The sequence below is a fragment of the Sceloporus undulatus genome, chromosome 2 (genome assembly GCF_019175285.1).
Source record: "Sceloporus undulatus isolate JIND9_A2432 ecotype Alabama chromosome 2, SceUnd_v1.1, whole genome shotgun sequence".
In the NCBI taxonomy this organism is placed as follows: Eukaryota; Metazoa; Chordata; class Lepidosauria; order Squamata; family Phrynosomatidae; genus Sceloporus; species Sceloporus undulatus.
The window spans coordinates 167,814,095-167,882,123 of record NC_056523.1 but is presented as its reverse complement, the minus strand read 5'-3'; the positions used below and the strand labels follow the sequence as shown (position 1 = coordinate 167,882,123).

Sequence of the window (68,029 nt, the reverse complement as noted above, 5' to 3'; positions counted from 1 at the left end):
CCCCCCCCCTTCCTAAAATCCTGGCTATGTCCCTCTGCGGATGACAACTGCTTCTGGGCAAGCTGATTACAGAAATGGGCTAGAGCAGAATCTGGCTACCCCAGGCTGCATTGAAACTCCAGAAATAATGCAATTTGACTTCACTTTAACTGCCATGGTTCAATTCAACTGAATCTTGGGATTTGAAATTTGTGAGCTAGTTAGATTTTGCTGTCAGAGAGCTCTACAAACTACAAATTCTGCAGTGTGGCAACAACAGCCCCAGCTAACCAGCAGATAAGGCAAGCCAGAATCCTATTTCTGGCAAAATTCAAGAGTTCCTTCTGCATGTGCAGGAAAGGGGGGCATACTTTGGCTGGGGTGGGGTGGGGGGACAAGCACTACTTTTATTTTATTTTAGCATTTCACAAGACTGTAGCCATGACTTATGCTAAGATGCACTAGTTTGTCTTTTTGATTAAAGTTGACCATAGAGTTGTACTGGTGGACCTAGATATTCCTACAGAGAACATATTAATAAAATCTGTGAATAATCGAATCTGCAAAAGTCAAAGCTGCAAATGTGGAGGGACGACTGTATTTGACTGGGCCACCAGGGAAACATTTCTCTGAAGCAATTCAGTAGACAGTGTGTTTCTTGGAACAGCAAAAGCTACCATTTAAGGTTAATAATAAAGGACTGAGATTGCCTTTATTATGGCAAGGCTGGGGAACATGTGGCCCTCCAGCTGTTGTTGGACTCCATCTCCCATCAGCCCCAGATTAGGGATGATGCATGTTGTTCAACAATATCAGGAAGGTCACAGGCTCCCATGCTACATATTTACTATTGTGTGCCTTCAAGTCATTTCTGACTTATGGTGACCCTAAGGCAAACCTGGGGTTTTCTTGGCAATATTTGTTCAGAGGGAGTTTGCCTTTGCCATTGCCTGAGGCTGAGAGCATGTGACTTGCCAGTGGACTTCATAGCCAAGCTGGGGATTGAACCCTGGTCTCCAGAGCCATAGTCCAACACTCAAACTATTATGCCACACTGGATACATAAGGCCCAACTGAAATGCCATGATAAGGAACAAGCTTCTTCTTTAGGCTGGGCAAACTTTAACCAGCATGCAGACAGAAAATGTTTCATTCTCTGAATTTCCACCTCCCATTTATCCGTTAAAGCTAGGGCTTATTAAACTGAAACCCGGAGAGCACCTCCTGTATCTGTAATCTTTGTGTGTGTGTGTGTGGGGGGGGGATTTCACAGGTGTTGCTTGTCACGCAACCAGGTAACAAACAACACCTGCTGAAATTCCCTCTTTTCCCCAACCTTGAAAGATACAGGCATTGTCTCCAGTTTTTAGGCAGGCAACCCTAGTTAAAGCAGAGGAGCCATGGAGAGGGGAGGCCGGAGATATTGGTGACCCATCTGTCACTTCTGAGCATGCATCCTGATTGCTGCATCCTTTATAGCCTCCCCCACTTGGGCTGTTCCATGCAAACTGCTATAGGAATATCATTGAATAAAAATGCCAGGTGGCCAGGTGCTATGGTAACTGGGGCCAGGTGAGCAGTTAGATTTCAGCAGCACCTGCTGGGTCCAAGGGGCATGAGTACCATTTATAGACTCAACCTCCACCTCGCCATACCCACTTCAGCTCCGGCAACATCTGCTAGTGATTACCCAACAACCCCCCCAACCCCACTCCTAGCCTCCTAATCTTCACCCCTCCAGCCCCTAAGTAAACTCACCCTCCAAGAGCCTCCTCCATCCATGCATTGCCTAAGGCTGCAGCAGGTGGCTAAGGAGCTATTCTACTATTAAGCCAATCTCCTGGGCTTTGGAAAAAACCCTTCTAAACCTTTTTAAAAACACCTTCTGAACCCAGCACTGGTCTAGAAGAGTCCTGAAATAGCAGAAGATCCACAGGTGGAGCTTCTTCCATTACAGTGCTACTTTTGCAAGAGAAACAGCTCCACCTGCCCTTGGAAATAAACAACAGAATGAGACATTTCCTTGCAATATAGTTTAAAAAATAAAACAAAAAAACCCACATTTTTTAAAAAACAGGAGATGGTGTGGGTGTTTTTTAAAGGATTCTTTTTTTAAAAAAAAACCATCCTTTTATCCTGGTTTAAAAAGAATAAATAATTTAAAGAATACTTCAAGGAAATTTCTCATTCTGTTATTAATTTGCATGGGCAGGTGAACTTGTTTCTCTTGCAAAAGTAGCACTGTAATAGAAGAAACTCCACCTGTGAATCTTCCACTGTTTTGGGACTCTTCTCGACCAATGCTGGGTTCAGAAGGCCTTCCTACTAAGTACGATTATTCCTAAATTAAACTGGAATGCAGTGATCAGAATTATGCTAGACTGCAAGTCCCAGCAGCCCTAATAAGTGTAGCCCACAGTGAAGAATGCTAAGAGCTGCAGTTCAACAGCAGCTGGAGGACTGCACAATTACTACTTCCTTCTTTAAAAGGAAGAAGACAGGTCACCAAAGTTGGTTTGGGCAAGTCCTGTGGTGTTCAGGACTAGTTCACTCATCAGGTAAACTTTGTCATTATAGATGGACTAGTGTATTTGGAACTGAACCTTAAGATCACACTCAGCTGTACTTAAGTACTGATTAATCCAGTCATACAAATCTATGTGTGAACGAAATACATTTCTCAGACTGATTTTTTTTCCAGCTTTAAACTGTTAGTCCCCTTAAACATCCCTGGTCTCCACTTGCAGTTTCCAAGACCCACAAATGGGCCTCCCCTTTTAATTTTTGCACTCTGATCTGCTCTTTACATTTCTTATAATGGTCCCTGAGAAATACTCTTGTCAGAGGTATTGTGCGAAGCTAAAATGATGGCTCCGAGATTTACTCACCCAGTACTAACTAGAGCATTTCTATCACCAGGGAAGTACACCAGGGTGAAACCCTGACTGTGAGTTGTCTCTCTCTTTCTCTGTATATCTACAGTGGGCCCTTGTTATCTGCTGGGGTTTGGTTCCGGGGCACTCCATGGATACCAAAATCCACAGATGCTCAAATGCCATTAAATACAATTAAAAAAAATACTTTCAAGGAGTGGATGAATCCTTGAATAAGGAATCCATGGATATGGAATAAGGAACCATGGATATGGAGGACTGGCTGTATGATTAGTTTTAATATTAACAAGATACCAATAGGAATTAGGCTTACCAATTGAACAGAAAACCAAGGAAGTGGCTTGAGCCGAAACCAACAAAAGCTGCTGCCACACTGCAGAAATAAAGGAGTTTGATACCACTTTTAAAGACCATAAAGCAATGCTATGAAACTCTGGGATTTGTAGTTTTGTGGGATATTTAGCATTTCCTGACAGAGAGCCCTGGTGCTACAAATCCCGGAATTCTATAGCATTAAGCCATGGAAGTTAAAGCAGTGTCAAACTGCTGTATTTCTGCAGTGTGGCAGCAGCCAACCACTGCAGCAATAATGGCTAAGTGTCCTGTCATCTGCATATAATCTTTATATCAATTTACAGCTGAATATTGAGAAAATATTAAAAAGATAAAAATGATGACCATAAATTACTTATATAACTTTAATTAAGTCATTAAATAGTTAAAAGGTTTCCTGTACCATGGTTCAGTCATTAATCAAAACAGAGACTACAGTCAAGAAATATTTTTTAAAAGATATGGACAGGCAGCCATAAAGGAACTAGATTAAATTTTCCAGTGCAGAGACATAATTAAATACTCAAGTCAGAACCATCCAAGCTATTGTATTTCTGATTTCTGTGTATGGCTATGAAAGCTGGACAGTGAAGAAACCTAATAAACAGTGGACAGTGAAGAAGTTAATAAACCTATATGAAATATAGAATACAAAGGGATCTTGTAGCACCTTTGAGAGTAACAGAAAGAGACAACCTGGTAGCATGAGCTTTTGTAGTCTTGAGCCTACTTCCTCAGATAGGGTGCATGCATCTGAGGAAGTAGGCTCAAGTCTACAAAAACTCATGCTACCATCTTCTCTCTTTCTGTTAGTCTCAAAGGTGTCACAAGATCCTTATTATTATTTTCATATGTCTTTGTATTCATCTGAAATGTGGCACTGGAGGAGAGGACTGTAGATATCATGGGACTGCCAAAAAGACTAACTAGCGGATCTTAGGACAAGTCACGGCTAAAGCCTCATGAAAAGCTAAAATAAACTGAGGCTGTAATGCTTTCAACATACCATGAAATGATGTGACTCATTGGAAAATACTGTATGATAATGCTTAGTAAAGTGGAAGACAGTAGGAAAAGAGAGAGACCACACTGCAGGTAGATGGATTCAATAAAGGAAGCCACAGCTCCCAGTTTGTAAGACTTGACAAGTCTGTCCTGCATAGGGTCACCATAAATCAAAGTTGCCTTGATGACAAATAACAGCAACAACAACAAAGTGTTTTACTTGGTACCCTGTCCTACTTCTAGTGCTTATTTCCACCTATGAGAATGGCTACTGAAGATACAGTTGCAATGACGCATTGAAATGTTAGCCACCTTCTTTGGAATGGAAGCAGAAAGTGTGACGTCCAGCTTTTGCAGTCAGTTCCAAAGGGAAATGGGCCTTATTGGGGGTAGTATGCAGTCTGGAAACCTGGATTTCTTATTCTCAGATGTTCTGTGTGCTTAGCAGATAGGGCTTCCCAGCTAAATGCGCCTTTCTCTGAACAAGCCGTTCAGGAAACAGTTGGTCTCAGCCTGGTAGCAGGTAACAGATGGGGAGTGGGGTGTGTGTGTTCATCCAAGTAAGCTGCACCCAAGATAAAGCATAAGCCTCCTCAGCCCCCAATCTCCCAAACACAGCCAATTAGCCTGCTGCTTCTGAGATGCCCCTTGCAGAAAAGAAGGGTGGATACAGAGGGGCCATAGGCTGAGGTTAAAAAAAGAAAATGCCAGAATGAAGAGCTTCTGTAGATGCCTTTAGATAAGAGCAAATCTGCCTGATATAAAGGGAAACGGGGCCATTTCATACTACACGAGGTTGGACTTCTACAATGCGCTATACACTAGGCTACCTTTGGACCAAGTTTTTTTGCCTCTTGGAGATACCCTATGAAAACTGCTGTGTATTGTCATTAAGAGTTATATTTTAAAACCAAGGCAGAGAACCTGTTGTTGATGGACTCTTGAGTTCCAGCAGCCTCAGACAATGTCAAGAATAATGGGAACTGTAATCTCCAACATCCATAGGGTTACAGATCCTCTAAACATGCCTTGGGCAGGTGGTTGGCAACATGGTGCCCTGAAGATGTTTTGGGCTACAATTCCCCAGATAACATGGACAGTGAGATGGATTGTGGGAACTTCAGCCTCCAAACATCTGGAGGGCACCAAACTGCCTCCCTCCTGTACTTGGGAATAAAGCTCTACGGGACACAGTGGAACCTACTTTAATATAAACATGCAAGAAGATTGTTGTTCTGTCAGATAAATGGGCCTGCTGGATAACTGGGTATAACACTGTTCCCCCCAAAATTCCTTGCTGAGGAAATTTGACCTTTGATTAAAATGTGTTTCTAAAGACCAGATATATTGTTGATGTTTATCTAAATTAGGAGGCTCATGTTATTGTAAATTCTTCCCTTCTCTCCTTTGACTCTGCTTTAACACTAAAGTTTTGAATCCAAATTTTTATGCTGCCATGATTTCACATGGGCAGTTAAAAAAAGATAGCCTAAATCAAGATGGCTAGATCAAACTAAAGTATGCTCATTAAATCATTGAATGGGACTACTTTGGGACTCTAGCTGCTGTGGTGTGTGTGTGTGTGTGTGTGAACTGTCTAGAACAGTGTTTTTCAAACTCAGGTCCTACAAATGTTTTGGACTTCAGCTCCCAGAAGTGACAGCCAACATGGATAATAATCAAGAATTCATGGAGAAGTAGTCCCAAACATCTGGAAGCATAATCAGGTGGAATGGGTATGATGAAAATAATCAGGGTTTTAATTTATACCACTTTTCTGTTGCTCACTAGAAAGTCTAGTCTATGTAGGCTTGCCATATCCCGGGAACAAGCGGGACTATCCCAGGTTTTTAGGACTTGGCACAGTCCCATCCCAGCTTGCCCTAATTTCCCGGGTGGCCACCTGGCTGGTGGCACAGCTGTGCAGGGCTCCAGGCTCCCTCTCCTTTTATAATGGAGAGGGTGAGCGCGCTGCGCAGGAGCCTGGGCAGGGACGGGCTCTGCTGGTTTGCCTCTCCCCATTGGAGGTGGCCCTGGCCATGGCCTCCTCCAGCCACGGTGAGACCCTTGGAAGCGGCACCATGCTCGGGGCCCTGGCCACAGCCTCCTCTGGCTTCAGCAAGGCCTAGGAGGCGACACCACGGTTGGGGCCCAGGCTGCAGCCTCCTCCGGCCATGGCAAAGCCACGAGGGGCCTGGCCAGCTGGCTGGGCCCCCAAAAAGGAGGGCACCATTACAAGGCCTCCTCCAGGCTCCAGCGGCAGCAACTAGGCAGCATGAGCTTTCCTAGACAAGTCTACTTCCTCAGATGCATCAGTCAGGTACAACATCTCCATATCTTTGAAGTCTACTATTGTGTGCCTTTTTTTAAAAAAAATGTTTTTGACTCCTAGTTGGTTGTGTCCTCCATTTTTGTTGAATGTCCTACATTTTCTTCTTCATTTGTCCTGGTTTGGTGGTAGCAAATTATGGCAACCCTAGGTCTATGCTATTTCACCTCTCCCTTCTCCTCTGGAACACTTTTATCTTGGATGCAGAAAGTGATTGCCATGGGGTATATTGTTTTCTTCCTGTTCAGAATGTTTGGTAGCATGAGGCTCAGAACGTGTTGCTTTCCTCTAAGCCACTGATCAAACTGTACCACTGAGATGAGAGTTTTGAAGTCTGATCCTCTTGTATACATTCCACCTCTCCCCACCTACATTATTAGTTGCCATAGGCTGTATTTCAGAGGAAAGAACTGGCAAAACCACCCCTTGCCTACAAAAACCCTAGGAAATCAATGAGACTGCCACAAGTTAACAGGTGACATGAAGACACATACAAACATAAACACACACACATATTATACCAGCATCATTTTTGGGGTTGTTGCTCTACAAACTCCTGGCACGGAGAACATTTGAAAAAAACAGTCAAGTAAGTGATGCAGGGTGCATCGTCATTGTAGAAATAATGCCGTTTGATATCACTTTAAAGGCTGTAGCTCCATCTTTTGGAATCCTGGGATTTGTAGTTTTACATTGTCTTTAGCCTCCTTTCTCAGGGTGCTAATGCCTCACAAAACTACAAATCCCAGGACTCTGTAGGCTGAAGCCACGGCAGTTAAACTGCTGTCAAACTGCATTATTTCTACAGTGTCTACGCACCCGCAGTCTTAACATGTATGATGTTTCAGGATGCAAGTAGCTGCATGGAAGAAAAATGTTGGTGATATGGATGAATGGGAATTGTGTTTGAGTCTTTCTTAATAAGAACTTATTAATATTCAGACATTTTCCCTAGAAACAAAGAAATAGCTTGAATTTTTTTTAAAAAAAGCCTTCAAATGGGGGAGAAAGCAGATAAGATCCATCCATTCAGGCAGAAGGCTTTAAGGGCTCAGCTCTTCATAATCTGGCACTGAATTCCTGTGTATTTAAACCAGGGGTTCTCAGTCTTTGATCCTCCAGCTGTTTTATACTTCAGCTCTGACAAGCCTCTGCCAGAATGATTGGTTCTAGGAGCTGAAGTTCAAAACACTTTGGGAACTAAAGGTTAAGAACCACCGAATAAACCATATTTGAATTAGGGATACCACCTTCCTCCCCCCCCCCCAAAGAAGTTTTCCTCTTAATACCTACAAGGCACATGGGTACCACATGACCCACTCCATTCTGCGAACAGCTGAACATATTCCATTTCACAGGTATAGATGTTGAGAAGTTTGTTGTTTATTTTTAAAAAGAACTTTCCAAAATCTGTATTTTTTTCACAAACAACATGTAAAAAACTTGAGATTTTAAAACTCTGAATATGAGAGAAAAAGAAACGGAGACTCGTACTACCTTAGCTGGTAGTTTAAAGGTTCTTCCTGGTACAATTTGAAGTCAAAACCTTGATAAATTGTTTCCCTTGTCTACTAAATATAATCCCACTCCTTCTGATTTAGCCCTGAGTTGTTTTTTGTTGCCTTCTTCTGACAGTTGCATCAAGTGCTCGAAAGACAGACTTTCTGGACTTCAGCTCACAGAATCCCCAGCTAACATGGCCATCCTGGTAGTGTTCACTTGATTCTGGGAACTGCAGTCTAAAGGTCACCCTTTTCAAGCTGTGCCGAAAGTGAGGATCACCTACAGAGCCTGTCACCAGCTTTTTTTTGATATGGAGCTAAGCAGTAGAAGAGAAACTCCTTTAAAAGCTGCATGGCCTTTGAAAAGCACAGTAGCAGGACCAGATTTAAATGTGGTGGCAATTCTTTCCATAAAATGGCACCTGCTCATTTTGAAGCTAAACTTAAGCAGAGATCTTTTTGATCTGGTTTATTTTGGGTTGTCAATGAAAACAGAACAGTCCCCTATGCAATTAAAGGGAACCGCATGTGAATACACGGCCAGCCAGTTCAGGAACTCCCGGTTTTAGAACACAGAACCAAAGATTGCAGAGACAGAAAGCCTCAAACTCAGCAATATTGAGGAATCACTGACTTGCTAGGGCTCCAGCATGCAGCTCAAGACTCTGGTGGGAGAGGGAGGAGGGAAAATTCCCAGTCATAAACAGCTCTAGAAGAAGAGATCCATCTGCTCTCAAAATCCTAACTAAACACCCATCAGTTTCTGGCTGTAGCAAACCATTCCTTTCCTTCATTCCAATTTGGTGAGGCATTAACTCTTTCTGACATACAGTAGTTATCCCAGTCATCTGTGCAGTTCAAGGAACCACCAACCCAATGCAGCAGTGTTCCTATTTCAGAAACATCAGAAAAGCCACTGTGCATGTACAACTGCTGGCTAAGACAATACAAAGAAACAGCAGCATCACCTGAATGCAAAAAGTCTTGGTATATTTATCCAAAAGTTAACATCTGAAAATTGATGCATGTGTGTGTGTGTACAAATAACAGCCTTGTGTCTCCTTGGGTCACACTTTTATGCAAATATAAGCTGTACCAACCAAGCATCCTCCCACTCCTGGCCTTGCTTTGCTTTCATTCAGGGGATGTGGTTACCTCCGTTCGAGACACGTCAATGTATATACTTGGTCCACTTCTTCTTTTTATGCTGTATTAACCCCTCCCCTTCCTGCAGCTATTTCCTGAGATAAGATTCAGCTACCATTGCAAAAAACTGCACATTGAAGAACAAAACTCCACACTGGTTAAGCCATCCCTGAAGAGACTAGAAAAGCATTTAAAAACAAAATCAGGACTGTTCCACCTCCCACTTGCTTTAGGTTAATAACCCAGACCCCGTTTCCCCCCCTCTTGGATTAGTTCCAGGTCAGCCTCTGGCCTACCACATATTTTGGCCTTAAACTCTCCAACCTCCTGGCCAGAATGACCAATGGTAAGGAACTGTGGTCTAGCAATGTCTGGAGAGACAGAGATTAACTGTTTCTGTTTTGAGGTGCTATTGTCTAGGAGGGCCTTTTTTTAATGATGATATTGCAAGAGTCATACCTTCTCCAGGCTGGCTTTCCTAATGTTTACAAGCAAAGTTAGTTAAAACTGGAGGTAGGACTCAGAAAAGTTCCTTTTTGGACCTCAGCTACTTGAATTCTCCAGGCAGCCTGCTGGCTGGGGAAAACTGGGAGTTGTAGTCCAAAAAAGCAACATCTCCAAGCTTTGACCCTATTGGACCAATGTAGCCCCCAAAGGGAGGACTCTTGGTCTGGGACTCACTGAAGGCAGAGTCTACACTACACACTTGGTGTCTTTCATTACTTCTAATTCTGAAGGGCTGTCTGATAGACAAGCTTCCTCAGAAACATCTTCAAATCTAAATCTAATAAGCACAGTTAAAATCCTGTAAGGTAGATGCTCTCCTTCCTGGGGCCAGAATGTCTTTCAAGTTGTGCTTTATGTGAGGCTGGTGGGGAAAAAAACAGCCCTCCCCTTCTGACTGCACTCTTTTGAAATTTGTTCTATAAACAGAAAAAAAAATCTTTAAGAGCATCTGGAGTTTTTTAAGGGCTGGAAGGAGGCTGTGGGGGAACTGGAATCTGGCCTCTGGAGGCGAGGAGACAGGCAGGATGTGGCTTGTGAAAGAGTGCTCCTCTGAACCGATTAGATAGAGATTGGCTGTTTAGAAACCACAGACACACCAATTGGAGGTGGAGGGGGGATTTCCATATGTTGCAGCTGGATTTTGATACCAGAATGTCATTAGAATAGGTGACACATTGCTTCTTGCCAGAGAAGCTTGGGCCTACGTGGCAAGGAGACATCCACTAGTTTAACAGTTCTGTCTCTTGAGCATGGCTGCAAAGCAAAATACCCCAGACTGGAAGGAAAAGGGTTGGTCCAGGGATGGAGACACAGATGTGCTCTTGTCCTACAACTGTTTTTGCTGGCAAGTATCAGGGTGTGAAGATTTCCTGAAGCCCTCTATAGATCTGAAACTCCTCCCACAAAACCCATTTTTATCCAAGGATTGGATATATCCCCCATACTATTTCTTAAATAAACTTGAACCTCTAAACCTCAAATCCTACTTCAAGCCCTAGGTCAACATGTCAATTCTGCTAATGTCCTTTTAAGTCCTAAAACGAAGTCCACAGTTTACAATCCCAGACCACCCAAGCTCTCCAGAAGTTTTTTTTTAATCCCTGCTATTTTACAGCTAAATCCGTTTTCAGATTCCTAGTTCCACCCCTTTCCAGAAGTCCTCTCCTGCTCCCCTCTCTTCATCAAGGAACAACCTTGGTAGCATTAACAGATTGGTATATTCCCTTTCCAGAAAGGAATCATATCCTCCCAGAAATGAATGCCAGCTCACTTCTGCTTCTTTGGTCTTACAAAGTGCTACATTTCCTTTGAGGTCTCCTGACATCTCCCACTGCTTCCATGAAGACCCATCGTTTCTCCCACCCCATGAGCTAATTTCCTGAAAATTGAAGCTGCCTAAACAAAGGGAAAACCAGATCTATTCAGTACAATCTATACCTTGTAAAGCAGTGGTTCTGACCCTTTGGTGCTCCAGATGTTCTGAATTGCAAGCCCCAGAATCCCCAGCCAACATGGCCAATGATGAGGTATGTTGAGAGCTGAAGTGTCAAATAAGGAGGGTCAAAGGATGAGAACAATTGCCTTAAAGCACAGGCTGACTGCCAAAATTTGGATCTTCCTTGGAAGCTACTGTCCCTTTTAACCACCTCAAAGAATGGCCAAATCCTCTTGTCAGTCAAATAAATAAATAAATAGTCATATTGGAAGGGTGTAGGCCTCTTGGCCCCACCCCATTGCTCCAGCTATGCATGTCTTTTTACAACTGGCTCTCCTCTTCTTCCAGAGAACGATTCAATCCAGGGATAAACTTGAGTAATCTCTTGCGGAAGCTTCCATGTTTACTCTTCCTGGGCCTTGATGTCGCTAAGGAATTCTTCTGTTCGCATGACTTGTCCCAGAAGTGGGCATTTCCATTGCTGCTGCTGCATTTGACACTGGCACTGCGGGTGAGTGCTGGCCTGGGGTGCGAGGACTGGCCAGTTGTAGGGACAATGTCCAGTGAATTGGCAGAGTCAAAAAAGCAGGTCTGGTAAAGAGAGTCCTCACTCTCATCGGTGGCAGTGCTGACACAGCCCACACTGCTGTATGTGCTATTGGCTCCTGGCAACAACATCCTGAAAGGCATGGAGCCTCTTGCCAAGGCAGTGCCATACAGGCAGGAATGCACAGACTCCAAGGTGTCATAGATGCTGGGGTCTTTCACCACAATTCCTAAGCAGGGAAGAGCAGAGAATTAGAACGTGGGGGATATCTCAGTTCTCAAAGAGAGACAATACTAGTTCTAGCCTTTACTTCTTCAGCATAGGGGAGGGCTACTGTTTATTTGACTTAAAAGGGATATGCAACCCAGGTTAAGGTCCCTGGCCTGAATGGTCCCAATCTAAAGATGGTACAGGAAGGAGATCCTATGGTGAAGCAACTACCAAAACCAGAAGGATGTCCTTTTCTCCCAGTGGAGTTTAAATTTCTCCATGAACAGAGAGGAAGATCTTCATCATCCTTTGGGCTGAATTCCCAAGGATGGCGTGGACTAAACTGTACCAAGACGCCAGACAAATGAAGCTCTTTCCAGACAGGAACAAGAAGATGAACATAATAGCTTCAAAAATGGCAGGGCAGTTGGGTTGGAGAGAGTATTCCTGTTTTAAGTCAAACATTATGTGGATTTTAAGGGGCTTGATTGTAACCACCCTCTCTGCTTAGAGTGCCCAGTCTCTAGCACAGTAAAGTAACATTAGGACATGACTTTAAAAGAGATACATAATGGCAGGGGCAAGTAGCAGTACTTTTGCCCAATGTCTAATATCTGCAACATCTGAATAACTACATTGTACATAACACTTGCTTGCATCACTTGCCTGAATTAGTTCAAAAGAACTGCATTTCCCCAGCAGTAAAATGATGCTGGGAAAATGTGAAATAAAGACAGGTTACTGAAGGAACTGACTGATTTCTGAAGCAAAAACAGCTTACTTGAGAAAAACATTTATATTCTGTTCCTTCCAGCTGGCACAAAAAAGGCATTTATTATGTAATTAAAAGTTGTAAATAGACTAGTAATGTAGACCAAGGATGGTAATCATACAGCCCTCTAGATGTGGTTGGACTGCAACTCCCAGCATGTCTTAACAGAGGTCATGCTGGCAAGAATGAATGGGAGTTGCAGTCTAACAACATCTGGAGGACTTTATGCATCCTAACCCTAGTCTAGAAGATGTTGCTCATGCAAATGGATTCAATCACCAACACTTTCCTGAACCTTACCATGGACCAGACGCTGCTCTTGGACCATTAACGACCGATACTCTCCCCATTTCTCATAAAGTGTTTGCTGCAACAAAAAGAGACCAGTTTAAGCAAAAAAAATTAGTCACCCATGTCATTCTCTCATTCCTCCCCCGCTGCCCAGCAACAGTCCCAATTCCTGCATATAGAGGCTGGATAACTTACTTTTCCCCTGAACTTTTCCAAGATTCTGGCATGCTATGACAAAAGCTTATGTGGAAATAGGTGGGCTGCAGAAAGAAGGAACAAGAGCCACAAAAGGGCCAAGGACCAACAGTACTGGCCAACTGCCAGAACCTTTGCATCTAACCATGGAGGATAAATTCTTAGGCTCACAACTTGTCACTTAGATACTCTTCAGAATCGCCACCACTCACTGGTATATTGAACTTGGAAAAATATACCTTTTGGACTATAACTCCCTGAATCCTTCAACCTCCATTGTCAGTGGCCAAATGGTAAGGGCCTTCTTGGAATTGCAGTCCAAAAAACCCTAACTTTTCCATGTTCTAGTGGTGGAGCACATACTTTGCAAGCAGAAGGTCCCAGATTCAGTCAGGCATCTCCAGTAAAAAAAGCTTGGGTAACACATGACAGGAATTATCTTTTTGTCCAACACATTAGATAGACATGTAGGGTAAACAATTCTGAGCTAGATGGTCTTTGTAACAGGAAGCTTCCCATGATTTCAGGATTGCACACTATCCTGGCAAATGGGCAGAATGCACAGAGCTTTAAGACTTACATAAGGGGTTTAACCCTCCAATGCTTTTGTATTACAACCTTCACAATTTCTTATTGCTGGCCATGTTTGGGGGGGGGGAGGATCTTCTGAGAGTTGAAAATATATGGAGAGCTAGTGTTGTCTCACCTTTGCTTCACAAGGTATATGGGAGCTGCCACCACTTTGGTTCAAGTGTCATTTAATACCAGATGGGAGCCCCTGCTATGTCTGTCCTATCCTCTATTGCTAATCAACCCCATTTACTCTCTCTCTCTGTGTGTGTCTTCAAGTCACCTGTCAATTTATGGTGAGCCCATGAACTTCATAGGGTTTTCTAAGGCAAGGAGTAGTCAGATATGATTTTAACAATGCTCTCCTCTGAAGTATAGTTGACAGCACCTGGTATTCCTTGGTGGTCTCCCATCCAAGTACTAACCAGGGCTGATCCTGCTTAGCTTGCAAGATCAGATAGGATCTGGTGCCTTTCAAGAATTCTACTCTCTTGGAAATGGACCTAGCTGATATATTTTATTCTGGAACCAGAATAAAGCTTCTATTTACAGAGCAGCTTTGCTTACAGCAGTGACGAAGAAACGCAAGTGTAACATGGTGAACTGCCATGGCAATTGATTAACCCAGGGCAGCAATTCAGTTACATGCACTTATGTTATTTTATATTGTAAAGGAATATATTTGCAATGACAAATGTATTCATTAAAACCAACCTGTAGTTGACATTCAACTATCAGTTCTAGAGTATCACATTAACTGTCACTGGAACATATCATTGCTATTGTATGATTTTTACAGAAAATATCACTGTTATCCTCTTTAGTCAACTGCCTGCATTCAAAGCCCGTTGCAAAACATACATCATATGCAAAAGAATAAGCAGATAACGTAAGTGTTAAAAAAGACAGGAAATGGTGGGTCTTCTTTCCTATAAATAGACAAAACTAAATAAAAAATCATTTTGATATTAGAGATTGCTTCATTCATTCCTTTTTCTGCATGTTCTTCACTTGATAGATTACTAACCTTGAGGTACTGCAAGCGGGCCTCCAGTTCTGCTCTCCGGATTGATGTGCCATACAAGGTTTCTAACCTGAAGAGGTGGTTAAAAGCATGGTTAATGGCAGCTGGTTGAAGGCCATTGCCCAACCCCAGAGAAATTCATAGAAACATAAGAGTTAGAAGGGACCACAAGGGCCACTCAGTCCAACCATCTGCTATTCAGGAGTTCTTCCCAAAATAACCAGCCCTGCTCCTACCTGAGCACATTTCCAGATGCCTTGATGATTTCCACAATTTCACGGTGGCGGATCCCCTCCACATTGAGCCCATTCACAGCAGTGATTGTGTCTCCTACATAGCAGAGATGAATGAGAAAGTGTAAGGTGCTGGGATCCCTTTCACAGCACAAATTGGCAGAACGTGTTGCTTCCCCTGGCATTAGATTATGGGTGGGAGTTGTGTGGCCTTTCTAGTTGTTGTATGTCTCCCATAAGACTTAGGATGCTGCTACACAATGGAATTAAAGCAGTTTGACCCCACTTTAACTGTCACGGTGTCATCCTATGGAATCCTGGGATATGTAGTTTGTTGTGACACCAGAGCTTTTTCACAGAAAAGGCTAAATATCTCACAAGACTATAGATCTCACAAGTCCATCACATGGACCATGGCAATTAAAGTAGTGTCAAACTTAATTCTACAGTGAAGATGTAGCCTGAGCCCATGGAGCCAATAGTGAGGCATGCACAGAGTTGCAGCATCAGTGGATGGGCCCAAAACTCCTGCCTTTGGTGCTGGACTGTATCCGCTAGAATGTTCTTTAAAAGTTAAGTCTAGAGTTCGATTCCCCATTTGGCCATGAAACCCACTGGGTGACCCTGGGTATGTCACATCCTCTCAACCTTAAGGAAATGACAAACTTCCTGTGAACAGATCTTGCCAAGAAAATTCCATGATAGATTCGCTCACCTTAAGTCAGAAATGAGTTGAAGGCACAGAACAACAATAACCCATTATCAATTATTATTATTATTATTATTAATTACCCTGGCTTTCCCCCCAAAATTGGGACTCAAACCAGATGGGAATTTAATCTTTTTGTGGGTACACTAGTCATGTGCCAAAGAGCGTTATCTAGCACCACAAGAGACCCAGCCTGGATCAGATTTGACTGTATACACATGTTGCAGTAGTCTTAAGGACTAGATGTTTTTTAAAAAATCTTTCTTTTTTTGAAAAAACAAACAAAATCAGATTCTCAGATTTGTTGCTGACATCACTTGTTTTCTATCTTTTCTGCTACAGGGGTGGTACCTGCCAAGCCCTGGATATGAATGCATTTCAAACCACCTGCAGTTCATGGGTGGGGAGCAGAAGGTCATCTCTGGAGTTACTGGGATGAAATAAGCAAGTAATGCTGCACAGCTAAGCACCCTCAAGCACCTGGATTCCTGCCTCGTTTCTCTGAACACACTCTGACTCTGCCTGCTGTCAGTGTGACCCTATGAACAGCCATGCAGACCTCAGCTCTCCTGGGAAGAGAGCAGGTGGGTGCATGGTAGAAAGGAGTCACACGCAGTGTTCATGACTATTTCTCAGTGTCCTTTGCAGCACACCTGCACTGGCAGCTCTGGCTCCCTACAAGAAGTGAATCAGCACATCATTATCAAACCCACAGAAGAAGAAAACGGGTGGGGTAAGGGGAGTCCTCCACTGTAGAGCTCCTCAACCCACAAAGATGCCAGGCTGCTGAAATCCTAATTCTCCTGATTTTTTTTATCCTGAAATCTCAATTATTCCACCTTTGGTCCTAGAAGAGAGATGCCTTTGGTGTATGTGAGCACATTGCCCACTTTAAATTGAGCAATGCCACATTCCCTTCTGCTCAGGACTGTCAGAATGAGACAGTGGCCTCAGGCAGCTGATTTTGAATGTCATGAGAGAGTATACCAACAGTGGTTATTTAATTTATTAGGCTATGATGTCTAGCCTAAAGTGGTGGTAATGCCCCCCACACGCCCAGAGGTCATTTGGGGGCATTATGGAGCAAAACTTTTACACCTGGGGGGGCCACAAAAATTATCCTGGTGACCGCACTTTGCCCACCCCTGCTACAGAACACCTCAGGCAGCAAAATGTTTTGAAGAAGCTCCACTTCGTCCTCACCCCAGCTTCTTTCCTTCTTTCCAGTTACATCTTGGCTAGGCCTTGTACACAACAAACTGAAGGAGGACCTGCTATGGAAATAAGATGTGTGTGTGGTGTGTGTGTGTGCGCGTGCACGGACACGTTGTCACTTCCTATCTGATTGCATTTCTTCCCCTCTTGAGAAACCCTGAAAGGAGAAGTTCTTAAATTGTTATTTTTTTTAACTGATAAGGAAAAGAAAAGGTTTCAAAGTAGAAGAGGTGCTTTCCTGAATCAGTTCTCACTCACTCCAAAGTAGAGGGACACCCACTATTAGAAGAAAAGGCAAAGTGCAGCTCTGTTTTCCTTGCGCCTGCTTTTCCGTGTCAGTAATTCAGAGGTCATTAGGAGCTGTGAAGCCAGCCATTTCATGGAGGATTCCACTGCCTATTAATCAAGGTTGAAGACCCCCTCATTCCTCTTCATTCTGCTGCACTGCAACTCCTATAATCCTCAACTAATTGGCCATGTAAGACTGACAGAAGTTGTGAATCTGACATCTTCTAGGTGAGCCACTCTGGATTAACAGGCAAGTGAGTCCTCATGATATCACTGCCTGCCTCGACAGAAGGGTGTGACCAGCAAAACAATGCCATTAATTCTCTAATGTAACTTTTCTTGTCACTGCCCTTTTCCAGTATTCTGCCCTAGTCCTAAGAGAGTTGAGAGTGTCTACACTTACTGTGTCCCAGGGTCTCAGCTTCTCTTTGAGGCTCAAAAAGGAGGGAAATTTCATAGTAAGGGCCCAGAAGTAAGGCAAGATGTTATTTTCCTCACAGCCCACCCCATATTCACCTATTATTATACTGTTTAAACTAGAGCTTGGAAACATTACATGCTTTGACTCATATGGGCCATGATGGCTAGGGAATTCTGGGAGTTGTACAGCCATAAAGTAACTTTTCCAAGCCCTGGGGATCTTATGCACTACAGCCATAATAGCACTGTTGTCCCACTTTACCTGCCATGGCTGCATCCTATGGAACCCTGGATCCGCAGTTTTAGGAGGGACCTTTCAAATCCTCAACTAGATAGCTCCTCTGACCAGACAATAAATCCCATGATTCCACAGGATATAGCCACAGCATTTAAAACAGAACTGTAGTGCTACAAAACTGTGTAGGGTGAAAGGGCCCCAGGTTTTAAACCAGCCTTCCCCAAGCTGGAATCCTTCAGATACGTTGGACTACAATGCTCTCCAATCAGCCCTGGGTCAATGAGAGATGGAGTACAAATGACCAGACATGGGAAGGCTGGTTAAATAATCACATTTCCTGGGATGATTTGTTCACAGAGAAAAATAGTGGCCCTTGAAATCAGATACCCAACAATACCCAGAATTTTGTGAGAGCATTCTATGTTCTTTGCCTAACTAAGGAGGTTGTGACCTCACAAGGAACACAGGCATCTTAGAGCTCAGAGGAAGTACTTTTTTGTATTGCTAATGCAATTCAAATGTTATCTCCTGGGACTCTTGAATGCTTTGTTCCCAGTGCCACATAGCCAGGAGGAGGAAGAGCCTGCCTGCATACATATCCCCCTGCATCATCTCAACACAGAATACCACCACAACAACATTTTGATAAAATGCAGGTCTGTGATTAACATCATCATTTAAAAAAAATTATCCTGTATAATTTTTAATACCATTGTCTGATGAAGAAGCCAGTGGAGCTTTGAAAGCTTGCATCATGCATTTTGTGTGTTTTGGTTGACTGAATAAAAGACATTACTGTTTTGTGGATTTGGGATGTTACTCCTGAATATATTTCCAGAATTGTGAGAGCTGTTTAATAGGTGAGGTGGGATGTAGAAGGGAGCACTAAGGAGGTGTGGAGTAAGCATTCTCACCTCTGGATGAATGTGGATGCTGTGCACTGTAGATTTTCTACCTTGTGTTCTCACCTTGGGGCAGCAAGACACTTTCATTTCCCATTAAAGACAGCTCTGAAACCTGATTGATATTTGCTCAGCTGCTCCAGCCAACCATATATGAAAGCAAGCCTTGTGATAAGAGTGAACCCTGAAGTGGTTCATTTGCTCATTTGTTCATTCATGTCATTATCTTACCAGGTTTAAGTCCAGCTACCTGTGCTGGGCTACTATCATGTACACGGCATACAAAGGTGAACATCTCCACACGTTTTGTGTCCTGGTGGTGTAACCCATATGTCTGGAAAAGAGCCAGGAAGATGGGGATGATTGAAGAGATTATGAGGTTAGACTGTAGCCATTTCACAACATGCAAGCTAGAGCATTATCTAATAAGGTTTATCAAGGAACAAAGTACCTCCTAGCAGCAGGAGGATCCAGAAATGCATGGCAAACAGTGAGACAAAAACAAAAGAAAGAAAAAGAGAGCCTAAATTTAGTATTTCCCAGTAAGAAAATTCAAATATTTATTCCACTATTTAAAGATCAAAGTGCGGTAAAATGCAAAATTTGCCAGACTCTCAATTTTGTCATTCTATAGTAATTAGGTGGCTTTTCTGATGTTATTGGACAGCTCCCAGGAGCCTTAACCAACATCTCCAATGGCGAGGAATGCTGGGAGATGCAGTCCAGTAACATATGAAAGGCTACAGAATTCTCACCCATGTTTTGAAAGCCAAACATTACACTTTGAACTTTATAGTGCTATTACAGTTCACATTCACAAATATGCTCATGCAAATTCTTTGTATGGTCATCAAGCTCCCACGGATTTTAATCCACAACACACTTGTCTTTTTGTTGGATCCTGAACATATTAAAAGTGAGATGGAAGGGATGCCACAAAATGGGTTGAGAGAGAGAAAGAGAAATGTCAAGAATTCTGTGCTAACTCACCTGAATCTCAAAACCAAAGGCTTGTCCCTCTTCCTTCTCCAGCGTAATCACCTTCCTGAAAAGTATAAGGGAAAGAAAGTCAATGCCCAAGATTTCCCAGGAATGGCACAAGGCACAAACAAGATCAGGTGTGCAACATTCTCTCTCTCTCTCTCTTACACACACACACCACTTTTTCATTTTCTTGCCAGCACAACACGCCAACCATAACCAATGTCAAAATTAAGTTAAAAAGCCTCCCTTTCTAGTAACATATCTTAGAGCTGCTCTCCAAAGAGACCTTTTCATGTATTGTTCAAGGTGGGAAGTTATAAGAAATGTGGTCACCAAGGGTTAGTATTGCATGACACATTTCCTCCCACATGTACACTCTTCCCCCAACCCCATCCCAATAACCAGGAGCAGATTGGCTTCCCACATCATCCATCCTTTCAGGAACCCAAGCTGGGCCTCAGAGCTGGCAAAATGACTGCGGATAGAAGTGAGCACCAAAGGCAAAGCCAAAAAGGCACGAAACAGAAACCCAGTTAAAGAAAAAGTCAGGAAAGTCAAACAGCAAGAGCAAAAAACAGACCTACCAGAAACTCATTAATGCATATTTCAACAATACTCCGATCTCATGACAACTTTTTGCAAGTTGCAATTCATTTGCAACTTTATAGATTCTGGCTAAATAGCACTGGATTAATACTGAAGAGTTGTAACATATGAACTTTTCCAGGTGGTACTCCTTTTAGCAGTCTGCATGAGTGGCAACTTCTCCCAAATCTTGGTCTTTCTGCTCTGTTAATTTCTCATGTAAAAAGTTGCTAGATTAATACTTTTCCATTTGGTCAGATTGTTGATAATCCTACTTAGCAACTTGGTGTAATTTTAGTAATTAATACTCAAATGATGGTAGTGGAGCCCTTAAGCCCAAGGTCATGCAATTATTTTCAGCATTCTGTGTTCACTATTATTTACAGGAAAGGTTCCTCAGCTAAGAACAATATAATTATCGGGAGAATTGTATGGTCCTCAGGAAATAAATTTGCACTAGCTTTTCACTGAGTGTTGAGTGAATTATTAACATCTACCTTCTATTTAAGCTATTTATAGCACCCACATATCAAACCTTAATAGTGCTTGTTTAATTAGATGCCTTTATTTTCACACACACACACAGTCATAGAATAAGAGAGGCTTTTTTTTTTTAAAAAGTGATGGAATCATCTCAGTCACACCTCATAATCGTTAGATCTCTTGTAAGAAGAGAAATCCCAGTTCTTACTTCTAGCCAAGCATCAGAAGGTCTTCACAAAACCTGCCAGCTAGATTCATCCTTCAGAAGAGAATCAGCTCAACATCCTCTCCCCATCATTGCCACCACTGGAGATGCAGAAGGGGGGCACAGTTTAGTGTTAGAGAGCACATGTCACGTGTAAAAGGACCAGGTTTCAAGCCTTGGCATCTTCAGTCAAGTACAGGAACAACTTCTGAATAAAGATCTGGAGTGTTAGACAATATTGTATTAAGACAGCTCCCCATGTTCAGATGCTTGTGGTGTTTTAGAAAGGCCTGTCCTCAGCTTGTTTCATCCTTATTTCCAACAGATAACTCTCTATGCAGAAGAATTATCAGCTCACTGCCAGTTATTACAACTTCCTCTTATCCTAAGCTTGGCTGCTGTTTACATATGATGAACTTGTACTGGTGAACTACAATACAAAACCCATGGGTGAGACGCACTGTGCTAAAGGCAAGAAATCTGTACATTTTCTAATTCTTGCTTCACTTCCTTCACAGAGGAGACAGGAATCTTCACCATTTTCCGTTCTGGGGCCAGCATGTTGTGACCACACCAATCACCTCCTCCCCTAATTCCTGAAAGTTGAGAAATTTTTACTTTACTGGTTTTACAATATTTTTTCCCCAGCACACTTCTTCAGAAGGTTGATTTGAGAATTTCCAGTTTCAAATTCATTGCAGATAAAGAAATTTCTAAGGAGCACAGTCCTCCAAGAAACTGGGCATTGAGTGCATAAAGAGAAAGTTGCTAGGATAATCTTCTGACAACCTCTTGTAGCAGGTAGTAGGGGTAGTATATCTCTCCTGTCCAGACCATGTCGAACTCCAGTTTCCATCAGCCCTGGCTAACATGCCCAGTGATGATGGATGAAAGGAGCTTAAATTCAAGAACATCTGGAGGGTCACTGCTTCTTTGCCTCTGATATTAAGCTTCGGCTCATACACTAACTGTGCCCCATCCTAGAATCAGAGAACCCAAAGATGGTAGAGCTGGTCAAAGCTGGACTTCTGCCATGTACTATACATTGGGTTACATTGTACCAAGTCTGGAAACTCCAACTGGTTCAGAATACAGCAGCCAGACCAATTACAGGTACATCAAGGAATGATCACATTACACTGATCTTTAAAGTGACCAATGATCTCCCGAACAACATTCATGAACATACAGTGGGCCCTTGGCATCCACTGGGGGTTGGTTCCAGGACCCCCTGTGGATAAATCCGTGGATGCTCAAGTTCAATTAAATACAACAGTGTAGTATTTAAAAGTATTTTAAATATGTGGATGATTAAATCCATGGATAAGGAATCCATAGACATGCAGTGCCTACTGTATTTTTTTTTAATTGCAGGGGAACTGCTCTAGGCTTTGGGGTCTGTAGACCTACTTAGAAGAGCATGTCACAGGTTGTCTGTTTCACAGCTCTTATTCTACAGAACTTTAGTTTAGTTGACACAGGCATTCTTCTGCTTATGGATGATGAACATTCTTTCTCCTAATGATGGGGGATAGGGTGGTTAATGAGATGTATTGAGCTGATTCCAAGACAGCTGGACCCAGCTGTCCCAGACCTAATTGCCCTGTTTCATAACTTGACATTTCTTTCCCCTTCATTAACAAATTAAATCACACCCAAACAGTGCCACCCCTGCTTATAACAAGTATGCTGGAAGACATGGCTTTACCCTTCTACATATGTGCTTTAGCTGCTGTCTTTGTATACCAACATTCTTCTTTGCTCCAAAAGCTGTTGTTTTAGAACTCAAGAGGTGATGCAAAATTGTTTTGAAACCAGCAAGCGAAGCAAAGAGAAAGAAAATAATAAATCAAAACTCCGTCCCACAAAGCAGTAATCATGCAGGTTTCTTATCATCATTTCCATGCACTGAAGTATGATCCTACAGGGCTTAGGCCAGGAGGTGGAGAACCTTTGGGACTGCAGCTCCAACAATCCTTTACAACTGGCTGTGTGTTTGGGACTTCTGGGCACTGAAGTCCAAAATACCTGAAAGGGCAGAGATTCCCAGTTAACATATCTGCCACACAACCTCACAGTGTCTCCCTCAAAGTAGAACAAGATCCTGTGCTAGACAGCTGCACAAATGTACTTGTGTGTATCCATGCAAATGTACTTAAGTGCGTGGCAGCAATTTGTTAAGAGAAAAATTGGAGATTATGTGTGGTGAAAATGTTTTTTGGATGCAGCCACATCCTGCAAAGTAGTAAATGAATGGATAGCTATGATGGAGGTATCAGCCAAAGACCACTTCCAACCCCAACACATTGTCACTTGCAGAGCACATGCACCACAGAAAGACAGCTATAACATTAACTACCACTCTAATAGCCCAAACTGGGACTAGGGCCTGCTCAAGGCATTTGATCTGTCTGATAAAGATGACACCTCTCCCAGTCCCATTCCATTTGGAGGAGCCAACTGGACCAGCAGATAAATCTTACTTCAATACTGGAGATGGGACTGTATCTTCTGTTATAACTGAGAACCACACAATTCTCCTTCCTCCAAGAGAGAGGAATGGTGAGGGTAATGCTGTGCTGCCATCATACATTATATGCCACCCGACTCAACCACCTGATTTTGCCTAATTGTGTAACCACCCCAGAGCTAGAATTTGGATAGACCTGGACAGAGAACAAGAAAAACAGAGCAGAACTGGTGAGCAAAAGGACCACTGTGGCAAGGTACATTACTGCAGACACACATAGTAAAGAGAATCAGGCATGGGGATGGAATAGAGGTGGTGATGGGGGCAGAATCATGTACTTTTTAAACAGTACCAAAGCTGGTCATCAGAAAAGAGGGTAGGGGCAATCTCTCAAGCACTACTTGATAGCTTCAGTCTGTTTGATGGAAATGCAGTGATACCAGCAGCCTCATTATGGTAACATAGGCAGCCTGCTCATTATTCTGCATTTATTTCCAGAGCTCACTCCTCTTCACATGGTACTGAATAACTGACCCATGAATCTCCAGATGGGCAATAAATGCAAGTTACTCTCCTACTTCCTTATGGGACTAATCTGCTAAGATTCAATCAACATAGGTTTTGACCTAACTGCTACATAGCCTGGCTCACTGTTCAACCTCTTTCCAATCTGCTAAGTTGTTTAGATGCTTTTAGTCTGCTCAAAATATTTTTATTATTTTAATAATAAATAGTTTTAAAATTGTGAAATCGATCTTATTTGTGCATCACCCCAAGATCCTGTGATGTAGGGCTGGATATTAAAACACAAATAAATAAGTGATTAAATAAATTTTGCTTGACTGTGATTGCTAGTATTTCCAACTCTAGTTTCCCTTACTAAAATGGGAATAGTGAAGTAAACTGACAGCAGTTGGCCCTCCACATTTGCAACTTTGACTATTTGCGGTTTTAATTAATATGTTCTCTCTAAGGATCTCTAGGTCCTCCAGTGCAATTCTACCAGAAGCTGGCCATTGAGTTGTGCTGGACAACCTAGAAGTTCCTAGAGAAAATACTTTTCTTGGCATTTGTAGGTCCTCCAATATGATTCTATGATCAACCTCTGGCAGATGTTGATCACAGAGTTGCACTGGAGGACCTAGAGATTGCTAGAGAGGTGTTCTCTTAGGTAAAAAGTATAGTGGGTTTTTTTATTTGCAGTTTTTCCACATCCATGGGAGTCCTTCACTCCTAACCCCAGTGAATGTGGAGGGACCACCGTAACTGTCTGGATAAAGACTGGGAAGTGCGCTTCCCATTTTAAAATAAATCCATCCCCTTATATTTGAGGCTTTGATTATTTATGGATTTGATTAATATGTTCTCTCTAGGAATCTCTAGATCCTCCAGTGCAACTCTATGGTCAACTTTAACTAAAAGTTGCACTGAAAGACCTGCGATTCCTAGAGAGAACACTCTACTAGGCATTTGTAGCTCCTCGAGTGCAGTTCTATGGTCAAGTGTCTGTTGGAGGTTCATCACAAAGTTGCACTGGAGGACCTAGAGATTCCTAGAGATGTCCTCTCAGGTAAAAACATGGTGTTTTCGTTATTTGTAGTGTTTCCATATTCATGGGGGTCTTGTTCTCCTAACCCTAGTGAATATGGAGGGACAAGTGTAACAGTCTTCTCCATCCTCATGCCTACACTGGACTACAATTCCCATCATCCCCAACTAGCCTGAGCCTCTTAGGTTTTCAATCTTGCAGCCCTATCAGGTGGCAAAGCACTTTCTAAACTGTCAACTTGGACAGTCTTTTCATTGGTCTGCATTTTGCATTCCTGTTGGGCTGTGCCATGCTGGCTGGGGCTTCTGGGCGTTGTAGTTGAAAAGAAGGAAGTTTCCCAGTCCTGATATTAAGTCACTTTTATCAAGTTCATGCTTCCTTATCAATCATATCCCAGGAGGGGGAAAGTGTCACATATCCCTCCCCCCCACAAAAAAATCCCTTTGTTCTCCACATTCTAGAAAATCAGGGAACCTATTTTGGCTGCTAAAATATCTCCTCCAGAGAAAAGAATGACTGGAGAGCTTCATTCAAGTCTTTCCTCAAAGGGCACTCATGCTCCAGAAACCATGAACTGGGCTGGGGCCACTAGAGGGTGGTGGCATGTGTCACAGCTCAAATAAATAAGAGCATAGAAGCATTTGGGGTGCAGAGCTTTATGCTGAAGTATCAGGTGGTTCTTTTTATCAGAGGATGGCAGTGGAGCTAACAAAGGCAGCTGGGCGACACACCTAGAGAAGAGTTAAGTAGCATCAGAATCTGTTTAGCGGTCAGGACTGAAACTGCTGATGCTGCTGAATTCCCCTCGCTAGCAGAAACGGACAAAGGCAGTTAGTTACCTGTGCTGCTCAGGCGACTGGCTGAGAGAACGCCATTTGAATCCGGAGCCCTGAGGGAGCAATAGTAAAAGAGAGGGGAAAAAACCACATAATTAGCCAGGAACAAGGAATGAAACGTGCCTCAAAGCCCTCCCACATACACACCCTCCCACGCACGGGGATTCAATAGGGAGCACAGGGAAACCATTTCATGGTTTTGAAGCCACAGAAATGCCACAGGATAATGGGCTGTGAAACATGCCTGCATATGAAATCCCCCTCACATACTGCCCCTCCTTCCAGTGCTTTCTCTAGCTCTTAAGAAGACTCTGTGGGGTCTTTGTCCTGCTTTCTGGACCCTGTAAATATTCAAGGAGCCCATTTCTGAGTTCTGCATTTTTAAAAAGCAATGTGATAGGCGAGACTGCACTGTTGTGCAAGGCAGACAAAAATAAGGGAGATGGTATAGGAAAAGTACCAAGACAGAGACAGGAAGGCCTGGCTCACATGGCACCTTATCTCTAGGTGATGTCCTATACAGGAACTCTACAAACCCTGCCTATCTTAGTTGTAAGTAAAGACTACACAAGGAACTTCCAATTTGTGCTTTGAACAGCCAAATCAGGCTATACACACACTGTGTCACATTAAGCCGGGGCTTAATAGCTGTGCAAAGGAATGGTTACGAGGAACTTGTGATATATATGAATAGCAATGGGTCCACAGAATTGATAGAACATGTCTAAGCAGAAGTAATTACAGTGGTACCTCGGGATACGAAATACCCAGGTTACGAAATTTTCGGGATACGAAAAAATCCCATAGGAAAACATTGTTCCGGGTTACGAATGTTTTTTCGGGTTACGAAAAAACTTTTGGTGCTTTTTTCGGCTTTTTCGCACGGAATCGCGGCTTTTCCCCATTAGCGCCTATGGCAATTCGGCTTACGAAGGCTTTTCGGGTTACGAACGGTGCCACGGAACGAATTAATTTCGTAACCCGAGGCACCACTGTATCACTAAGTTCAATTATGCTTATTTCTAGGTAAGGCAGGGGTGGGAAACCAGATGTTGGACTGCAACTCCCAGCATTCCTCACCATCAGATACTTTGGCTTAAATCTTCTGGGACTTGCAGTCTGACAACATCTGATAGCCTACATGGCTCCCACACTAGAGGACTGCAGCCTGACAAATGGCTGTGAAGTTCTTATTAATGAGAAATGGGTCTTCTCTTTGAACAAAAAAAAGTCATTTTGTGTTACAACAGCAGTCACAATGCTGACCTAGGAGTTGGGAGATCCAGATTCTAGTTACCACTGAACCATTAAAATCATTGAGGGATCTTGGGCTAGTCACTCTCTCTTAGCCTGGCCCACCTTAAAGGGCTGTTGTGTAATCCACCTTGAACTATGTGGAAGAAAGGTGAGAAATACCAAATAGCAAAATACATGCTCAAGTCCCATTAAATACAATGAGATAGTAAAATGGTGTCCATTACATAAAATGGCAAAATCAAGGTTTGCTATTTGGAATTTATACTTTTTTTTCAATATTTTCAAGCTGTGGACACTTGAATGCATGGATAAAAAAATTGTGGATATGGAAGGCCTACTGTACCTTACTACCATTTTAGCAGAAATCTGCACATTTTAAGGTGGTTTTCCTTGGAACTCTCCCCAGCCTTGTCAACTGTTTCAGACAGTAAGACTACAAACTAGGAGGGGGAAAAAAGAGGGTCTTGTGCCCACCACCAGTTTTGATGTCAAGCATGGAAATGTAAAGTCATATTCTGAACACTGCTGGCTTTTCAAGCTGCATGGCTTGATGCCATGGGGAAATGAAAAATCCTGGGGAGAGAAAGCCTGTTTTATCCCAATGCCCAATTTTTAAATAAAATCCATCATCCTAGCCCCTTCCAAACAAGCCCTTTCATTGTTGGATATCTGAGCAAAAATGGCACACCCAGGGCATGGTGGGAGCTGAGGCTGGGAGGACCAATTAGGCCAATCTAATAGCACAAATATATCCAACCACTCTCAGGAGGTGGGCGGTGGCCTCACATTCATTCCAGTTCACATTTAGCATTAAGAATGTCAGACATCTTGGCAAAGTCGCAAATGGCCCAGCAGTTGGTGAACGACAATGTTCCGCCTTTTATTAAGTTTTCCAAGCTAGGAGAGCGTGCTAACGTCTGTGCCTTTAGTCTCCAGTTGAACTCAGTGTCTCGGGCTGGGGAGCAGCAGGTTTCTATTAAACAGCCACACATGCAATTGGAATTATGTTTGAAGGCAAACATATGTTCGAGCACGGATGCAAATGCCTCAACACGCCAGCCAGGCACAAAGACGCCCTCCTCCTCCTCTTGCCCACTCTCTCACCAGCCTAAAATGACCTCCAGGCTTAGACTCTGTTTTCCACAGAGATGCAACACTTTGGTGGTGTTTCAGACACAATTTTAGAAGTCAAAACTGCAATGAAGTTTTTGGAGTAGTATGGTTTTTTGGGGGGGGGGGTTGAGGGGGGCAGCCAGAGCTTGACAGCAATGCTGGAAAGTTAGGTTCCATCCACACTGCAAAAATAATCCAGTTTAACCATTTTAACTGCCCCAGCTCAGTGCTAGGGAATCCTGGGATGTGTATTTTATTATGGCACTAGAGCTCTCTGACAAAGAAGGCTAAATGTCTCACCAAACTACAATCCCCAGAATTCCCTAGCACTGAGCCAGAGCAGTTAAAGTGGTGTCCAAGTGGATTATTTCAGTTGTGTAGATTGGACCCTAGTTAACTATTGCTGGAAAAACACTGAACCTCTCGATCAGTGAGTCTTCCAGGTATTTTGGACTTTTGGCTCCCAATCCCAGACCCAGGCAAAGATAGCTCCTAAACAGATGAAGGGCTAGAGTTCTGGAATCACTACAGTCTAGACGATTTAGATAACTACTTCCACAAGTCTCACAGCCTCCTTAGTCCCTTGTTCTCCATTTGGGTTTGGTTCCTGGACCCTGTATGGATGTTTAAGTCCCATTAAATACAATGGCCTAGTGAAATGGCATCCGTCATATAAAAAAAGCAAAATCCAAGTTTTGCTTTTTGGAATTTATATATTTTAAAAAAATCTTTTCAAGCCTCACATATGTATGCAGTTGAATTCACAGATAAAGGATCCATGGATATGGAGGGCCAGCTGTGCATGTATATGCGTGGGAAGGAAGTGAAGAAGAAAAAAACCCAGTTACTGATTGTGTACATGTATGTGTGCATGCGTGGATGTAAGAGAAAGAGAAGTTGCGAGAGAGAATATGCCACGTATAGCATCTGAGTAAATAGCAAACCTCTTTGCTGTACAGGGACTGGAGCCAAGTGACCGGATAGTTGTGGCTAAGCGAGTCTTTATCACACCAAGCCCTATGAGGGAAGAACCTCTCAAGAATAAACACACAGTTCTTGGCCAAGAGGCCTTCCTGAATCGGACCAGCAGCACCAATGACAGAAGTTGCTCTACATGCATGACAGCTGGCTCAAAGAGGAGGCCTTGCTTAGGATTATAGCTAAAACTCAATTACTCCTGTTCCCTCCTCCAGCCACCCACCCTCTGCTTCAGGCCCTGGGCCTTAAAAGATGCAAAAGAGCGGTGGTGGGCCTGTAGAGATTGCTGTCTCCAGCAGTAATTAAATACAGGCTCGCAGGCAAACATGTGCTTCCAATAACAAGCTAGAGGTAATGGCAGCAGCCATGAGAACTGGAGATGCCCTCTGGATTGGCGATGGCATACAGGTCTGTCCTACCAAAAGAGTGTGTGCATGTGTGTGTAAGCCTTTAAGTCACATACTGAATGCGTGTGCGAGCATAAAGTCACCTGCCAACTTATGACAACCCCAAGAAGTTCACTGAGTTTTCTTAGGCAAGGACTAGTGAGAGGGGTTTTTGCCAGTTCCTTCCTTCAAAATAGATCCTACAGCAGCTAGTATATTTATTTGCCACCTCTCTCCCATCCCTATCCATCCCTATCAAGGCAGCTCAGAAATGGTATTCATTGGAGGTCTCCCATCCAAGTACTAACCAGGGCTAGCCCTGCTTAGCTGCTGAGATAAAATGGGATCTGGTACCTTTAGGGTGTTTAGTGCATTGTTGTTGTTGTGTGCCTTCAGGTCGTTTCTGACTTACAAAGACCCTATCATGGGGTTTTCTTGGCAAGACCTGTTCAGAGGAGGTTTGCCATTGCCTTCCCTTGAGACTGAGAAAGTGTGCCTAGCTAGGCATAAATAAGGAAAGGGTACTAGAGGGAGAATAAGCCTGAAGATCTGGAGGTGCTAGAGGGAGAATCAACCTGAAGATCACTGCTCTGATAGGAGCTAGGATATATATATACAAGGCAGAAGAGACAGTAAAAGGGGATGCAAATAATGCCAGTGCAGCCATTTTTGATAGTAAAATGAGACTTTGCTGTATCTGTTGTCGGTGACGTCTCCCACACACACCTCTGTGCCTCCACCAACAAACAGTTGGTGGTTCCATAAACAAATGGAGCTTTTCAACTCCTGGCTGAGGGAAAATGAGAAAGGCCCCCCACTTCCTGTTGTTGGTGCTTCTTCAGAGCTTTAGAAAGATCACAGAGCAAAGGCATGGCCAAGGAAAACTGCTCCTGCCAGCACAGAACTTTCTGCGCCTGAAGCAGAGTCCAAATAGTACCCCATTTTCTTCTTTCCCCATTGTGCACTCTCTCTCACACACACACATACACACAGTCCTGCTGAAGAAGATTGCTTTACTCTTAAGGAATGGCTGGGTCAGGACTGCAAGATGTGTGTTGCTGTTGTTGTGGTGTGCCTTTAAATCAGACAAACCCATCATGGTTTGTCTGACTTGAAGGCACACCACAAGACAAAATTTGCATCTGTGTGGGTGCAACATGCCCAAGGTCACCCAGTGGGTTTGCATGGCCAATACAGGATTTGAACCCTGGTCTACAAAACCATAGTCAAATGCTCAAATCACTAAACATACAGGATAAGATGTCATTGTCCTAAGAAAAATCAAGGCCTCCATGCACATTTGCTTCGTGCAGAGCTAAGATATTCAGAACTTGGCAGTTCCTTTTTATTTGGGATTCCCAGACCACCTTCACCACCCCATCATAAGCCTCTTTGCCAAGATCTGAATAATGCAGACCAATGAAAAGACTGTCCAAGTTGACAGTTTAGAAAATGCTTTGCCACCTGATAGGGCTGCAAGATTGAAAACCTGAGAGGCCTCCTGTACCTTGAACAGTACAAAAGACTGAATTCCAGCAGGTCTTGCTGGTCATGCATCCAGGTAACAAGCAACATCAGCTGAAGCTGCCTCTTCTACACACCATTAAAGGTATAGGAGTCCTCTCCAGTTCTCAGTCTAACAGCCCTAACCACTGACGGGGATAGGACAGTGGAGGCAAGACTCACTGGGCCAGAGAACTTCAAGGTGGTCCCACCTAATACAGTGGGCCCTTGGTATCTGCTGGAAGTCCCATATAAGTACAATGGAGTAGTGAAATTGTGTCCATTTGGAATTTATATTTTAATATTTTCAAGCCATGGATGATTGAATCCATGAATACAGAGGGCCAACTCTATTGCAGTAGGTACCCCATTCTTCTTTTCAGAGTCATCTGTAACAGAGTCTTCTGCAATTGGCTCCAAGTAAGAAGACCTCTGTCTCCATCCAATTTACCAAAAGAATAGCAAGGCCCCACTAGACAGCAAGGAGCGATAGGGCTGAGTTCATGGAGGAAGGGGAAATGGGTATTAATGAGAGAGCAGAACCAGGGGTGTGGCTTGATGTAGAGAGCTTGGAACCAGATTATCTAAAGGGCAATATTCCTCCTGTCTAGATGTTGAGATCTTCAGGAAAGGTTCTCTTCTCCTTCTCACCACTCACAGAGATGCAAACAAGAGAGAGCAACCTTCTTGACAACTGCTCCCAAGTTTTGGAACTACTTTCCTAGAGAGGCCAGACTAATGCTCCATCACATCCTTCCAGCAGCCGGTGAAGAAGGGTTTTGCGATAGTGTATGTTGTTATTTTAAAAGTAATTAGCCAATTTATAAAACATTAACAACCTTAATTTAAAAAACCAAGATGAAAGGGGACACCTACAAAAGATGGAAGCAGTGGCTGACATGTTCATGAATTGTTGTGTGCCTTCAAGTTGTTTCTGACTTATGGGAACCCTAAACCTATAATGGGCTTTTCTTGGCAAGATTTGTTCAGAGGTGGTTTGCCATTGGCTTCCCCAGAGGCTGAGAACATGTGACTTGACCAAGGTCACCCACTGGGTTTCATGAACAAACTGGGAATTGAATCCTGGTCTCCAAAGTTGCAGTGAAACACTCAAGTACACCACACTGGCTCTCGGGTTCACGAATTACAGTGGTGTAATTGTGCCATCACAACTCACTTTTATGGTCACTGCATAGATTGAAATTCTGATCCAACGTTTGCCAAAAATCACCACCACAACCAACTCACCATATAAGCATTGTGTCCTCCCCACACCAACACATCTATTGCCATGTTGTTAGAAAGTAGGGGAATGTGTGCAGATGCATCCTGATATCTTCCTGTACACAGATGTGCTGCAAGGATGTCATCTGCAGAGAGCTTGCAAGGACCGCTGAAGATCTTATATGCTCATCGCAACATGCCTATGTACGAAAATAAGTGGATGTGTCCTTGCTCATGGCATTCCTCTTCAGCAAAATGGAAATGGCTGAGTTTGGGAGACTTGTCCTGCTTGCAAGGTGAGGCTTAAGGAGCAGCATCAGGAAATGTAGCTATGGAGACATAGCCATCTGATTAGTGTTTCCTGATGCAGGAACTCAACCAATAGATGAAAAATAAAACTTGCTGCTCATGAAGCATCCATCCCTTTTTTGCGGATAGTATTTCCAGGTTTTCAAAACAGCAGTAAAGGACAGTTCAAATTCATGACATGCTGGGTTAATCGAGAAGTAGCTAATAACAACTTTGTGTTCTCCCCAAATACCAACTGAAAAGTATTGATTCCAGTAAACTTAGCCATGTATTTCTCTGCAAAACTAGCATTATCCACATTACAAATTACATTTGCCATTGACTTCTTCTGAAGATGAACAAGTATGACTTTAAATTAATTTGCATTACAAAGATGCCAATATAGAGCTGTAGGCAGATGTAGGGAAAGGGATGCATGTTGGGTGGTCTTGTCCAGTGGCGGCAAATTTCTGGGGAAAGATGGGAAATATGCCAGATAATCAAACACAATTTAGTTCTAAACCTAGAACTTCCTCTTTTGAATGTATTTATAGGTGGAAACAAAGCTGGCCTTCATAAGGAATTGACTGTTTGTTTGTTTTTATAAACAGCAGCAAGAATAGAAGTTTGGAAGGTTAAGATCCAAATTTATATTAACTTCTGTTATGCAAGAGCATCAATGTTAGCTTTTGATGAAAAATTAATGCATCAAGTGAGAGAAAGTAGAAACCAAATTTTATTAACACCTGATCTGTCTTTATTCAATTTATTTAAAGTAGCACCAACCTAAGTACGAAACCACCTGGGACACATTTGAATGTCTGGCAAAATCTTATCTGGTAATTAGTTCATTGAAACTAGATATGAAAATCTGGGTGGGTAGAGCAGGCACAAGAGTGATCCTTGAAACTATTATTAGATCATGTATGGCCTAGATAACCTAAAGGCACCTGATCCTATCAGATCTTGGAAGTTGAGCAGGGTTAACCCTGCTTAATACTTAGGTGGGAGACCACCTATGAATACAAAGTGCTGTAGGCTATATTGCTGAGGGAAGGAACCGGCAAAACCACCTCTGAATATTCCTTGCCCAAGAAAACCTTGTGAAATTCTTGCGGTCGCCATAAGTCAACTGGCGACTTGAAGGGTCATACACATAAATAAATGCCCTTCAGAGTACTGTGCTAGAGTTAAACATTATACTTTCACCAGAAGTTGTTGTTGCTATTTTATAAACAGTTTTTCCACATCATCTTCCAGATATTGTAATTTTATTTCTTAATGAAAATATATTTTGAGAAAGGTAATGACAGCATGCTCTCAATCTCTCTTCAAGACTGCATAACCCTTGTGACTGCAACCTTGTAGTTGCTCTGCTCTAAGTCACCTAGTCATCCCTGACCGCCACCAGAGGCCAGGATTTCCAGCTACAATGGCTCTCTTGGTCTTAAGTCTTTAGAATTCATTGTTGTCCATAGTCAACAGCTTATTATCTCCCGATGTCCGTTGTGTGTCTCCAAGTCATTTTGAATTTATGGAACTCCTAAGGCAAACCTATTATAGGGTTTTCTTGGCATGTTTCTCCAGAAGGGGGTTGCCACTGCCATCTTCTGATAAAATAAAAATAAAATAAAATTTTAATTTCTATCCCGCTTTTTGCCAAGCAATCAAAGCGGCATACAGCAAGTTAAAATACAACTATATATACACAGTACCCCACCTTAAAACAAGATTAAACAATATATGATTAAAAACCAACTAATCCAAACAAACAAACAAAAAATCATCATGGGCAGAGTCACTAGATGGAAAGTCTTGTCCGTGGCTGAGTATTTTATTCCGGGAAGGCCTGATGCCCTTACTCAAACAATCTTCCACATTTAGCCTATGTTGGCAGGACAGGGCTGGGGAAGGTGTGACTCTCCAGAAACTGGGCTGCAACTCCCACAATTCCTCACTGATGGAAGATGCAGTCTGGAATGCCATATATCCCCCTGCTCTGCAGAAAATGTTACCTACTCTGGATGGAAGAGTGATGTACTCCCCTGAGGGTCAGTTCTGACACAAGCACGACTCACTTATCCAAAACTGGAGGGATATGAATACAGAGGGATGCCATAATCTGAATTGACCTCGGAAGACAACCGGTGGTCTATTCATCCAAATTCACCACAGGACTACAAAGCCAGGATTTTTTGTTTTAATGACAAAGACATTAGGAAATGGGAAAGGTCTGAGAATTCCTTTGGAAACAGGGGGAAAAAAACACTTTAAAAGCATTTCATCAGTGGCAAATTAGAAAAGGAAACAAATACCAAAATATAGTTATTTTCCCAACCTCAGCTTTTGATGCCCGCAGGGGAGACATTGTTTTGGAACAACTCTGCCAATCCAGCTAAGGAGTTGGGCACATGACACCGTCCCTTGTACAATTGTTCTGCTTCTTTACGCTTATGTCACTTCTGTTCTTAACCACGGTGATGTCACGGTAGCCAAGGTGCTTGGAGCACAGACGTCACTTCGCCACAGCCGTCCGGCACCCCTCTGTCTCCCCCCTCTTCCTCTCCCCACAGGAAAGGTAAACCAACTCCATTCAACCTGGCAAAGGGACCTTGTGTGTGTAGCCAGTGGCTGGGACTCAACATTGTTTGCAAGAGGTCACAGCAGACAAAGCTCCTTTCAGCAGCTGTTATCTCTGCATGCAGTAGCAGGCTGCCATAGCCACAGGAGGCTATTATGGGATGTGGAGAACGGCACAGGAAATGAGTCCTTGGTTTTTTCCCCTCTAACAGTTGCCGGCACAAACACAACTTCAGTTCAGCAGCTGAGCGGCAGCTCCCATTAGAGGCTCCATTGTTCCCAAGGCCGAGGAAAGTTGTCCTGGCAAGTCTTTCACCTTGGAGTTCTTAAAAACAACACATTGTCTTGCTTTTAAGGAGAACTCCCAACAAAAAGGGTTGTTGTTATTATGTGCCTCCAAGTTGTTTCTGACTTATAGCGGCCCTCAGGTGGACCTGTCATGAGGGTTTCTTGGCAAGTTTCTTTGGGGGGGGGGATTGCCATTGCCATCCTCTGAGGCTGAGGGAGTGTAACCCTTTGACAAGGTTGGCAAGTCGTGTCCAAATGTAGGGGGCTATGCTTATTTCTGTTACTAAGCCAAAGAGCCAGCATTATCCCAAGATGACTCCATGGTCATGTGGCCAGCATGACTGCACAGAACGCTGTTACCTTCCCACTGAAGTGGTACCTATTTATCTACTTGCACTTTTACATGCTTTCAAACTGCTAGCTTGGCAGAAGCTGGAACTAGTGACATGAGTTCACTCCGTCACATGGCATTTGGGTCTCGAACTACTGACCTGCCAATCTTGTAATTGTCAGTCAGCGTCTTAACCACTGAGCCACCATGAGAGAGAGTGTACATCGCCAATATTTTCTCCTAGGACTATCTGTTTAGATTAGTAGCAGGTAACTGGTGTCTCTCTGGTGACTACCGGAATGCCAGTATTATCATCCCTCACAAATGGCTATAGTGGTGAGAACTGTAGTCAACATCTAAATGAGTGAACCAACTAAATGAGTGAACCATCACCTGAATTAAAGCTGAGAGGGAACATGCAGACATTCATAGCTGGTGGGGGAGTTCCCAGGTGATCTTTTCAGGGGTATTTGTACACAGGAGAACTCAGAAGATTGGAAATGGGTAGGGCTTCTATGAAAGAACTAGAAAAGATCCTAAATAGTAAAGTATACAACTGAGCACTAAAGTAACATTTATCCAAACCATTGTTTCCCCCATCACTGTGGATATGCGAGTGCTGGACAGCGAAAAAGTGGATAAGAAGAAAATAAATTCATTTGAGATGTGGTGCTGGAGAAGAGTGCTGAGGATACCGTGGACAACCAAAAAGACAATGGGTCCCAGAGCAGATCACACCAGAAATTTCCCTGGAAGCTAAGATGATCAAACTGAGGCTGCTGTACTTCGGACACATCATGAGAAGGCACAACTCATTAGAAAAGTCAATAATGCTAGGAAAGGTGAAGTAGAAAGAGAAGATGACTGCATGCAAGATGGATGGACTCAATCAAGGAAGATGTAGACATAAAGTTACAGGATCTAAACAGAGCAGTGGAGGACACAGAATCTTGGAGGTGTTTCATCCACAGGGTCACCATGAGTCAGGGACAACTCAAAGGCAGTGAACAACAAAATAGCTATCCAGAGAGTCAGTGGGGTAAAATGGTTTGAGTGCTGGACTAGGAGTCTGAGAGACCAGAGTTTGAATCTCTGCTGTGCCATGGAGGCAAGTCACAGTCTCTCAGCTACAGAGGAAGGCAATGACAATTCCATCTTTGAAAAAATTTGGCCAAGAAAACCATGCTAGGGTCACCGCCTGTCAGAGGTGACTTGAAGGCACATAGCAACAACAACTAGATAGCCACCTATTCCTACTTCAAAGGAAATGTTGCTGAGATGCTGCAAAATGAGAGGGATGGGCAACAGTATTGACAAAGGAGCAGTTGGACATTGGTTCAACAGTGCAACATGGAGGCAGGAAGAGAGAAGACTTAATGAAGAGTCCAACTGCATTTCTAATTACTTTAATGTTTAAAAATACATAGAGTGAGGAACGGGGTGTTCCTGGAAATTTATAGGAGGGGAAAGGGGGCGGGGAGGAAAAGGAAGCACACCCTTTGTAACCTGTATGGTACATGCCCACCTCAGTGCTTGGACCTTAAGGGCCACATGGCAATGGGCAAGAGGAGGAATAGCAATGAAAAGGATGAGTTTTGAGGGAGGTTCCAAAGCAGTGATTCCTAAACTTTGGTCTTCCAGGCGTTTTGGACTTCATCTCCCAGAAGCTCAAGCCAGCTTGGTCAATAGTCAGTAATTCTGGGAGCTGAAGTCACAAAACATCTGGAGGACCAATGTTTGGTAACCACTGTAGGATACAAGAGAAGTGGCATCATTCTGGGGGGTGGCTCCAAGCATATTGGGAAGCCAGGGAGAAACGGCTTCCTAGAAGGAATTTAGTGGGGAACAGCTGGAGCAGAAAGGGTTACAGGCAGAGATGTAGCAGAGTATGAGGGCAAAAAGATGGGAAAGGGACTAGTTAGGTATCAGTCACACAACCCTGGACAGTTACCACCAAACTGAGGACACACCTTGCGTGCTTCTAATCCAGGTCACATACTGTGCAAGGAGAAAAGGAAGATGCTAGGGTTTGATTAGTGGTGTTGACACAATAGGGGTGTTAGCTGGGTACACCGTAGCCTGCATCAGTCAATTTACTGTCACACAAGACACAATAAATAAATAAATGAAAATTAAAAAATTTCAGTAAGGCCTTTGACAAGGTTTCCCATGACATTCTTGCAAACAAGCTTGTAAAATGTGGGCTAGACAAAGTACAGTAACTGTTACATTTGTAATTTGTTTTTGTAACTGGATTTGTAATTGGTTGACCGGCCGAACCCAAAGGGTGCTCAACAATGGCTCTTTTTCATCCTGGAGAGAAGTGACCAGTGGGGTCCCACAGGGCTCTGTCCTGGGCCCAGTGTTATTCAACATCTTTATCAATGACCTGGATGACAGAATTGGGAGCATACTTATCAAATTTGCAGATGACACCAAATTAGGAGGAATAGCTAATACTCCAGAGGACAGGATCAACATTCAAAATGATCTGAATAGACTAGAAAGCTGGGCCAAAGCTAACAAAATGAAATTCAACACAGAGAAATGTAAGATATTGCACTTAGGGCGGAAAAATAAAATGCACAGATATAGGATGGGGGACACCTGGCTGAATGAAACTACATGTGAAAGGGATCTGGGAGTCCAAGTAGACCACAAGTTGAACATGAGTCAACAGTGCGATGCGGCAGCTAAAAAGGCCAATGCAATTTTAGGCTGCATCAATAAAAGTATAGTGTCTAGATCAAGGGAAGTAATAGTGCCACTATATTCTGCTCTGGTCAGGCCCCACCTGGAATATTGTGTCCAGTTCTGGGCACCACAATTCAAAAAGGACATTGAGAAACTGGAGCCATGTGTCCAAAGGAGGGAGACTAAAATGGTGAAAGGTCTGGAAACCATGCCCTATGAGGAACGACTCAGGGAGCTGGGGATGTTTAGCCTGGAGAAGAGAAGGTTAAGAGGTGATATGATAGCCCTGTTTAAATATTTGAAAGGATGTCATATTGAGGAGGGAGCAAGCTTGTTTTCTGCTGCTCCAGAGAACAGGACCCGGAACAATGGATGCAAACTGCAGGAAAAGAGATTCCACCTCAACATTAGGAGGAACTTCCTGACAGTAAGGGCTGTTCGACAATGGAACACACTCCCTTGGAGTGTAGTGGAGTCTCCTTCCTTGGAGGTCTTTTAGCAGAGGCTAGATAGCCTCTGCTGGGGATGCTTTGATTTGAATTTCCTGCATGGTGGGGGATTGGACTGGATGGCCCGTGTGGTCTCTTCCAACTCTATGATTCTATGAAACTTAGTGGGACACTAAGGATGGAAAGGGAAAACAGATTCATTTTGTAGCAATAATATACAGTGGACCCTTGTTATATGCTGGTGTTTGGTTCCAAGATCCCCCGTAGATAACACAACCCCTTATCACAGGCCACATATGCTGGGGCTGATGGGAGGTTGAACCTAAAACGTTTGGTTAGTCCAATGGAGTCCTCTGTTCAAGCTCTCAAGTTACCTTTGAATTTGCTGCAGGAGTACAACCCATCTAATAGCTCCCCACAGGCATTTAGAGACATCCTGGATGTTTCAGAAAAACACCTTCTCTTCCAAGGAGAGCCTCCTGAAGCATCCTTGGCACCTGTTGAAGCCCCATTTCACTTGCTGACATGTACTTCATTCTAGGAATAACTCTCTCCTATACTCAGCTGCAGAGAATATAGGAGCTCTCCTCCAGCACATTCTAGGCTAGAAGAAACCATCTCATGGGACACAGACAGGGAAGAAATGGGGACTACAATGCCCCCTGAATAAAAACAGCACATGCATCCCCACTACATCAAGGCAGTTGACAGCAGCCCATGAAAAGTAGGAAGACAAAAACTGTTAATGAGCAAAAAATGGAACCCCTGATTATGAAAAGGGGGAGTCATAAAAGCAAGCAGTGCTTGGTAAGCAATCTTCTACAACTCCCACAATGACTTAATATTGATGAAATCGGTAAAGGATGGTTGGATCAAGAGACAATCAAGAGGATTAGTTTTATTGATGAAGGGAGAGCAGGGATGGCAAGAGAAGTATCCATATAGATGGCTGGCTGAATAAATTACAAGCAAGCTGAAATTTGGAACAAGGGGTCTGAAGACTAGAAGGTGCAAAAGCTACTTGTATGGATGACAGTTCCCAGAATCCTCCAGCTACCACGGCAAGCAACCTGCTGGTTGGGGAATTCTGGGTGCTTCAATAAAAAAAGAAAAGAAAAAGGAACTTTTCCACACTCTGGTGTCCATATAGTCCTGTTCATGGTGGTAACATGGGATCAGCACAGAATCTATTGTCAGCTATGGTTCTATTGTGCCTTTGTTCCTCCTTTCTCAGAAAAGATGGCCTGTCACATGTACACACTCTGCCAAGGGCCATGCAAATGAAGTTTTGCAATTTGGTGTTAAAACATTGCCATTTGAAACGATCTGAGACACAACGCAGAACTACAAGCACTAACCTGAAATGTGGAAGGAACAAGGGAAGGAAATTTACCAAAGACTGCCACTCCAGTGTTACACCCCAGTGTTACACTCATTTATTAAGAGTTAAGTCTCAAAGATTACTTCCTAGAAAGCATAGTCAAGACTCCCAGGATTATAAAATAAAGTCCCTGCCAGTTCAGGAAGGGAAAAAACCCTTTTCATTCTTGAGACTTTAACTGTAAGCATTGCAAAGAGGCTAGAAAAGTTAGATTTTGAGACCCGGCATTGGTCATTCTAGTTGGGGACTCTGGGAGATGTAGTCAAAAAGAGTAATTTTGCCCAACTCTGCATCCAAGTACACTGCCCCTTGCCCCCAGGAGATTTCTGGTCAGCTTTCCCAGAAGCACTAAGTCCTATAAAGAAACAAGTTTAGCAGCAATTCAAGTTGAAAGTATAGAAGGCAACAGCACTTTCCAGGGAATCCAAAGATGTATCCAGAACAAGGATTCTGGAAGGAAACCAATAATAATAATAAGATTTATTTATAGCCTGCCTTTTCACAAGGTATCAAGGTGGGTTACAACATCCTAAAAAGCACTGGTGCATGCAAATACAATTATGTCTTCTCTAAGAAAATGAGCATCCAGTGCAAAGAAGGGAAAATCCCCCAAACTCTAACCAGTTTTAAACCTGATCCCTGTATTTTAAGTTAAAACACTGCCCAGTCCTTTGTATGTTTACCCAAAACGAAATCCCAGAGAAAACTGCACAGCCCAGCAGCCTTAGATAGGTCTGTTTCTGGACTCTCCACTCCACCTGAGGCAGCGCATGCTACCAGCTTTCTTTCTTTCTTTCTTTCAGTCACAAAGGTGCTATAAGATAAGGTTTTCTAGACCAACATGGCCTTTGTCTTTGAATTCTATCTCTCCTAAAATTCATTTACAGACAGGTAGAACTGGAAGAAGAAATATGCTAGACTCTTTGGTCCTACATTTTACCACCACTAGATTGTGGCCCCAAGAACTCTGAAATTGAATCTGGTGTTTAAATGGGAAAGGTTCAATGTAGGGTCCCCCCCACTTTTCGCTTGGGACTAGTTCCTTACTAGCAACAGAGATGGTGATGCCATGTGCCCTTCCTAACAAAGCCTGCCTTGCACCAACACTGAGAAATTGGGGAGGCCAAGATCTATATTTTCACAGTGACAGAGGAGCATGCTTTGACTATTTCGTTATTCATCAGTAAGTCTCCAAGGGGCTATAAGATGCTTTTGTTGTATACTGATTTCACAAACTAAGACTGCAAGCCCCTTGCTAAGGGTAAAGGGGGCTTTCGTGAATCACGGCAGAAACGGTCCCCCAGCCTTTGGGGTGAATAATCATCTTGCTTGGGGTGCCACTTGCAAACACAAATGGCCCTTCCGGCCCAAGGCAGAGAAACACTTTTTAGTGTCAAGCTGACCCTCAGAAGACACACAGAAACATTGAAGGCGCCTTTATATCAAAACCAGAGCAGCTTAAGAATAGCATTTTGCCCAGTTGTTTCCTGGCTTTCTACTTCTCTTCTGGCAAAAGGAAAGGCTGAGCGGCTTTACAAATAATAACCTCCAAATAACAAGTGGTCTCTCTCCTCTATGTAAGACTAGACACCACAGGCAATGAAGGCCCTTTGGGTCACTTTAGTTAAAACCAGAGCTTGGAAAAGTTGCCCATTGGGACCACCACAATCCCCCCCCCTTTCAGAACAGCAAGGTGAGTGGCTTTGCTGGTTGCGGGATGATGGGAGTTGTGATCCCAAAAGAAAAAGAAGCAGCTCTGGTTAAGAAGAGAGCTTAGGGGCACTAAGATCAGAACCAAAGTAAGCACTCCCTTCCCCAACTGGGCATCCTCCACAGAGGTTGAAACTATATATCCCATCATCCCCAGCCAGGGTGGCCAGATGTCCTACCGCAAAGCACCGTGGAATGTAGGGCATTCACGAAAAATGTAGGACGTGACCAAATAAAAGCTCAAATCACTGATATACATGGAAATTCCTGCTTCTTAGTCATGCTCCGAATGGAGAACCTTTTGGATTTCCTCCTGGACAGAGGACCGAAATGTAGGACGTGTCCTGGAAAAGGAGGACGCCCGGTCAGCCTGTTGGGTAGTCCAAGGTCCAAAACACACTGCAGAAATAATCCGGCTTGAGACTGCTTTAAGTGCCCTGGCTCAATGCTAGGGAATTCTGGGAAGTGTAGATACCTCTTTGACAGAGGAGACCTGGTGGAACTACAGATCCCAGGAGCTCCAGGCGGTGCCCATTCACAACCCACACATCCCCTCCTCACTCACCCGCCTGGCCCTGGGCAAGGTGCCCCCCGAGGCCGCCAGCGCCTTCTCCAGCTCCACCTCCGAGGCTCGGCTCCCATCCGCTGCCATCGCCAGGGCCGCCTCGGCCTCTTGCTGCCCGGGCCGGAGCCGCCGGAGCCTCCTCAGGGTCATGGCCGAGGGAGGGAGACCGCAGGAAAAGGGGCATCCACTCGCTCGCCCGACCGCCCCAGAGCTATATGGAGGGAGGAGGTGCTGGCCACGCCCCCAGATGTGGCCACGCCCCTCCGCTCTGCTTCTTGTGAAGGAGTCTCAAGAGCCACGCTCTTGGAGCCGACCACGCCCCCTTGCGAAGCCACGCCCACCCTCTTTTTCTTGTGAAGGAGCTTCAGAGGAGCCACACTCCACGAACCGGACGCGCCCCCTTGCGAGGCCCCGCCCCCGCTTCTTATTCAGGGGCCTCAGAGGAGCCACAAGCCCCGCCCCTCCTTTATTTTATTGAAATATTTTTGTTTGGGCTTTTCTCCCTTCCTTCCTTCGGCTGAGAGTGTTTTATTAATTAATTAATATAATTAATTTTGTTTGACCTGCCCAATGGGTTTCGGCGAACTAACTGGGAATCGAACCTGAGTCTCCAGAGGTCACAGTCCAACGTTCCAACCGCTACGCTAGGGAGGATCCAGGGTCGCCTCACAGATTCCCGACTCTCTCTAGGTAATCCCCGCCCCTTCTCAGAAAACTCCGCCCCTTTCACCAAGCCGACCACGCCCCCTTGTCCAGGATGGGCCACGCCCTCGCCGCCCAGGTCTCTACGTGCCTCTTGCAGAGGATGCTTCAGAGTGGCCCTGCTGCATGAAAGCAAGGAAGGTCTGCGTGCATTTTGCTGCTTCCTGTGTAGAGCCAGTGTGGTGTAGTGGTTTGAGCATGGATCTAGGAGTTTTGGGTTCCATTCCTGGCAGGAGCATAAAGACCCACTGGGTGACCTTGGGCAAGTCACACTCTCTCAGCCTCAGAGGATAGCCATGGCAAACTTCCTCTGCAAGGAAACCTTATGATGATAAGGTCACCTTGTTGTGGTATGCCTTCAAGTCTTATGGTGGATCTGTCACAAGGTTTGCTTAGCAAGATTTGTTCTGAGGAGGTTAGCCTTCTGAGGCTGAGAGAGTGTGATTTGCCCAAGGTCTTTGCTGTTCGTGGGCCTTCAAGTCATTTCCAATTTATGGAAACCCCAAAGTGAACTTATTATGGAGTTTTCTTGGCAAGGTTTGTTCAGAGGGGGTTTGCCATTGTCATCCTCTGAGGCTGAGAGAGTGTGACTGGCACAAGGTCACCCAGTGGGTTTCCATGGCTGAGCTGGGAATCGGTCCCTGGCCTCCAGAGTCATACGCCAACACTCAAGCCACTATGCCACCCTGTCTGTAGGGTTGCTGTAAGTCTGAAATGACTTAGAGGCAACAACATGGACCAAAACTTTAGTTTATGGCTGCATCCGCATTGCAGAAATAATCCGGTTTGACACAACTTTAAAGGCCATGACTCCATGCTATGGAATTGTGGGCATGGAAGTTGGCTTTGGCACTAGAGCAGACCTCTAAAAGGACCTTGAGAGGAGAGCGGAGCTTGGGTGCCACAAGAAACTCCCAAGCCCAGAATTCCATAGCATGGAACCATTGCCCTTAAAATGGTGTCAAACTGGATTATTTCTGCAGTGCGGATGAAGCCTTGGAGTGGGCCAAAGGTGGGTAGGGAATGGCAGCAAGGAAGTGGCGTGGCAGGCAGTGGGGGTGCCCTCTGTTGTCTCCCCATTGTCTCTCAAAGCTGGGAAAGTGGAGGGCCAAGTTTTGGAGGCAGGATCCCCATCCAATGCTTCATTATTGGAAACCAAAGGTCTGCAATGACCCACAAACACCGTCTCTATCCAGAGTGACCAGATGTCCTCACCACCAAGGAGGACATGACCAAAGAAAAGCTAAAAAACACTCATATAAAAATGTTGTCCTGCTTCTTAGTCATGCTCAGAATGGAGGACATTTTGGAATTCCTCCTACTGGACAGGTTGGAATGGAGGACACGTCCTGGAAAAGGAGGATATGCTTGGGCATCCTGCTCACATTGCGCCACCGCCAACCCATATTGTTGTTGTTGTTGCTGTTGTGTGCCTTCTAGTTGTTTCCAACTAATGGCGACCCCATCCTGGGGGTTTCTTGACAAGATTTGTTCAGAGTGGGTTTGCTGTTGATAGTTTTCTTCTGGAGCTGAGAGAGTGTGACTTGCCCCAAGTCATCCCTATTAGTTTGCAGCAAACAATGAGGGCATGCTCCATGTTGTACCCTTCCTTCTCTTCATGAGGAGTTGGGGAAGGAAGAGGAAGCAGAGAAAGGGACCTGCTCACTCTTGATGTATTCATTGCAAGCTCAAGAAATCTCTCCTGTGAAACACAAATGCAGTTAAAAGAGGACCTGGGACTGCAAATCTAGGCAGGAGAGTGTGTGTGTAGGATAGCAAAAACAATACAGGTGAATGAGAGGTTTAAAAATACACACACACACACACACACACACACACACACAGACCAGTGACTGCAAGCATTACGTCTGTATACACCCCCACCCCAGTCATTCATAGATCTATATACGTGTAATGAATGTGAGTTGCATATATAATGTGTGCATTTTCCACCCACTTTGTCATCAGTATGGCTTTACAGTATTTGGCTAGAAAATATGAAATATAAATGTGGTGCAGTAGCACCCTCTGCTGACACCAAATCTAAATGTCAGGAAAAATATTTCCCAATACAATATTTCCCTTGGTATCTAGGGTTTGGTTCCAGCACACACACATCCCATACCAAAATCCATGTACAGTCCTTCTTATACACGGATTTTTTATACACGGATTCAAGCATCCACAGTTTGATCATGTTAAAAAAAAGTATAAATTTCAAATATCAAACCTTGATTTTCCATTTTTATAAGGGACACCATTTTGCTATGTCATTATATTTAATGGGACTTGAGCATACATGGCTTTTGTTGTACACGGGGGTCTTGGAACCAAACCCCAGCGTATAACAAGGGTCCACTGTATACTCAAATCCCATTAAATACAATTGTATAGTAAAATGGTGCCCTTTACATCAAATAGCAAAACCAAGATTTGCTTTAGCTGTGGATGGTTGTTGAATCCATGGATAAAGAACCCATGGATACAGAGGGGCAACTATACCTAGAAAGCCCTTGACTGAATAAAGAGGAATTGATTAATTATAGAAGAGGTGACCATATAAAATTAAAAACTATTATGCAAGCAAGCTCTCAGTTTCTGCTGAAGTTTGGTTCCAGGATCCTCCTTGGATACCAAAATCTGTGGATGCCCAAGTCCCATTAAATACAATGGCATAATAAAATGGTGTCCTTTATATAAAATGACACGATCAAGGTTTGCTTTTGGGGAATTTTTTATTTGTGAATACTGTATTTTCGAACCATGGTTGAATTTGTGGGTGCAAAATCCTTGCATATGGGGGGCTGACTATTAAGAATACTTGATCTGTGATAACTGTGATCTGTGTAAATGTACAGCGCTATATAAATAAAGCATAATGATAATGATAATGATAATACTGCCAGGCTTGTGTCTGGATCCTGAAAACTTCTCTTAAGTACTATTAACAGGAGCCTCTCCCAGCAACACTGTCAGATCATGTAGCATCAGAAACTGCATTTAAAATGTGCGTTATGGACACAAGGAGCATGTCTATCAAACAGGTACATTTTTCTGAGCATGGGATATGAGTATTGCAGCTCGTTGTTGAGCATCCAGTTTGGTTGGCAAACCCAGGTAGGTTTGATTCTGTGCAATGATCCATGGAGAATCACAATTCCTGTGTGAGAATCAAGACTTTATAGCATTTACATTTCTATACCACTGAACAGTGAACGCAGCATTTATCACACGAGCCTGCTGTCCCGCCACAATCACATTAGTTTAAGAATAAAAACTTACCTATTTGGTGTTATTTTTAAATCACACTTTTCCCCATGATAGCACTTTGGCGATCCATGGTTGTGTGATCTGTTTTCTGCACTGCCAAATGCCACCTGTGTGTATGGAAAGCTGTTGGCAGCTGCAGTCACTGCTCCTATGCCCTCTTGACATGCGGGGCAGCCCATGCTTTGGGAGGAAGCAGAGGGACAAGCCATCCCAGCTACCAACTGCCTTCCAAAGTCTGCTGCTATGTAATTGAACACACAGCAGCCAGCTTTGGGAAGGGGTTAGTGACCACGGTCACTCTTTCCCTTCTTGATGTACGGGGCTGCTGTAGCATAGCAGCCCCATGCTTCAGGAGGAAAAGGGACATAAACGATCAGGGATGCCATACATCTCCTGAAGCCAGCTGATGTGTAAGCATTGACAGAAGATGGGGAATGTGACCCTGCCAATATGGCTAGACTACAAGTTCCATCATCCTCCCCCACTGACTTTGTTTGCTAAGGCTGATGGAAATTGTATTTCATAACATCTGAAAGGCCACATATTCCCTGCCCAGGTTGTAAAGGACACTCACCCACATAAGGGCACTGATGATTTGGAATAATCCAAGATTTGTTCTTGGGTAAACAACTTTACTGTCTTATTTTATCCAACATATTTTAGTTCTTGGCATGAGCACAGAAATTGTATAGTAGCTTGCATCTATAGAAAGCACTGGGGTCAAAGAGATTTAGCAGTGCTTCCCTAGCTATGTGATGTGGGGGATCAGTAATCCCCCCCCCCCCCCGCAATCACCAGGGGCTTGAACCATATTTGTGCCATGTTGTTACCTTGAATTTCTTTCTTTCCTGGAAAGTCACAGTGAACAGCAGCTGATGGCTCATGGACTGACACTGGTCTAAGGGCCACCATTTTGAGCAGCACTGATGCAGAGGGCTCTCCTGGACATGTGGTTGGAGTATTTGAAGAAGTTGTTTGTTTGTCATTGCTGTCTAAGGTCATGAAGTATTTGTATGTTTCAGGAAAAAATGACAATTTTGATTGGAGATCTATCAAAGATCATTATGGAAACCATAGTGATATGTGATATGGGACATCATTACCCAACATCAGAAAACAGTTCTTTGGAGAATGCAGGAGCGTACATGTAAACCTTTGGCCTCTCATTAGTTTATAGACTGAGCTCTTTTGTGTACTTTTGCATGACCAGTGCAAGCCACTTCACCAATTATCTTTAGGTTCTCCTTCCTCCTGTCTCATTGCCTCTGTCTAAGAATGACACACCTGCATATTATACAACAACATCCTGCCAGCTGTACAGTGGACCCTTGTTATACGCTGGGGTTTGGTTCCAAGATCCCCCGTGTATAACAAAATCCGTGTATCCTCAAGTCCCATTAAATATAATGACAGCAAAATGGTGTCCCTTATAAAAAAATGGAAAATCAAGGTAAATTTATACTTTTTTGGAACATTTTCAAACCGTGTATGCTTGAATCCGTGTATAAAAAATCCGTGTATAAGAAGGGCCAACTGTAATCAGTAAACTCACAGTCATAGCAGTTATAACAGCACTTGGTTGTTTGCAGCCAACATCTAAAAATTAGTAGTATACATCTTTTAGTTAGAGGTTATTGCTTTTAAGGAGTAGAGCAATCCTATAAACTCATGGCTAAAAAGCAGTAACAGAATTATCTTCCACAAAACCTATGCATGCTTAAGTCTGGGTAATTTGCTTCTGAGTAAATGCGCACAGAACTGTGCCATGCCTCTCTTAAAAAATCATTTTAGCAAGCAGCCCCCACATTTGTTGCTGTTGTGTACCTAAGTCTAAGAGCTGTGACTTGTCCATGGTCACCAAGTGGGTTTCCATGGGCAAAAGGGACATTGAACCCTGATCTCCAGTTTTGTAGTCCAACACCCAACCACTGCATCATGCTGTTAATGCATTATATAGACAGGTATCATGTGCTGACAGATACATTATTTTGTGTGCTGTGATTGTGAACTGAGTGCCATCATTTGTACTTAGTTCTTGTATTCTGCAAGTGAATGCTTTTTCTTTTTTCACTGTTATTTAATGAACCTTTGTCATAGGAGCCTTCAGCCTTTCATTCCATTGCCCCAGTCTTTACTGAGGGATACCGTCCAGTTTAGGCAGCAATCAATCAAATCTAGACTCCAACTCTGGCCTAGCAACCTTCAAATTTGCTCTTTTTTTGGCCCAACTTGTTGACTATTAATGCTTGACTTCTGAAATAAGCCAAAAGAAGTGGTTTCTCTTTTGTACCAAATTCCTGTCATTATCCTCAAGCAAGTACTGTATGCCACAGGAGCATTGCTTTCAAGAGGGCAGTTAAGGACACATTGAATGCTAGTGAATCATTCCCCTTTCCTAATAGTTATAGTAATAGAATATAAGCATGTTTGCAGATATGTCTCTGAACCATCATAAATTATAAGCATTGTCTTTTTGTTTTGCAAAACAGAAAAACCAAACAGCATTCCACTTTTATTATTGTCTTGCCACAAAACCGAATCCCCCATTTTGGAGCCATTCTACTGTTACTGAAAATGACTGATCTTGTGCAACAAGGACAGGCACAAATTCGCTTACTTGCTATATTGGCATTTTTGTCGCTTGTTAACTTTTCTTGGATAAAAATGAAATGTAGAAGTCCTAAAGTCTGGCAGTTGCTTTTTAAAATATATATCTATTTCAACAATAACCACAGTGTTTCATTGTCTGACATACAGTTCAAGAAGTTTACAATGGAGATCAAGTGTGCAAATTGTGAGGTCCTCCAGCTCCCAGTTGTCCTAGCCAGCATTGTCAGGAGTAAGGAATGGTGGGGGTAATGGTCCCACTCCAATTCAACACCCAGTTCCAGTGTAGATGAAAAAGATGAGTGTGGATGACACAGGTAAATAAGTATCAGAATATCAATTCCTACTTTCCTTGTCCTCCTACAAAGACATAAAAATGATGAAATGACAGACGTATTTATTTAGTTTCTAGTTTCCTTTAAATGACTTATTTAGAAACTGAATTCCCAAATTTGCTCCCAGTTCTGGTTAGTTCACTGACAGGTCTGTGAGGGTTATCTGTGGGTCCCCCTCCTCTCCTGCTGAGCTCCACAGGACCCCTTGAGACCACCTTTATCTAAAGTACCTGCTGCCATCATCCAATGACCAACTCCTGCTCCACTTTAGCAATGCATTGGGATGTTGTTGGGCAATGCTATCAGTATTTCACTTGCCAACCTAGGGAAGAACTGGGCTGAACTAAGGCACATGAAAAAGGAGTGCACATAGAGGCAGAGTACCTTAAAGATTTATTCTAAGTAAGGGAATTTTATAGCAAAAGGATATCACTACAGAAAGGACCAACTTGCCCTCCAGGCACAGACAGAAAGTATAAGTTATACAGCCAAGTCAATTCAGCCAATCCAGGAAAATAAATCCAAAACCAGATGCCACTGACTGGTATATTTTCCTAATTTACTTATACATCAGATGGAATTTGCAGTCCTTGATGTTTCTGGATAGCTTGGAGTCTGGACTCCATTATCTGGCTCTACCAATCTCTCAGTTCCAGGGCTGCAGTGGCCAGAAGCCTCTCATGGTCTGCCAGGTCAAAGCCACGGACAAAGGCAGGCCAGTCGAAGCCTCATGTTGCTTTTAGGCCTTTTAAAAACCTCCACTCAGAAGGTTTTCTCTTCTTCCCAATGGCTCGTCTACTTGTATCATTGCAATCTCACCACCTGTGATGTAGATCCTCATTAAAATGTAACTGTACCTCCCCCACATTTAACCCTTTGTTATCTGGGGAGAAGGGTCTGAAAAATAGAGGGACCCGCATTTAAATAATAATAATAATAATTTTTTTATTTTTATACCGCCCTTCCATAGATCAGGGCAGTTGACAGCAAAATATCAAACAACATATACATCAGGGTTAAAAACAATTACACACAAACAAAATAAAACCCCCGTTAGCCAGTCCTCTTTGCCACAGAAGAGGAAGGGAGGCCCATTGGACTTTAATCGGGGAATGCAAGCTGAAATAGAAAGGTTTTTAGGTCCTTTCTAAATTGGGCCAGGGAGGTGGCCGAGCGGAGCTCTGTGGGCAGCGTGTTCCAAAGGGCTGGGGCGGCAATGGAAAATGTCTTCCTCGCGGTGGAGGTCAACCTAGCCCCTGGCACCTTAAGTAGTTGCTGCCCAGATATTCTGAGGGTGCGGGACGGAATGTACGGGGAGAGGCGGTCCTTCAGGTATCCTGGGCCCAAGCCATTTAGGGCTTTATAGGTCATCACCAACACCTTATATTGTGCCCGGAAGCGAATAGGCAGCCAATGCAGATCTTTAAGCACCGGTGTAATATGGCTGGCCCTGGAAGTTCCAGTGACCAGCCTGGCTGCCATATTCTGTACCATTTGTAGCTTCCGGGTTTGGTATAAGGGTTGCCCCATGTAGAGTGCGTTGCAGAAATCCAATCTCGAGGTTACCAGAGCATGTACTACCGTTTCAAGGTCCCTCTGGGCCAGGTATGGGCGCAGCTGGCGAATAAGTCGAAGCTGATAACAGGTGTTCTTGACCGTCGCATTCACCTGAGCAGTCAGGTGAAGCGACGAGTCAAGAAGCACCCACAGACTGCGCACAGAGTCCTTCACAGGGAGCGTGACCCCGTTCAGGACAGGTGGAACTACCACCATTCCTGGACCAGGGGAACCTATCACAAGTACCTCCGTTTTCTCTGGATTCAGCTTGAGTCGGTTTTCCCTCATCCAGCCCATTACTGACTCCAGACAGGCCACGAGAGGAGAGACACCATCCCCGGTCACTGCATCAGTCGGAGACATAGAGAAAATTATTTGGGTGTCATCAGCGTATTGATAACCCCGCGCCCCATGTCTCCGGATGATCTCTCCCAGCGGTTTCATGTAAATGTTAAATAGCATGGGAGACAGAATGGCTCCTTGAGGGACCCCAGTTATAAGGGCCCTCTCATCGGAGCACACGTCTCCCAGCTGCACCATCTGGGACCTCCCAGAGAGGTAGGACCGGAACCACTGGAGCGCAGTGCCCCCGATTCCCACCTCTGCCAGGCGTCCCAGAAGGATACCATGGTCTATGGTATCGAAAGCCGCTGAGATGTCCAAGAGCACCAACAGGGACACGCTTCCCCTGTCGATGCCCAGACGGAGATCAGCGACCAAGGCGATTTATCACAAAGTCTGGCTGAGTTACAACCACTTTCCAAACAATACCAAAAAGTAAAGTTCTAAGGATTTGTTTTTATTATTGCATTGCTCGATTGGCAGTTGCAAATGTGGGTAACAGAAAAGTACTCCATATTAGAGAAGACATTTATGACTAACATGGAATGTCGTTGACAGCAAGTGGCCAACGTATCTACTAGTTTGCAGTACAGGCATACCTCAGTTAACAAAGCCTCTGACAAAGAAGCCTCTTTTTACAAAATCTTTTTTGGCCCATTGAACCCCTCCTTGTCTTTAACTTTTTAACAGTGCAGCCATTGAGAGGATGGTGGAGGACAGCTGCAAAACCACAAACTTTTGGTGTTAGGTTGCAGCAGTGTGTTTGCAGTAAATGTGATAAAGCTTGAGCTGGGAAAGAACCATCCAATCCTACCATGTCAGTTTGCCTACAACTGGCAAGGTAAACAGCCGCTCTCTCCTGCGTATGAAAGAAGCATAGATCTGTAAGTGGCCACTAAAATGAAAAGCATAATTGATGGCTGGGGACAGAAAGGAAAAATATCTGGAATCATTAGGGAAGATTTCACGTGATCCCTAGATGGTTCAAAAAATTTTTTGTTTACAAACCTCCTCTGAATAAATCTTGTCTGGAAAATGCCTTAGGGTCGCCATAAGTTTGAAATTACTTGAAGGCACGCAATCACCACCACCACCAACATCAAGGTTTGCCTAAGCTAGTTACTGTATTTCATTTTACACCGGCATATTGTTAGTTTTTGAAAAAAGGTTTGCTGAAACATGTTGAACTCCTCTTATTTTTGTGGTATAGAAACTTATCTCTATTCTTTCCATCTTATTTCTGCCTCTGGTACCAAATTTTCTGTTAAAGAAGTAATGTCCAGGAACATATGTACTTTGTTACCTGAGATATGCTGATATTCTTATTTCCACTGTTTTGCTTAAGAGCAGGGGAGCATTCTAAAATGTTTAAGAATAAGAATCTGTGATAAGCTCTCTTAACTAGAAAATCCTGGCTGGAGTAGTAGTTTTTTCCATTCCATGTTTGCCGTTAGGCTCCCAAGGGTTTTGGAACTGGGAACAGATGGAGAGAGGAGCAGGAGAAAATCAAAATGGTTAATTTTTTAAAAATTAATTTTATTAACAAATTTTACAACACAACATATCAATCTTTTAACATACACAACACAACATAACATAACACAACAACATAACCCACTCCCCACCCCACCCACCCAAACCACCCTCCAACATTTAAATTAAAACCTATGACTTCCATCCTCTTTGCGTAGTATGTTACTTCTAGTATCTCTTGTACACAACCTATTTATCTCACCTATTCTTTTATAATCTTCTTTACTACTAACTATACTTACATCTTATTCTTCCTATTTGTTTCTTTACCCCTTATTTCCTTCTCCATTACGAATGCTATACTTATTCAATAGATATTCAAATAAAAAATACCCTCGAAACAAATACAGTCTACAGTCAAGTTAAGTACCACAAGCTCCCCTATTGCTTCCTCAAATATTCAAACACTAAGTCCCATTCTTGGTTAAATTTTTTCGAGATATAATTGATCAATTTCTATTATTTCCTTTAGCTTCAATACCCATTCCTCTTTCTTCGGAATATCCTTTGATTTCCATTTTTGTGCTAATAGCATTCTTGCTATTGCTACCATATAAAAAAGTTGTTTTCCGTATTTCGTTTCTATTTCATTGTCAACAGGAAGCTTTCTGGTTTTAATTCTAACTTAATATGTAAAATTTCACTAATTAAGTCTCTAATTTGTTTCCTTTTTTTTTTTACCTTTTTGCAGTTCCACCAACAGTGTATAAATGTCCCTGTTACCTCTCCACATTTCCAACATTTGTTGTTTTTATTTTTATAGATTTTTGCTAATCTTTCTGGGGTTAAGTACCAGCGATAAAACATTTTAAACCAGTTTTCTTTCATATTTTGTGATGCTGTATATCTCAACCCTTTTATCCAAACATGTTCCCACTTCTCTAATTGTATATTATAACCAAGAGAGCTAGCCCACTTTACCATCGTATCCTTAATGGTTTCATTTTCCATTTCCAATTGTAGTAATTTTCTATAGATTTTCCCAATTAGTTTTTCTTGATCATTGATTAATAGTGTTTCTAACTCTGTTTTGTTTTCTTCCTCACCATATTCTTTTATATCTTTCATCACTCTTTCATAGATCCTCCTATAGGCAAACCATCCTGCATCAAAACCTATTTTCTCCAATTCCACTTGGGTCTTTATTATTATTTTACCTGACTTTTCCTTAGTTAATTCCCTATAGGTAAACCATTTCTCCCTCCTTATCATTTCTTTCCTATAGATGGCTTCATGAGGTGATAACTACAAAATGGTTCATTTTGACTTGAATGAGACACCCAGAAGTGAAGTCAGAAATTATGCATTAGAAGACAGTGGCCTAAACCCAATAGCTAGTCCCCATTAGAGTAAAATGCGATATGGAGGCTGCTGGAAAAGCAGGGAGGGAGCACTCTTCCCAAAGATTCTCTTTCCAGGGTTGGAGGAGAAGGCAGATTCCATTTGGGGAGAAAGGCTCTATCGCCCCCCCCTCCATTGATCAGAACCCTTCCCTGCCTGGGCGAGATCAGATGCCTCCTCGCGAGGAGCCTTCCCTTCCTGCCTCTCCTCCGTTAGAAATGGGCTCTCCCCACACAGAGGGGAGGTTGCAATCCACCAGGGGAAGCCTTGTAGTCCTTGCAGGCGCTTGAGCAGCCGGGACTTCATGCGCTTAAAGCGCTGAAGAGATTAAGCGCCTGTAAACCATTAAAATAAAAAAATAAAAATAATCCTAATCTCTTATTGAAAGACCACAACAGGGGCGAGGGAAGCAAAAAAAATGGCGACAGCCACGACGGATGGGGACAGAAAGGGCAACTCCTCCAAGGCCAGCCCCCATCGCAGTCCGCTTCTCCCATCCATCTAACCCGATTCAAAGGCTGTCGTTCCTATTTAAATACTCCGGTTTCTAACTCGAATCAATGGAAAAACGTAGGTCGGACCCTAGTGTTTTTTTAATACGTGTTAAATGAGGAAAATTCGATTTAAATTTTTATCCCGCTCTACAATTCGATTTGTAGTGGGGACGATTGCGGGTTGCTCTAGAACCGTTCTAGGTTTAAATCGGATCCTAATAGGAACGCCACTCCTTGGATTCGATTCAGAACGCGGGGTTTCACCTAGTGGGAACATCCCCTCAGTCAAGGAAGCCATGGCTGGCCTCCGTCTGCAAGACCCAAGCAGAGCTATTGATGGCAGAGTGACTTGGAGGTCTCTCGTTCATGGGGTTGCCATAAATCAAAGTCAACTTGACAACAGTTAACAGCAACAAAAAGCCATCTCAGCCTTCTGGAAAGTAGGAATAGGAGTATTTTAAAATAACGAACGAATGACTAAAAATGAAATCAAAAGCCTTTCTAGTTCTGAATAAATTAAAAACATCAGCTTTTGGTCTGCATGCAGATTGATGTGTTTATATTCAGATGTAACATTTATACTCTGCCTTTCCAATAATTCCAAGTTGACTCATGAGGAAATAGAAGATATAAATAACAAATAAAAAAACAAACAAACCATACACCTTAGGACCTTTCAGGTGCTATGCAAACATACAGACATGTATGTACTTACATGGGAAAGAGACTGACTATGGAAGAGACAGATTAATCCTTCTTGCACCTATAACTACAGTGCTGGTAACTGAGTTTTTGCTGTAGCCCAGAAGTTCCTTTGCCAACTTCCAAAACATGCTCTCCTTTTGGCTTGCTTGGGCTCAGCAGCTGGTCTTAATTTTTAGCAAGGAATGAACTCATCACTGGTATCCAAATACTTCTCAGTTTAGAACAGACACAAGAGCTGGGTGCCTGGGGACAGCTGGCTAGCAGCTGTAGGAAGATTGCACTAGGTCCTGATACTTTGCATTTCGGAAGCAACCCCCAGAATGACGTGAACTATGCAGTGTTTCCTCTGTTGGAGTTGTTTTCTGGAATATCCATCCTTTGAAATATATTCAGAGGGATTCCCTTGCCGTTCCACTCAGCCTTAAAAAAGGAAATAGTTAAGATTCCTAGCAGATGGTTGTTTGTGTTAATATGCTCAAGCTTTATGGCCAGGCGTGAAAACTCTTCCACTAAAGGCAGAATTCTTTGGATGAACTTCAACAGAGGACTTAAAGAGATTTCTACCTTTAACTCAGAAGTTTAGGGTTTTTTGAGTACTAGAGCATGCAGCTCCTGCTCAGGGAGTTCCAGCAGTTGATCCCCATTGCATAAAAGCAGTCCAGGTATACATCCGATTTCAGGGCCTAGAATAATTTGCAAGAACTAGTCAGTAGACCTAAAAATGCTAGGAATGTTGGAATAGAATGACCTAAAGAAGAAATCACAGAAGCAACTTTTTACACTACATAGTTTAGCACTATGATTCCACTTTAACTGCCATACCTACCTCCTATGGAATCCTGTTTTGTTTGTTTGTTGTTTGGTTTTTTGTAGTTTGGTCAGAAGCACCAGAGCAGTTTTGTGGGTGAGGATTTTAAATGGACCTTCCACAACTGCAAACTCAAGGAGCCCATAGAATAATGCTATGGGAATTAAAATAGAATATTAGCACTTTAATGGTGTAGCGTGAAAGGACTCCAGGTCATGGGTTGTAGGAAACAAGGAAGCATACACAACCAAGGCAGAAATAAAAACAAATTCTGAAGCCTTAACTTTTGATTTCTGGGCCATTGTTTTCCAGGATTAAAGTAGGACAAATTCTATGTCTTCCATAAGAGAGAAGAAAAATCATTATAGATCTTAGTCAGTCCCTACCTTTTCATTCCATGTGAGTGGACTACTGCACATGTGAGTGGACTACTAGAAATTGAAAGAAGAAATTAAACATGTGAATATATTGATTTTATTACAATACTTCTGTGTAACTTGGTATGATATAGTCACATCCATTTACAAGGTATTTTTGCGTTAATTTCAAGTTGTTGAGCAACCCACTCTCCAGTCCTTAAAAGTATAGAAAATGAGAAGTGAAGGGTGTTTGGGGAAAGCCCCATGGGATACAGAATTGAGGCCCAGATGGCAACCTCCTGTCTCACACCCAAATTAACCCTGTAATTCCATTTGGCTGATTCTTAGAGGTAGGTAAGACTCCATAATATTGTTAAGAGATAAAAGCAAGTTGGGGGTGGAGGGTTGACAGCATGGGATGATTCTCTTTCTCACAACATGTGCTGTCCATGTGGTGTTTTTTAATCACAGAAAATTGGATGAGCAGGTTACCTCCTCTTATGCTAAAGAGCTTAAAGGGGGCCAAATTTATACTACTAGACCAATACTACTAGACCTTATTTTTTCTTAAATATACTCCAGTTTTCAGGCTGGGTAAGCTTGTTATTGGCTCTGGAAATCCTCTAGTAGAAATGTATGACACTTTGACAAAAGTGAAAGATTTAGCTAATTATCTCCATCTCTCTCTCTTAAGCTCCACATTTGTCTCTATTGCTCATGATTGCCACATGATTTATATATAATACTATATGTGGGAGGAAAATATGGGGCAGTGTGGTCTTAGGCAGTGAACATTTTTATTGGGTTGGAAGGGGCAAAGACTGACAGGGCTGGCTAGGTTCTTATTCAGGACTTAACCAATTCTCCCGTTCTCAGGTTAGGGTGTTCTAGTGCGTTCCTCCAGCATCTCAGTTAAAGCAATCTAGATGCAAGCATTCAAGAAACAAATCTGCAACATTCAAAAAAACAAATCTGACTGATTTATTTGGAAAATCCATCTACCCCAGCAACCTTACCTAATTCCATGTTCTGCATTAATAACTCATTCCTCACAACCTAACACTATGCCCACTTTTTTTTAACTTGTATCATATAATCTTAATGATAATGTGCAGTATCCTTTAAAGCACTGCATTATTTTAAAACCGATATAATCTCAGAGATCAAATTGCTGACTGAAAGTGACAGGCTATACAGCTCAGGTCCAGGTTTTCTGGAGGATCATATTCTCCCATATGAGCTTGTCTATGGTTTGAGATCTTCTGGGGAGGCTCTTCTCTCTTTCCCCCCACAGACAAAGGAACATCAGGTGGCAACACAGGAATGCCTTCTTGGTGGCTGCTCCCAGGCTCTGGAACTCCCTTCCTAGAGAGGTTAGATGAGTACTCCCCCTGCTGTATGTTCATGCTTTCACTGCTTCTAATTCTATTGTTAGCTTACCATATATATTCTGGCATAAGTCGACCTCACGTATGAGCCGAGGACAGATTTTTGGACTTTTTAAAGATAGGGATTTTGAAATGACGCGGGCAAGTGAAGGATAAAACCTAGGGACAACAAAGGATATAAAGGATGAAGCAAAGGAAAATGATGCCAAAGAATTTACAAAATTCCAGCAGGCATAACTATTTGTACTCATCCTAAAAGCTGGATGGATGAGGAGGGAACTACAGACAATGATGGCTGTATGGTGTGTGGGGGGGGGAGGGAGGGGACTGGGCATGGGCAGTGCTAGGAAGAAACACCCATGTCAAAAAGGATGTAAAGATGTAAGTTAGTAATTATTACATTATTTAACTTTAATGGGACAACGTTGCTTGATTTTAAGCCAGAAAAAGCCAACATATTCTTCACCACTAGAATAACATTGCTGGAAACCCCTTCTCTGGGTAAAGTGGTAAAAGCTGAGAGCTTAGTCCATCCTGGGAGAACCTAAAACCACTACTGACCTCCTCTATTCTCTTAGCGTTCCTTTGAGGGGATTTGCCAAAGTGCTGCCACTACTACCATATCCCACTCAAGCATTGAAAAAGGCCAGAAGTGGTGCCACAGTTGAGAATAGAAGGGATCAGTGCTTCTTTTAGGTTCTCCTGGGATGGACAGCTCTAGCCTTTTGCCACTCTACTCAGAGAAGAGGATGGCTCTTTTTTAAAAAAATAAGAATTAGGATACAGTGATGCAGTACAGTCATCCCTCCATATTTGCGGCTTTGATATTTGCGGCTTTGATTATTCATGGATTTCATTAATATGTTCTCTATAGGACTGTCTAGGTCCTCCAGTGCAACTCTGTGGTCAACTTTAACTAAAAGTTGCACTGAAAGACCATTTGTAGCTACTCCAGTGCCATTCTATGGTCAGTGTATGTTGGACATTGACCACAGAGTTGCACTGGAGGACCTAGAGATTCCTAGAGAGGTGTCCTTCAGGTAAAAACATGGTGTTTTTGTTATTTGCGGTTTTTCCATATTCACGGGAGTCTTGTTCCCCAAACCCTAGCGAATATGGAGGGACAACTGTAGTTTGAACACTGGATTATATGGAGATGAGGGTTCGAATCCCCACTCCACCATGAAAACCCAATGGGTGGCCTTGGGCAAATCACAGTCTCACAGCCTCAGGATGGCAATGGCAAACTCCCTCTGAAAAAATTTGCCAAGAAAACCCTGATAGGTTTACTATCGGGTCACCATAAGTTGGAAACAACTTAATAATAATATCAATACAGTGCTACCTCGGGTTACGAAATTAATTCGTTCTGCCGCTCCGTTCGTAACCCGATAATTTCGCAACCCGAAAAGGCTTTCCGTTAGTGCTGGAAAGCCGCTAGCCGCGCTTTGCGTTTGAATTTCGCGCCGAAATAAATTTCGTAACCCGAAAAAAACATCGTAACCCGGAACAGTTTTTTCCAATCTAACTTTTTCGTACCCCGGAAATTTCGTAACGCGATCATTTCATATCCCGGGGCACCACTGTAATAATATTTATTTATAGCCTGCCTTTTCTCAAGGAATCAAGGTGGGTTACAACATCTTAAGAACCATACAATGCAATAGAGTAAAATGTCAGTTACCATTACAAATATAATAAAAGAACAGAGGGGGTGGGATAATCTATATTTGCAGGGCATACAGGTGACTTGCTTGGGTGTGTGTGTGTGTGTGTATGACTAATTAGGAAAGGCCTGCCAGAAGAGATCTATCTTTACGGCCTTCTTAAAGGCTGTCAAGGTGGTAATATGGTGGATCTCCTCTGGCAGGTCATTCCATAGTCTAGGAGCAGCAGTGGAAAAGGCCCTCTGGGTCACAGCAGATAATCTTGATTTTTCAAACTGTAATACGTTCTTCCCAGAGGACCAAAAGGTGCGGGGTGGACAGTATGGAAGAAGGCGTTCCCGCAAGTGATCTGGACCCAAGCCATGTAGGGCTTTAAAGGTAATAACCAACACCTTGTACCGTGCCCAGAAACTGATTGGGAGCCAGTGAAGGGATTTCAATACAGGTGTTATATGGTTGCTTCTCAATGTACCCACGACCAGTCTGGCTGCAATATTTTGTACCAACTGAAGTTTCCAAACTTGGCATAAGGGTAGCCCCACGTAGAGCGTATTGCAAAAGTCAAGTCGAGAGGTTACCAACGCATGTACTATTGTTTCTAGGTCTCCTGGCTCGAGAAAGGGGTGCAGCTGGCATATCAGCCGAAGCTGATTACAGGTGCTCCTGACTGTTGCATCCATCTGAGCTGTCAGGTGAAGTGATGAGTCAAGGAGCACCCCCAAACTGAGAACAGAGTCCTCCAGGGGAAATGTGACCCTGTCCAGAACTGGCTGGCATATCTCCATTCCCAGATTAGGGGTCCCTATAGCAAGTACCTCTGCCATACCTGGATTCAATTTGAGTCTGTTTTCCCTCATCTAGTCCATTACTGCCTCAGTACATGCAATCTGAGGAGAGATGCCATCCTTATTCACTGCATCAGTCTGAGACATAGAGAAATATATTTGGATGTCATCAGCATACTGATAATACCCCGCCTCATGTCTCCTGATGATCTTGCCCAGTGGCTTCATGTAAATGTTAAACAGCATGGGAGACAGGATGGCACCTTGGGGGACGCCAGATTTTAGCTCTTTCTTAGAAGAGCAACCGTCTCCCAGCATCACCATCTGGAACCTGCCTTAGAGGCAGGAATGGAACTACTGAAGGGCAGTGCCCCCCGATTCCCAATTCTCCCAGGCATTCCAGGAGTATACCATGATCAATGGTATCAAAGGCCACTGAGAGGTCTAAGAGCACCAACAGACCCAGACGGAGATCATAGACGAAGGAGACCATGGCAGTTTCAACTCCGCAACCCATCCTAAATCCAACTTGAAGGCAAACAAGACATACAGTATTGTTTATTTATTTATTTACTTACAAGACTTATACCCCACCTTTCTCCCACAATGGGATTTACACTGATCCATGGATAAGTTGACCCATTTTTTGAGGTTAATTTTTTTGACTAAAATTTCTAAGCTTTTACATGGGTAAGTAATTATGTTTGAATCCCTTAAGTCCTGTGTGTCTCGAGTTCTGTGAGGCTCTACAATTATTATCAGGCCTTGCTCTAAATGTTTTGGTTGTTGTTGTTTTTTTAAATATTAGACATGATTGGTTCTGTGGTTGTGCCCCCCCCAGTGAAAATGCAGAGCTGTTCCTCTGATTTCACCAAAAAGAGTTCAGGACACTTTCCCATTCAAGGGCATATAGCTATTGAAATCTGCTGTGTTGTTTCTCTTCCAGCTTATCCAATTTGATGAATGTCTGCTGTAAAAACATAATGGATCACATCATGTTATTTTCAGAGTTTTCCCCATTGTGAGCTGTGGCAGAACAATGTCTTAACTACATAAAATGTGTTAACATATTAGAAGCATTTTTGGTATGGGAGATACTGCATCAGTAGATGAATAAAATTTAACTATTTGGATCTCACTCAAACCAGGACAGCTAGCTTCTGCATCAAGACATTCATCAATTTTTTTCTGATAATCTCTTCTTCCAGATGACAGCATTGCACAATTGACATAGGTTTAAAGTTTCCTTGGGTTTATGTGGTAACTGTCACTTTATTGTCTGCAAAGGATGAAAAATAGAATTAACTATTTTATGTTAAATACAGTATAAAGCACCTTAACCTAGAAATAACATTCAGCATTCCTTTAGGTCTTCAACCACTATTATCTAACATTCTTGAACCATGATTAACTAAGCAAAAGGAAGAACAGGATACACTATAAACTATGCAATCTCCAAGGTATTAGGAGAATCTCTACTCTTTATCCTGGGGACATAGAAAAACTCATTACTGCATCTCTTTTTTCCAAGAGTAAGAATGAGTATGACTTCCACTGGAACTTGGAAATCAAGTTAAACTCTAAACCTGTGTCAGAAGTAGCCAAATTTGGGGAACAATGCACATTTGTCTCATTATCACAGTTCTATTCCTATGCACACGGTGCGCTGATGCAGAAGAACAGGAAGTGCCTTGGATTTCCTACACCTCTCTTGTTTGTGGGTAATATGCAAACTGCAATTAGAAATTCTTTTTCATAAGACACACACGGAGGAACAGGGGTTGTAGTTTATTACTCCAGAGAACTCTGATTGAAGTCCCAGTGTCTTTTTTTTCATAAGAGAGCCTGTTTCTTCAGCAGCAAAGCACCTCCTACAAGACTCTTTAACAGGGTCAGTATAACAGGACAAATCTGTATCCTCCTTGGATTATTTTCTTTTGCATGTGAATGGAGAGTGAATTCTGTGGAGTTCTGATGGTCTTTGTTAGCTTTTACCATCCACTTAAGCAGCAATTAATCAGAACAGAAAAGACTGTATAGCCAATGTGAATAAAAACAAACCTTTAATAATGTACAACAGAAAATTGGACAGCCTCTTTCTTATATTAAAACAAAAGATCTTTCCTATATTACATGTATTTACATTTGCATACTGAAGAGGTAAAGTGTCTAAGTGGCTATTTTACAGTCTTTTTCTAATAAAACGTACAAAACCTGAAACAAATATGAAGGTCAAGTAGGAGCCAGGGACAGGATGACAAAAGAGGGAAGAAAGGAGTTGGAGAAGAGACAGACAATAGTACCAATAACTATTTATTCTGAAGCCAGTGTGCTACCTGCCAAGAACCCACACCTTCCATCATCTAAATTTGAAAAAGATTAAATGAACTCTTTTTTCCCTTGGAAATTTGATACTGCCAGACTCTTCCATTGTAGGATGCCAAGATAAGATCCACTTTGTTGTTTCTCAAATGAATCCAAAACTGGAATTCCACTTCATGACATTGGGTTACTGTGATTATTTAACTAAAAATAAATAAATATTATTTTGTTTTTTAGCTATGGCTATTGTTTTGTTATTCTCTCAGATACCCTTGGTTAGTGTTTAAAATGATTTTGGCTGATAGCTGCAAAATTATGTATATCTCTTAATTTTTTATATTTATTTTACTTATATTTAGAAGGGAAAACCATGCAATGACTAACACAATTGGGTTTTACCCTACAGCTAACTCCCACTTGTCACTGGACATGCCTCTATTTCATGTCGGAATAAAGACATGTCCTAAATGAGCACCATCCCATGCCCGTGTGGAAATGCCCTGGTGCCTTTATAACACTTTTCCTTTAGCTGTCTTGCTTTTCTTGATAGGGTTGCAGACTGGGAGTGACCAAATTGATGCCTGTGTTTCTGCTCCAAAGCTCTTTGGAGAAGGAGTGATCCAAAAAGACACAGAGATCATCCCTCTCTCAAAGACTAGTTGTGCATATGGATAAATCCTTTATACTAACAGCAAGTATCTGTGATACTGACTGCATCTCTTAGATGCAATGCAGCAGAGGAAATAACAGGTGACAACAAATCTATATAGACAATGTGTGTGCACTCATACATGTGAGTAGCAAGTTGTTTCAAGACATCAATTAGATGAATTGCACGCACATTCAAATTGCCTTTATCTGGAAGCATAACTGAAAAAAATATTTAGACTCTTGCCTGGCTAGCTGGCATGTAGGAAGAACCTGAGTTTAAATGGATGCATCCTTCAGTCTAGCCAGAGAATCTACCTCTAGGTTGTACACTTACAATATCATGGGAAGAGAGCACAAGTCAGAAACATGACAGATGATTTCAAAAATTATTAATGTCTTGGAGGGGGGAAAGCTCAAAAAGAATGTGCCTAAGAGAAAGGTGAGCCTTTCAGACCCAAGTTAATTTCTCAGCCCCTACTACTTTCCTATTTCTTCAAACCATTAACACCAAGGACTTTTAAAAGTGCAATAGCTCTTTAGATATTTTATTTTAAACAAAGGAGTGTTCAACAATGTAATTATGAGCACATGAATGTCCTATCACCACTTCACCTGATTTAAATCTCTTAGGTACTTCGAAAAATTTCCAGTGTCATAAACCAAATACACAAACCATTTCTCATTTATATGCGCAATCCAGAGAAACTTCAAGTTTTCGTTTTTTTCTTAGACATGAAATGGATGAATGATTTTGCTTCAGCTGTGTCCCTTTGCAGGAAGTGTGTGGTACCCTCTGGCTCAGAAATTATCAAAACAATTCACCGAGGAAGGCATGTTTTACAATCAGAGGCACAAACTCTGTATCTCCTTCCATGAATGGTAGCACCTGAGATTTTCGAAACACACCCTGGGAGGAAACAACAGCTTGTTTCAAACCAAACGAAGAATGTAAAATTGACAATACGCTACGTGACTCTTCAGCCTCACACACTTCCACAGTTGAGGACATAAGAAAAGGGGCTCAGGGCGGGGTGGGGAGAAGTACACATTAAGACAAACATCCACACAAACACAGACTGCAGACACAGAATGTTATATATTCTTAAAAACATCCTGACTCAGAGTGGAGACACCTCCTCTCAGACATCAGGGTTCATGATTTGAGTAGAAACAGTTCCAGTGTAAAATTGAGCTGTGTGCATTTTTTCAGATTTTTTGCAGTGATTTCTTTATAAACAGAATGAGAGGTAATTATGAATTTTACTTCTCTTATAAAGAATAGTAAAAAAAGTTAAAATTCAGACCCACCCATTAAAATAAGAATTAAACAAAATTAATCAAATCACTCCAGTTAAAAATTATGGCTTCAGGAGATATCTACCACAAACACCCAACCCAATCCACACACAATGGAGTTTTAATGCATTATTTGCAACATAATACAGTCTCTCAGGCTGTTCCTAACACAAATGGGACAGCCAAATTAGTCTTACTACACCCTGATCATTTAATTGAAAGAAAACGCATGCAATTAATCCTTTCCCAACTTTTCCCCACCCTCTTCCCCGAATGACTCTAAAGTCACTCCTATAATATGGGAGACCATATATATATGTGTATATATATATATGTGTGTGTGTGTGTGTATATTTACACACACACACACACACACACACACACACACACTAAAAATGGTAGTCATAATTCCTCAATGAGCAAATCTTAAAGTCTCTGAAAGCATATTTTCCTATTCTGGCTTCATCTTGAGAAATTTAAAATGCTAGAATTGCTCTGCCAAAGGCACCTTGAGAAATGGAAGGACAATGCTCCTATCAGGGGCAGTCTCTTTCCCTTGCCCTTCTTTTGCCTTACATCCTTTACAGTGGGACCAGCACCAATTTCAGATGACGTTCAGTCCTTCTGTAGATCACTCTGGTTGCCAGACAATGGCTACAGCCTGGCATTATTGTTCCAAGGGAACCTTGCAACTAAATAACAACAAAATCTTTTTCCTGCTTTGCAAAGGAAGGGAGGGATGGCAGTGAGACAATTTGTGTAGTGCCCCCATAGGTCTCACAACTGGCAGGGCACACCACTCTCTCTCCCCTGGTGAGAAGACAGATTGCTAATGTTCAACTAGTGGAAGAAGAGGGCAAGAGCACCTGCACATTACAAGGGGTCACTACACTTTTCACATGCACAGGAGCACAAGCGGGCACAATACATACCTAGGAGGCACAGGGACACGTACCTTCGCACATGCACACATTGTTGAAGACTAATAGCTGCGCCGGCTTCTGATCTGTCAAGCTAGAAAAGGGCCAAGCACTTCACATGGACAGACAAGGGCGCACACAAGACGTGTGGGTACATGTCCAGTCCATAAGAACCTCCCTCTTCCCACACACACCTTTCTGTCATTTCCTCTCCCAAGCCAGAAGGATTTCCCCAACCAGCATGTCACTAGAATTTACAGGGATTTCCTCCAGAGAAACAAAGGTTGCAGTTGTGGCCAACATCCACCTATACCATCCCCTCTTCACACTCTCAAGAGATGGCTAGAAAAAGATGCAGTTCACTCCTGAACCAGGAAGAGAGCTTAGTCTATGAAGTCCACCTTCCTCAACTAACCACCTGCAAACCATGTTGTCCAGTTGATAGCAGCAGGCTGTACAGAAATACGAGGTAGGCCTTCTTCACCATATATCAGTCCTAGCATGGCAGCTTTTGTGCAGTTTCCTCTGGATGGGGCTTGCAGGTTAAATTTTCACATCTTCCTGGACGCTGAGCTGAGAAAGAGTTTTCTTGATGCGCAAGGCTGTTAACCGTGCTGCCCCATTAGCATACCAGCACTCTCGCATCATTTTTCCCATTACACGCAAAGCCTAAGAAGAAAGAGGTAGAGTTAGGGCCAGGGATTTTTCTGCAGCATATCAGAGCCAATGGCCCTTTTACTCTTCATACAACTAAGTGCTTATGTTGTGAGGATACATTCTACATATTTGTAGAAAGCACAGCATACGAAGATGTACCCATAAATGTTACCTTGGGTTTGTCATATAGACAAAGGGTACAGACCGAGCCTGCCTTATCTGGAATTCAAAAATCAAAAATATTCAACAATTCAAAATGCCTTTGCTTTCTAATGGTTCAGTGTACCCAAACTTTGTTTCATGCACAAAATTATTAAAATATTCTGTATAAAAATCCAAAATCCCAAACAATTCTGGTTTCAAGCCTTTTGAATAAGGGATGGGGTAACCTGTATTTCTTTATCCCTGAGCAAAGATTTTCAGTCATTTTACCCACTTACTAGACCACTAGAGAGTGTAACACCTATATTAATTGGCTTTTCTTCACTACTAGTTTTTTCTTCACTACTATCTCACTTTTAAACTAGTGACAATAAGTTTATTGGTAAAATCTTTGCTATATTAAACTTAATCTACTTTATATACTCATGTATAAGTCTAGAAATTTTAGTCAAAATTGACCTCAAAAACTTAGGTAAACTTATCCATGGATCAATGTAAATACTATAACTCTTATTAAAAAGGGAACCATGCCCTGGTGAAAGGCAAGAGTGCAATTTGTCCTGGAAGCATTGACCTTTCTCTCTCTTCCATTCAGCCTTTAATGTGTGCCAATACAGATATGCCTGCTATAATTTTTAGGTTCTTTGGTATTGTTTTCCTTTGCTTCATCGTTTAGATCCTTTGTTGCATGTCCCTAAGTTTTACCCTTGAATTATCCAAGGGTCATAACAAAATCCATAATTTTGCCCCCCAAACCTGCACTTGACTTATACATGAGGTCAACCTATAGATGAGTATATACAGCAGTGATGGCAAACGTTTTAGTGACTGAGTGCCCAAACTGCAACCCAAAACCCACTCAAATATTGCAAAGTGCCTCTGACTTTCTAGTAACAAATTCTAGCAAACTCTGTGCTGAGGTGATGGCGTGTGTGCCCACAGAGAAGGCTCTGAGTGCCACCTCTGGCACGTGTGTCATAGGTTCGCCATTACTGATATACAGTATGTTCCAATGAGATACAATTTTTTTTAAAAAAAATTAGAGTTACTGTAACTGTACAGGGCACGTGGCTAATTTAATAAACTTGTTCACGCAGAGATGAAACACTTCCAATAACCAATATAAAAACTGCATAATAAATCAGGATCGGGGTTTTCAAAGAGTTCAAAGAATTGCTGTATTTATATTTATTCTTCTGCCTGGACTATAGAAGACTAACCAGGAAAAAAAGAAATAGGTTGCATAGTTGTAACTGTGGTTATTTGAGTGATTATCTGTGAATTTACATAAATGGGTTAACCTGCACTTGTGCTGTGCATCTTTTGGAACCTTATAGAGAGGATTACATAAGCATTTTAGCAGTAGCCTGTATCATCATTCCAATACAGAAATCGTCTCCAAAAGCGTTGGGTAAGTTACGCAGATGATGTAGGGCATTTGTGGAACAGATGATGAGGGTAGTGAAGTTGTTAGGCTTGCCTGTAACGCAGTGCAGCTGCAAGACAAATTGTTGATCCAGTTTCC

The 68,029-nt window shown here is 42.8% G+C and overlaps 2 protein-coding genes across 3 annotated transcripts in view; both read right to left on the bottom strand.

Moving 5' to 3' along the window:
- Positions 1-7,903: 7,903 nt before the first annotated feature.
- On the bottom strand, positions 7,904-42,907 carry TAMALIN (trafficking regulator and scaffold protein tamalin). Of its 2 annotated transcripts, none has more exons than XM_042451312.1 (8): positions 42,604-42,907; positions 25,860-25,909; positions 19,735-19,789; positions 18,976-19,078; positions 14,976-15,069; positions 14,743-14,809; positions 12,960-13,026; positions 7,904-11,906 (listed from the first exon to the last, which is right to left on the bottom strand). In XM_042451312.1, exons 1-8 carry the CDS (start codon positions 42,751-42,753, stop codon positions 11,452-11,454), a joined length of 1,041 nt encoding a protein of 346 aa, XP_042307246.1. In that variant the 5' UTR covers positions 42,754-42,907; the 3' UTR covers positions 7,904-11,451. The 2 variants fall into 2 exon arrangements, with proteins under 2 accessions (XP_042307246.1, XP_042307247.1); XM_042451313.1 differs by lacking the exon at positions 42,604-42,907 and adding an exon at positions 31,055-31,260.
- Positions 42,908-62,542: 19,635 nt separating this feature from the next.
- ACVR1B (activin A receptor type 1B) overlaps positions 62,543-68,029 on the bottom strand; it is a 50,577-nt gene continuing 45,090 nt past the window's right edge. Inside the window, exon 9 of the mRNA XM_042451797.1 lies at positions 62,543-66,354. Within this exon, the coding sequence (XP_042307731.1) occupies positions 66,229-66,354 (126 nt within the window). The 3' untranslated portion in view covers positions 62,543-66,228. The remainder of the gene's footprint in view (positions 66,355-68,029) is intronic.

What these genes read in the sequence shown, in the direction of transcription:
- TAMALIN (XM_042451312.1), bottom strand. Translation starts at nt 42,753, where the DNA reads ATGACCCTGAGGAGGCTCCGGCGGCTCCGGCCCGGGCAGCAAGAGGCC. An exon ending in GGTAGCTGGACTTAAACCTG is followed by an intron (nt 15,070 to 18,975) that starts GTAAGATAATGA and finishes TCTGCTATGTAG; the next exon opens with GAGACACAATCACTGCTGTG. An exon ending in CCCGCTTGCAGTACCTCAAG is followed by an intron (nt 13,027 to 14,742) that starts GTTAGTAATCTA and finishes TTTTTGTTGCAG; the next exon opens with CAAACACTTTATGAGAAATG.